Source organism: Ascaphus truei, chromosome 2 (genome assembly GCF_040206685.1).
Source record: "Ascaphus truei isolate aAscTru1 chromosome 2, aAscTru1.hap1, whole genome shotgun sequence".
NCBI lineage: Eukaryota > Metazoa > Chordata > Amphibia > Anura > Ascaphidae > Ascaphus > Ascaphus truei.
The window spans coordinates 452091265-452163353 of NC_134484.1; the positions used below are offsets into that span (position 1 = coordinate 452091265).

General features: G+C 44.1%; 1 protein-coding gene across 1 annotated transcript; it reads left to right on the top strand.

Moving 5' to 3' along the window:
• The first annotated feature begins 15669 nt into the window (after window positions 1-15669).
• Window positions 15670-59761, top strand: GARS1 (glycyl-tRNA synthetase 1). The gene is made up of 17 exons (XM_075587948.1): window positions 15670-16041; window positions 26189-26290; window positions 28576-28678; window positions 30434-30575; window positions 32111-32199; window positions 32756-32832; window positions 33634-33779; window positions 34040-34189; window positions 40298-40460; window positions 41693-41857; window positions 44484-44596; window positions 45720-45860; window positions 47609-47694; window positions 51994-52103; window positions 52512-52605; window positions 55235-55425; window positions 59456-59761. Exons 1-17 carry the CDS (start codon window positions 15739-15741, stop codon window positions 59579-59581), a joined length of 2301 nt encoding a protein of 766 aa, XP_075444063.1. The 5' UTR covers window positions 15670-15738; the 3' UTR covers window positions 59582-59761.
• Window positions 59762-72089: the final 12328 nt, after the last annotated feature.

Genomic DNA, 72089 nt, shown 5'->3' on the forward strand with positions numbered 1-72089 from the left:
AATTTCCCTTCTCTATAACAGTCTGCTTAACTGCAGGAACCGTGCCCGAACAATACCCCACAGAAATGTCACATTGCATTCGGTCAGAGTTCAGAGGGGAAACAGGGGCCACATATGTCCAAGGCATTTGTAGCACTACATGTGCTTTCCAAAACTGGGCTGGGGGTTTGCCTCCAGTCTGCTGGAAATATTGGGACCGGAGTCCCTCTTAGGGGCTGTGGAGCTTCCAACTCCTTTATGTGAGTTTATGAGTCCTTGTGGACTGTTAGACCGAGGAACAGTCTTACCGGACCTCCTGACGTGGGAATTGGGAACCGGAAAACTCATCTGGACTTGAACTCCTGGACATCTCCTCGGCAGCCAAGTGATGTTCGACTAAGGCAACCAACTGCTCGGCATCTTTGGGGTCACAATGGCTAACCCAATTCTGGACGAGGCGAAGAAGACCCCTCATGAACTGGTCAAAGACAACTCTTTCGACGACTGCGGCAGCTGTACATGCTTCAGGCAGAAGCAACTTCCACGCAGAGTGTATGAGGTCATAGAGTTGGGAGCGTGGAGCCTTTCCTGCATCATAACGCCAGGAGTGGAACCGTTCGGCCTGAACCGTGACGGTGACACCTAGCCATGCCATAATCTCAGCCTTCAGGGTGTCATACTTTTTCGCTTGCTCTGGCTCCAAATCATAATAGGCTTTTAGTGAGTCACTCATCAGGAAGGGAGCAATTATTCCAGCCCACTGCTCGGCTGGCCACCGTTCGCGTGCTGCGATACGCTCAAAAATCGATAGGTACGCCTCAACGTCATCGTCCATCGTCATTGTCTGGATGAGATGAGATTTTACCTGGCGAGTGACTTGAGGGGCCGCACTAGTCTGGGAGGTAATTCTCTCTCCCAACACTTTGGAGCAACTGGTGTTGGCAAAGGTGCACCTCGTTTTGCTTTTCCTTTAGAGTATGATGTAAGGATAGCGCCATCTTCTGTACTAACAATGCAGTACTTTCAGTTTGGGGCTGTCAGTTTATTTTGCCTCTTTGTCAACTGTTGCAAGCCCTGCATTAAGGCAGCAGCACTTTTTGCTTGGCTGCACTGATGCGTGGTCAGAAATTCCTCCATAGTTTCCACTACTCACTACCTTGTGGACTGCCTGGATTACTCTCCAACAATTGTGATTCCTCTGTGTGAGGATTCGGGTATCACGACGGTCGCAGCGTGACCTCCCCTCACCTCTCATTGTTCCCGCTGCTGCGGGACGTCTCCCTCGCCGGTCCCTGTGGTTGGGGGACTCCCCCCTCGTTCCCGGCGGGCGGTCGCTGTTCCGCGGGCGGCTGGGACTCTGGCGGCTGCTACCACTCCTGGGCTCCGTAACGAGGGGGAGCGCACGCCGGACCAACTTAATTTATTCACTGCTCCTGCAGTGAAGCGACGCCCCCAGCTCATGCATAGGCTGCAATCATACCCCAAAGCTGCTCACCTGCATTCTCCTCTAAGCAGCCTATCCAGGACGGCTCCACGCGATCATCCAGGTCTGCCCCCTCTTCCTATTCACCAGCCGCACTATATAATGCCTGTCTTGCCATTCCCACATCGCTCGACATAGTCTCTACTAGCGAATGTCTATTCTGGCTCTCTCTCTTGTCTTCGTTCATTCAGGTTACGACCCGGCTTGGAGGACTTCACTCTCTGGCTCTGGACCCCGGCTCCATCTTGACCTCGCTGCTTCTCACTCCCCTCAATCTCAGCTTGGACCCCGAACTTCCGGATCTCTCCTCTCCCAGACCTTGGCTAATGGCAACGTCTCTTCTTTTACCGGTACCGGCAAGTATTGCTACAGCTATTTCCACCTGGCCTGGCAACGCCAAAACACCACACTCCGGACACGCTCCTTCTGCTGCGGGTGCGTGCACATATACGTCCCCACCTCAGTATAAGGGACGGGTCTGGTCTGCGGGCAGCACCGGCGTAACACTCCGTCACGTTGCGGGGTCTTGTGTCCCAGATCAAAGGCTGGAAACGTAGAATTCGTGGAACATGGTTTTATTTACAGGGTTAACTCATAATACAAAAACAAACAAAAAGACCTAACTCCCTTCATGAGTTCTGACTAATACTGCTTAGTCCCTAACTAACTGTGGGAGAACTAACCTCCTTCCCCACTTTAGTTCTTGTACCTGCAGCTTTCCCGATTCACTTGCAGTCTTTCACTGATCCACTTGCAGTCCTTCACTGGGCTGTCTGTATGTGTGCTCTCAGATTAGCACAGCTGTAGCACAGGAAGCTGTCTGTCCTGCCTTTTACATTGTAGCTTATTAATTAGGGCTCAGGTGAGAGGGAAGGAAACACATCCTGGAAGGTGCTGGGTCCTATGTACCTTCCCTCAAATACCTTCTGCTTGAGCATATCACAGTACCAAAAGAATGCTTATTGATTAATATAATAATATGAAATAATAATATTAATAATACAGCTCAACCCCCTTATAATGCTGTGCTTGGGGTCAAAAGAATCACATCGCATTATAAGCGGATCGCGTTAGAAATAATGTACAATTGTATGCATTGTACAATAAAGTATTTAAGATACCAATAATCGTGTTGTAAAGTATTCATAAATACGAAAATTGGGAGCCACACTTGCATCGCGTTATAAGCGGATTCCCGTTGTAACGTTTTGTGTTATAACGGGGTTGAGCTGTATATTGATTGCGCATTGTTATGAAGTGAAAAATTGTGTACGTGAATAATTGGGCTAAAAATAAATATGTACATGTAACCCCTCCTTGCCCGGGTCTCTTAATTAAAGGAGGGTCCCCAGTGTGTGATGTAGTAGTATAAGTTAGTGTAGACTCTCATACCTTTGCCACAGGGTGTTCTGGCTGGCTAGTTATGGAAGCTAGTACAAAGGGCGCCAGGGAATTTTATTTGAGAATACAGATTTCTATTATTGAGCCAATACAATGCGTCATACACACTTCTTCCCTGGGTGCTAGGTAGCTGGGAGGTACGCGTGGCTTGCAATCACCTTCCCTGGCCCACGGTTAAGGAGAACTGCATTTCCATAACTTCAATGATGTGGAGTTTTTTTTTACTGAAATGTTATTTAAATATTTTATGTCATATTTGGGGGGGGACTGGGGGTACAATAAGAAAGAGGGGGGGGCTGTAGTGAGGGGAGGGAAGACAAGGGCTCAATAGAAACAATTAGAAAAAAGAGGGATAAACCCCCCGAGACTAGTGCTCTAAGGCTGTCAGGATAGGTCATATAAATCTTCAGATGTCAGGTCCATATTTAAACGGCAAACGATCAGGCTGTTTTTAATGTATTGACTTCATAGACTCCTAGTGTGATAGTGGGATATCAAGCAGGACGGGGGATGAATATGCGGTATGAGGAAACGGAGATGCCGGTGAAGCCACTATAAAGCGTATCCCACGGCAAACCTCCCACCTCTCCACCGCAACCCTCACTAGTCCTGGTTTCCCACACAATGAATGGTGTCTTACGGCAGGCATGTACTCATAATCTTGATGCCGTCTTGATGCCATGGAAGTAACCGCCTGAATCAGATCGCAGACTCGGCGGGCTCCAGCCGAATATCCGGAAGTAGAAAAAATAGCTGCAAAGGCGGTTCACTGCTGTCCGGTATGAGTCTATCGAAAACCAAGCGCAATCAATGATACATTAGAAAATGTAATTTAACTAACTAAAGAGTTAGTGTACTAACTTTGTACTCTTTGACAAAGGTCTATACTAGGGCCGAAACGCGTCAGAGTTACTTGCTATGTGTATGATTGTTACTGCACATTCAATTTTCTAATTTATCATTGATTGCGCTTGGTTTTCTATAAACTTATACCGGACAGCAGTGAACCGCCTTTGCAGCAATTTTTTCTAATAGAAACAATGACATACATTTCAAGGAGAGAAATTTGACTTTGTAGTGTACCATTAGATATTACAATATTAGTATTTTGTTTATTATCTCAGAGCTCACTCTCATCGGCTGGGGCGAAGCAAACCCATATCCAGATTCAGTATGCATGATTAAGCACAGCTGCCAAACCCTCTGGAATCTCACACAGGGTCATGAAGAAAACCTGTCATCGTCTCCATTTCGCATATGAACCATATTCTTTGTTTAATATCTGTTAGGGTTGGTAGCCTCCCCTGTTTCCACAGGGAGGCCATTGGATTTGGTAGCCGTGTTTCTATGTGTTAGCAACTTGTTCTCTGCTGAGACAGCTCTTGTATTGGTCTGTTTAATAGCTTGCCCAGGGATCCAACGGGATAACCATGCCTAAGATCTGGTGAGTCCATGTTTTCACCTTTTTCCAAAAGTCCAGAACCTTTGGGCAGGGCCACCACATGTGTAAGAAGGATGCGTGTTCTCCACATTCCTTGGGCCCGGACAAAATGTGGAAATTATCAAGGGGGTGCATACAATCTTAGCATTACATTATATGCATTTTCCTTCATAGAGTTGTTTGTTGAGCATGTGGCTGCTACCTCGAATACAGTATGTCAGTCCAGTCGTCATTTTCTAATGTTTCATTTAAGTAAAATTCCCATTTAGCCACATATCTTAATATATTGCGGGAATCAGCTACTGGGAGGGCAAAGTATAAATATATCTGGGAAGTCAGCCCTCTTTATCCCTCCGAGTCTATACAGAGTCTTTCAAATTCGGTGAGGGGGTCATAAGGGTTAACCTGGGCAAAGAATGCTTTGAGCTGTAACTAATTAAACATTTCGTTTTGTGGTAGGCCCTTTTCTGTAGTGAAGTAGTCAAAGTGCCTAATCTTAAACTAGAAACGTGTATCTGGACAGACCTTGGCTAAAGTAAGGGTTTTTAGGTGATAGGAATGGGAAGTGTTTGGAATATCTTACTTTCGTAAGAGGTTCATTTTTATTGATTGTATTCTCCTAATCCATGAAATATCAAATCTGGACCAAATTTGTAGGTCAGTACGTAGGGTTTTTAGCAGTTTAGGGTAGTTTGCCTGGTATAAGGTTTTATAATAATTGGTAAGAAACACCCCTAAACACTTTATCACTCTAGGTTGCCACTGGAAGTCGATGTTAATCTCGAGCAGTTTATGCACCTCACTCTTAAGGGTTATATTTAGTGTCTCCGATTTGTTGTTATTAATCTTGGAGCCCGAGTTTTTATTTAATTTAATTATCTCACTGAACAAGTTTGGGAGAGAATTAATGGGTTTGGACACTATGAGAATAATGTCAATTTAGATTCTCGAGATCCCACTTTTATACCTGAGATATTCCTATTTTATTGTATGTGGGCCGCCAGGGGCTCCGTACATAAAGCAAACAGGAGAGGGGACATTGGACAACCCTGTCGTGTATCACTTTTTATTTCTATAGGGTCAGGTGAGATATTTCTATAGGGTCCTGATTAATTACCTTGGCTGATGGGGCTGTGTATAGTGAAAGGATTGCTCTTACAAAAGCTCCCTCAAAGTCAAATCCCTCAAAGCCCAGATCCAAGGACGCTTTCTATGTGGTCAAGGCATTTGAATACCTTCTCTGCGTCCAGGCTGAGCAACATTGATGGGACATTGTTTTTTTGTGCTAACTATGTCACGTCGACTAGTGTTCTGACATTAACTGCTGCTTAGCGACCAGTAACACATCTTACTTGATCATGATGTATAAGGGTAGGGAAGATCCCACTTAGAATGTTAGATAAAAATTTTGAAAATATATTCTGGTCCAAATTAATAAGTGAGATTGGGCGGTAATTGCAGCAACAAGCGGGATCCTTGCCCTCTTTGTAGATAAGTGATATTGATGCTTGCAATGGAAGGTATAAAGAATAGGGCTCCACGGAATTTTCAAAACTAATTTATTGCCAACAAATTTCGGCCACACTTGGCCTTTCTCAAACGGATTGAATATTATGTAACCCGGTCCCCTCTGGTCCCCCGGTTCCTCTGCGCGTCCCCCCTCCTCTTACCCCTCGGGGGCTGCAGGGATAGACGCGGATGTTGGGAGGTAGATGCGGGTGAGCGGGTCGCCAGAGATCCGCGTCGAGCGATGGTAAAGGGCGCCGCCATGTCAGGGAGGCTCGCGCATGCGCAGCCGAGCACCCGGTGGCCATTAGAAGTATCACACATGCGCAGTGAAGTGCGAGCGGCGGCCAATAGCTAAGGGCTCCGCGCAGGACTTCAATTCCCAGCATCCCCAGTGGCTGCTGGAACACATGGCCCACAGCAGCTCCTGGAAGGAGATAGATACATTTCGCACGCTGAGGGAAGCAAGCCAGTCGGAAGCAGGACAGCAAGGGGATAGGTAAGGTCCAGGGAGAAGTGTTCCGCTTTACTAGGCCAGAATATTCCCCTTCAGGTCTCAGCTAGGAGCCGACCATTACTAGTTTGTGTTGCTATAGGGAAGGCCCCCAGATAGGGACGCCTGTTGGTGCTATTGTCCGTGTACCAGTGATGAATGCACATGGTGTGCGCGGCTTGCATCTGGGACCCAACCAGGCCCCAACTCAGTGACTATTGTAAGGTGGGACTCTCCGGCTGGAGGCCACCCCACGCAGAGGCGGGTCTTCGGTGGAACAGACGGATAGGCTGTCTGTTATTACCCAGCGCCACCCGGGTGCTGGAGCGCCCGGGAAGGTATCTCTACAAGTGTATCTACACATCTTGTGGCAACACTGCTACACACTTGGGGTGGGAGTGGTTATTAAAGCCCGGACACTGGTGACCCTGCACCCAAGTACTGTGGGGATATTCTGTGGGTCGATATACGCTATACTGTATGTGTTATTGTTGTGTTTAGAATCATTGTCCAGTAAATACTGTTGTATATAATCTGTGTGTCATTCCTGGGCATATTGTCCTGGGAGGGCCCCACCTACTGCGTGAGGATTCCTCTCAGGTGGAGGCGCTGTTAGTAGATACTGATACACACACCCCAGGCTCCCAGTGGCAGAGGATCAGGCCTCCTGTTTGCCACGCAGGTATTAGTAGTGAAAAAGTGAATATAAAGGCGCGAACAACTTAAATAAAATATTGATAAAAGTGTGAAACTAATATAAATTATACACAGTGAACATAAAATATAAAAAGGTGTAAGTCTGATAACCCAGCTCAAACCCTCTGGTGGGACCTGTTTCACGGGTTCCAGGATGTGTGATAATTCTCAAACAATCCAGGGGGAGCATGTAGGGGAAGAAAAGACAAGGGAACAAACAATATACGTGTAGATGTATGGAAAAGGAATTAATAAAGCACGTGATGGTTTCTTGGCTCGTATGTCTTGTCTACTCACAAGATATCAGTGGATAAAAAGCAGTTTGCAAGAAGGGCTGCTACCCATATGGATTGTATGTAGTCAGGATCCCCCCTCAAAGGCTCAGCCAGCGATGAGATGAACTATGTGAAGGATGAGAGAAAGCTACATAGTGCGATCAGGCTGATAATAAATTCTTTATGTAAAAAAGGTATAAAATGCGCACTCACAATGTGCAGGTTTAAAACAAGCATGTATCACTTAGTTAGTGAAATCGAAGGTTCACCGCACTGCTCACCACCTCCCCTGAGTTCTTCAAGCTTCCACCGCTCGTAATCCGAGACTAGAGCTTCCTTCCTTGCACCCGTCGGAGCGTGTGGCGTCACGGCTGCAGGGTTGGTGAACTACGGATCGCCTCCAAGATCAAAAAGGTCCCCTCAACGCGTTTCGCCCAGTTGAAAGGAACTGTATCCAGCTTTGTCAGGAGTGTGTATATTGGTATACATGAATCCTTTATATACCCCCTCTCATACATAAATTAAACAATGAAACAATCTAACATGCTAATGTAATCAGCTCTAATGGCATTTTAATCCATTCAGGTGAGCAAATATTGGATGCTGTAACACAGTGTTTCGCAATCTGTGCGCCGCGGCGCCCTGGTGCGCCGTGGCTTGCCTAGAGGGGCGCCGCGATTAGCCTCCCCACCATCACTCCGATTATCCCTCCCACCATCACTGCTTCATGCCGGCCGGGCTTCAGGGGATTGGCTGCAGGTCAGAGGAAGCCGGGGCGGGACTTCCGCTTTGTGCAGAGCACACGGTGAGTGTGTGTGTCTGCCTTCCTGCTCCTGGCTCCTGTAGCTGCGCGGTGTCCCGTCCCCTTCTGCCCCGGGTGATAGGAGAAGGTAGGGGGGAGGGGAGGGAGAGAGAGGTGTACATTTGCCTGTCCAGTGACTGTGTGCAGGGAGCTGCCTGCACGGATCGCATGCCTTTCTTCCCCCCCTCCCCCCCCAGTCATTCACATCCGTCACTGCCTCTGCTCTCCACTGCTCTCCAATGTGTGTATCTGCATCTGTGTGTGTGTGTGTGTGTGTATTTATTTGTGTGTGTGTGTATTTATTTGTGTGTGTGTGTATTTATTTGTGTGTGTATTTATTTGTGTGTGTGTGTATTTATTTGTGTGTGTGTATTTATTTATGTGTGTGTATTTATTTGTGTGTGTGTGTGTGTATTTATTTGTGTGTGTGTGTGTGTATTTATTTGTGTGTGTGTGTGTATTTATTTGTGTGTGTGTGTGAGTGAGGTCAGAGAGAGTGAGGTCAGAGAGAGAGTGAGGTCAGAGAGAGAGTGAGGTCAGAGAGAGAGTGAGGTCAGAGAGAGAAAGAGTGAGGTCTGAGAGAGAGAGAGTGAGGTCTGAGAGAGAGAGAGTGAGGTCTGAGAGAGAGAGAGGTCTGAGAGAGAGAGAGAGAGAGTGAGGTCTGAGAGAGAGAGAGGGAGGTCTGAGAGATAGAGTGAGATCTGAGAGAGAGAGAGGGAGGTCTGAGAGAGAGAGAGTGAGGTCTTAGAGAGAGAGAATGAGGTCTGAGAGAGAGAAAGAGAGAGAGAGAGGTCTGAGAGAGAGTGAGGTCTGAGAGAGAGAGAGTGAGGTCTGAGAGAGAGAGAGTTAGATCTGAGAGAGAGAGAGTGAGGTCTGAGAGAGAGAGAGAGTGAGGTCAGAGAGAGAGAGAGAGGTCTGAGAGAGAGAGAGAGAGAGAGTGAGGTCTGAGAGAGAGAGAGGGAGGTCTGAGAGATAGAGTGAGATCTGAGAGAGAGAGAGGGAGGTCTGAGAGAGAGAGAGTGAGGTCTTAGAGAGAGAGAATGAGGTCTGAGATAGAGAAAGAGAGAGAGAGAGGTCTGAGAGAGAGTGAGGTCTGAGAGAGAGAGAGTGAGGTCTGAGAGAGAGAGTTAGATCTGAGAGAGAGAGAGTGAGGTCTGAGAGAGAGAGAGAGTGAGGTCAGAGAGAGAGAGAGAGAGTGAGGTCAGAGAGAGAGAGAGAGAGTGAGGTCAGAGAGAGAGAGGGAGGTCACACAGAGAGAGTGAGGTCAGAGAGAGAGAAAGTGAGGTCAGAGAGCGAGAGAGAGTGTGAGGTCAGAGAGAGAGAGAGAGAGAGGCCAGAGTGTCTGAGAGAGACACCAACTGCGCACTGCAACTGTTAGGTATGTATATACACCTTTGTTTTTACTTTGGGCGCCGCGTAAAAATCCTGATTGCCTTGGGGAGCCTTGAACCGAAAAAGTTTGGGAACCACTGCTGTAACAAACATGACTATAGAAACGGCAATTTGTAACAAAATATAACATATAGAGAGCAGCAACAAAAACAACGATAGAATCAATGAAAATAACAGAATACAACCCGCAACAGGGAGGGATCTATGAACCGTCATTTTTAATTTGTCAAATACTTATTGCAAATCATTATTGCAAAATGTTCTTATGACATGATCAAACAGGGAATCAGACTCAAAAGACAACTCAATCAGATCTTTACTTTGTATGTATACTGTACATGTTTATAGAAATGATAAGATATTTTATATTTTCTATCCATAGAGAAGATATTCTATAAGATGGAGTAACATCACAAAAACAATTAGTGGTCATTGATAGTAAATATAGTGCTAATCTATTTTTAAAAACTAATTGGTGTATAGTTTATAGTTCAAGAAAAAAGGTAAATATTCAGAAGCATTCTTACCTATCAGAGGATTTGGGGGTTCAAGATTCAAGTGCTTATCTATTTTTAAATTTAGTTGGTGTATAATTTATAATTCAAGAAAAAAGACAAATATTCAGAAACATTATTACCTATCAGAGGATTTTGGGGGTTGGAGGTAAGTATAATAGTGTATCCAATTTTAACATTTTCTCCAATCTCAATATACTTACATCGATAATTTGCTACATTGTGTATCCATAGGTATGACACCAAGATTGTGAGTACGGTATTTATTTATTTATTTATTCATAGGTGGAGAACATGTTTATATGGTTATATAAGTCATCGGATTGGCAGGCAAGACGGACAATAAATTACTATATTGATCTCATTCAATTAAAGTGTAATACACATTGTAAAACGTGTATTAAAAAATATATGCGTAATGATAAACATAAAACAGAAAATGTGTACATAAATGTGTGTATTGTTCCATTTAATTGTAAGAATTAAGTGCAATGACGTTTCATTTACATAGAAGAAATATATATAAAAGTGATGGACATCCTAACACATATAATCTTCATTAAATGTATCTAATATAGCATACAGTACGGTCAATTAGACCAAAAAACAAAAACACAATAATATTGTTACATTGTTATACAGACTATCATGTTCGCGAACCTGGTTGATTCATCTACGATGAATCTTAGGTACAGACAAAATTGTACAGATATATTTGTATTTGGCTGAAAAACATAGAACGGGGAAGGAAGCAGAAAAAAAGATGTCATTAGATAAAGGAACATAATTCATTTGAGAAACGGTGCAAGGTCTATTTCTGCATTTAAACCTCTAGGGGTGAGTGTCTTAAGGCGATGGATCCAGAATGTCTCCCTTTTGAGTAATTCGGATTCCCCTATCTCCTCCCCTCCAATGTGGTAACACGTGTTCAATGGCTTTGAATTGCAGGCATGCCGGTTCTCCACCATGAAACTCTGCAAAGTGATTGGGTATGCTGTGGTTTGTCAATTTTCTCTTTATGCCACTTAGGTGTTCAATAATCCTAGTTCTTATAGGTCTAATTGTTTTACCTACAGTATATACTGTAGCTTACAGGAACACTCCAGCAGATATACTACATGATCTATCCTGCAAGTCATAAATGTTTCCACATTGAAGATCTCACCTGTGACATTTGAACTAAATTGAGTTTGGTTCGGTGATTTGAACTGACATGCCTTGCAACTTTTACAACCAAAAATACTATGCTAGTACATTTCTTAAATGAAGCCTATGGTCTAGGAAGACGAGGGGGAACTCTGGGCTAAATACTATGTCCTCTGCCAGAAGGAAGGAGAGGAGCTGTCAGCGTTCATTCACCGTATACAATTGGTGCTAGGGTCACTATTCACTCACAAGTTTATCTCCGCCCCTGACATGGATGAAGCCCGACGTAAACAGTTCCTGCGTGGGTCGAGCCCAAACCACACTATAGCCAATATGATCCGATGTAACCTTACGCAAGGGAGTCCTCCCACATTTACAGGGTTATTAAGCCAAGTGAAGGTGCACGAGGTACACAGTCAGTTTCATGGCTCCAAGAAACCCAAGGAGTTCCGCAAGGAAGAGACTAAGAAACCCTCAGTATTCCATGCATGATTTTTCCTATTTAATGTGTATAGATATTATTCAGATCATCTAATCTGGAACAATTCTGAGCACCCATTTCTTTTTCTGTCTGCCTCTCCAATAATGCGCCTGAGATCAGATGCATTATAAGGAACCCCAACCCTCTCTAATAGAGCATCTGAGATCAGATGCATTGTAAGGAACCCCAACCCTCTCTAATAGCACATCTAAGATCAGATACATTGTAAGGAACACCAACCCTCTCTAATAGCGTGTCTAAGATCAGATGCAATGTAAGGAACCCCAACCCTCTCTAATAGCACGCCTGTGATCAGATGAATTGTAATGAACCCCAACCCTCTCTAATAGCGCGTCTGAGATCAGATGCATTGTAAGGAACCCCAACCCTCTCTAATAGCGCGTCTGAGATCAGATGCATTGTAAGGAACCCCAACCCTCTCTAATAGCGCGTCTGAGATATGGTGCATTGTAAGTTCTTCTGTATTTGGAACAATCTTACAATTACCTGAAATTACAGGAAACCCTTTAGGGGTGCTCGGGAACCCAAGGATTCCTAGGAACTCTGATTGAAAAACACTGGTATATAGCCAGTGGCGTAGCTAGAAATGTGCACGCTACAGGGCAAAAAAAAATTTCACGGCCCCATTAATATTAATACGGACTGCAATTTTTTCCCCTCCTCCCATCCTCTCCCTGATCCTCTCTCTCTCATCTCTCCCCATCCCTCCTCCTCATCATCTCTCCCCCTTCTCATCATCTCTTACTCTCCTCCTCATCTCTCCCCCTCCTACCAATACATAATACAAAATATACTCCCCATCCCCAATACATAATAAATACACCCTCCTCCCCAATACATAATAAAAAATACATCCACCCCTCCCCAATACATAATTTAAAAATACATCCCCCATCCTCAAAACATAATAAAAAACACCCCCCCCCCAATACATAATATAAAAAAAATACACCCCCTTCCTTTTTTACCATTTTTCCAGTTTTGGGCACAACTCCATAAAAATGACATTATGGAACTAGAAAAGTGCAGAGAAGAGCCACCAGATGAATAAAGGGAGTGAATAATCTGATTTATGAGGAGAGGCTAGCTAAATTAGATATGTTTACATAAGAAAAGAGGCGTTCACGTTTCAAATTAAAATATATGATAACTATATACAAATATATTCAGGGTCACTATAAGGAGCTTTCAAAAGAACTATTCATCCCAAGTGTAGTACAAATTACACGTCCCTTAAGAATGGAGGAAATTAGATTTCACCAGCAACAAAGGAAAGGGTTCTTTACTGTAAGGGCAGTTACAATGTGGAATTCATTACCCATGGAGACTGTGACGGAAGATATAATAGATATCTTCAAAGGTTGGACTTTTTTTTTTTTTTTTAGAAAGGAACGCTATACAGGAATATACCAAATAAGTAAACACAGGAATGATGTTGATCCAGGGAGTAATCTGATCGCCGTTATTTGGAGTCAGGATGGAATTTATATTTTCCCTTTATGAGACATTGGATAATGTTTCATTGGGGTTTTTTGTTTGCCTTCCTCTGGATCAATATACTGTAAATACAAATGTAGGATAAGTATCTGTTGTTTAGATCAGCGCGCAAACTGGGGGGGGGGCTAGATTTTCTGGGGGGGAGGGGTGGCGCTGCAGTAATAGAGGTTCCGCGCTCTCCCCCCCAGTAATTTAAATTAAATGCAGGGGGACTGCGCGAGGCCTATATAATACACTTTCCTTCCAGCGACTCGTCGTCCTGGTAACCCAGCGGTCAAATGACGCCGCGGGGTCACGTGATGACACATGGCCCCACGCATAATTTGACGCCGGGGTCGAGCGGGAGGGGGGGGGGGGAGCACGAGGCGCCGAGGAGCGCAGGCAGGGGTGCGCACGTGGATACGTTTGCGCACCCCTGGTCTAGATTTAACACAGGAAAAAGTGAGGAATAAACCTCCAAGTCCGGTGCTCAATCAATAGCACTGTATATATTATATAGTAGATATGATGGTTAGATCCTTCGGATGAATCGGTGTACAGGGGACATAATAAAGACTTGATGGCTTGTAGATTATCGCGAGTGTCTTACATTAGACTCAGCCGGGGTGGGGGCTCATGAGCTGTGTGCAGTCCAAAGCAACTATGGGAACACTGCTGTAAGTGCCCCACAGAATACTCACAGGATCCTCGTAGCTCTCCTCACCACACCCCATGTCTCACACTCAAAGGTCCAGCTGGCCGGTATACAGGATGATGCCTCTCTGTCCGCCTTAATTGCTGGAATGCCCAGACGTCCCCGTAGACCACCGACACTGCGTGCTCCAGCCGTTGTACAATAGAAAAACAAAAGTCGGAATAGCGGTCACTGCTCTCCGAACCAGGATAAAGAAACCAAGCGCAGTAAAATCAGGTACTTATTTATTCATCCCCATAGGAAGAAAGAACATACACAAGATGTGCACTCTGACGCGTTTCGTCTCTGACTTTGACAGCGGTTGATAGTTTGTACAGACAAAACCCGCCTTTCTGGACATCTTCGTTGCCGGTGCCTCAGCTATCAGTGGAAACCATGCTTATTTACAGTCTTGTATAATACCACACAATAGTATAAGAATTAAATTGGTCAGACATTATCGATTTTAACTGAAATTTGACAATACTAGGACAATTTGATGACAAAATTCACAAATGAATGGTGTTTCAAATTTAGGTTATCTCGTGTTACATGCCGTGGCTTTTTGTCCCATTAAGTTTAATCGCTCCTCCCACAATGCTGTATAAAATAGAGCGTTTTCCTAGTCTAAAATAAAGAGACCCTGCAACTGTACCGATTTGGCGACACTGTACCGCCCCCCCAGCCGTGTACCTGCTTGTACCGGTGCCGCTGCTGCCCGCTCTTCCCTGCGACCGCGGCCAGTCAGAATTTTTGGTGTCGCTGAGACAGGCTGACCGCGCGGTCTCACTACATGGCCAGCCTATCAGCGTCACCAAACATTCTGATAGGCCGGTGGTTGTAGAGAAGAGCATACAGCAGCGGGAAACCCAGCGTCTGGGTCACGTAACACCTGTTGCCATGACGAGACTCTACGTGGTCACGTGGTGACACATTGCTATGACATGTCACTTGATGGCTCGGCGCCATAAGGTGTGCCGGTTTCATGGCTCCTTGGCACAGCGTGACGTCATGTAGCGTCCAGGCCATATTGACGGGTTGCAGGGGGAGATGCCGGGAGGATGTCGGAAGGATGCAGGGAGACGAAGGTAAGCGCTACATTTTAAAATGTTGTCTCTGAGTGAGCCTTCAGTAAAGGTAGCAACCCTGGTCCTCAAGAGCCACTAGACCAGTTTTCAGGATATCCCTGTTCAGCACAGATGGTTTAATCAGTGGCTCAGTCTTTGACAATCCTGAAAACCTGGCCTGTTAGTTAGGGTGACCATATTTATCCCGGCAAAAACTGTGTCAAATGTCACCGACTGCGCATGCGCGAAAAGCGAGCACCGACAGCGCATGCGCAAAGAGCGCTTGCCGGTCACGCATGCGCGATCAGCGTTTGGTTGTGGCATATGCGCGTTTGGGGTTTACCGGTCGCTCATGTGCAATCGAAGGTAGAAAGGGGGTTTAGAAAACCGGGACAGCACCTCAAAAAGTCAGGACAGATCTACAAACCAGGACTGTGCTGGCGAAACTGGGACTTCCGGTCACTCTATGGATAGTGGCCCTTGAGGACAGAGTTTGAGACCCCTGGCATCAACTGTGGCTTATGCGTTCGTCCAGCACTGTTGTATCTTCAGATTTAGGGTGTGCTCAATGTCCTTACTATTCACCATATCAATGCAAAGGTACTTTTTCTTTTCTGGCTTTCCACATTTGAAAGGTACCAACCGCCTGATGTTTCAACGGTACAAAACACAGTCACACAGCACAGTCCCCAACAGTGAGGGCATAGTGCCCTTAACAAAAATGGCCGCCGGCGCCTTTCAATGACACACGATTGCCGTCTGTCACGCTGCTTTGCCGACAGTGTCGCGGCGCCGTTGGCTCACGCTTGGCGGCCGGTGCGGGAGAGAGAGATTTCATCATGCAGTGAGTGAGTGTCACGCCTGCGGTCCATGCTGCTGCTCAGAGCCGCCCCCGCCCTGCTGCTGCTGCTGCACCACCCTCCTCCTCCCCATCCCCGGTCTGCCGGCGCCTCCCTCCTACTACACTGCACCCTCACAGCAGCCCGGGGTAACGCCAGCGCTCCCACCCGGCAGCACCGAGTCCAGAGGTTAAAGAACCAGCACCGCCACTCGGCACCTGTCACCTGCCCAGCGCCCGGCACCTACCCAGCACCTGTCACTTACCCAGCGCCCAGCATGGAGGGGAGTGCGGAGGAGCAGCTGGCTCCCCTGAGGCAGGCGGTCAGAGAGCAGGTGAGAGGCAGGCAGAGCTGTCACAGGGAGCAGCACCAGGAGAGGGGACTGTGTGTGTGCAAATAACAACCCCATACATGTATTAATCAGATTGTGTGTGCAAATAACAACCCACTCCCCCGCCATACAGTACACGTATTAATCGGATTGTGTGTACAAAATACAAATAATCCCTTCTATGTATTCATTGTATTGTTCTTGGGGCTGGTGGATTTGGGGGTAAAACCCTCCATAATTTTGTTTCTGAGTAGGACAGTTGTGTGGATTCAAATACAAATGAAAAAAACAAACAAACATTTAGTATTGCATTGGTTAAAATGGAATATATGTGGGGTTTGATGGTGCGGGTGTTGTGAATGATTTATTGATTTTTAATGGCAGTGTTTGGGGGTGGGAAGGTTGCGTTTTAAGGGGAAATGTAATAACAAAGAAGAAATGTTTGTGATAAAGTGCTGATTGGGAGAAGTATCAATTGTGCTGTTTTATTGGACAGAATTACTGGCAGCCAGGGTATGAAAGCATGAGTGGTGGTAAAATGAGTCAGATTTGATTTCAATGAGCGAGTCTTGAGAAATGATAAGACATATCCAACATCAAGAACAGTTTACAATGGGACTGTAATCCCTGTTTCCTATGAAGTTCTCTTAATCTAGTAGTATTGGTAAACCCAAATTCTCTTAATCTAGTAGTATTGGTAAACCCAAGGGCAGAAGTAAACGCATATCCATGGATCTCCGATTAATATCGTTTTTAAATGTTCATCGGACCGTTTACTACTGTTTTCAGTTTGTGTTACTAATAAAAAAAAAATTGGTTCAATTTTTGGGGGGTAGTGTTTTGTTTGATAATAGAATGGGTCAAATATTGTGGTCCGTGATGACCAGCAGCATCTCCCAGGGTGCTTGCATTGAATTTCTAAGCACTTGTGGTCTGTACGGTTGTGTGCATTGTGAATGTCCAACATAATCAAATCTCACTTTTTTCACACTTGAAGATGGAGGGAGTTGTCCCACATCAAAGATTAGTTGTTGTTCCTTTTACCTCTGGAGGGTATCAAAGAATGTATTTAACAAGAAGCTCCTTTCAGTAGTACTATTATCTAAAGCTGTTGCTTTGTCTGCGTTTAGCCTGAACAAGAATATAGAGTTAAAACGAGGTCATTATCTCAAACAGTGGGAAAGGTTTTCTTGTGCATCGACATTTTAGCAAGATGGGATCGACTGCAGAAAAGGTTGTCACTTCAGTTTATAGTATGGATGATGGTGTAGGATTTATCAGAGGGACTTGGTGACATCCATTCTACCTTGACCTTTCATTATTTTGTCCAAAACATGTCATCATAACTTACAAAATGTTGACTTGTACGTGTTCATCATGGTTACTTTCTTGTGCACAGTGTATAACCCAGCTAGTTAGCACTTCAGAGTAGAAGGAAGACTGTCTGCTGGAACAATTAGCATAGCAGACAAGGTCTCCTGAGGTGAGGTTTCCATGGTAGTAGGGTTTAGAGCATCCCTGGGGTCAGTTCTGGATCTATAGTTGCTACAAATGGTTTACCACTGTGGTTGAGTCCGAAGCACCCGTAGCTGAGCTTCACTGGGTGGGTTGTCTTTATAAGTTTTAGAAGTTTAAGAGCATAGGTTAGGGGTATTCCACAAAATCAACTTGGCAAACCTAGCAAGGGGATTCTGTTTAGGAGTGATCATTTTTAAATAATATTTGTTTGGGGATAGGAAATGTTGGAGATTAAATTGTATACAATTATTAAGAATCGCTTTAGCTTGCAACATCGTGTACAAATCAGGTTGAAAATGAACTGCTAATTTTAAAGTAAGTTAATTTTGTTTCCTTTTACAGTTAATTGAATTGGTGCTTTAAAGATGCAATCTGTCATACTGTAGTTTGAAAAATGATATTTTGTCAGACACCTTTAATACACTTAGTGTGATCTGTACTTTGACTTCTACTTTCCTTTTGTGCAAAAACGCTTGCAATTTTAAGCTTTTGGGGAGGAACAAAGCATTGCTTTCATTTTCTCAATTTTAAACAACGCGTCTGATTCAGTGTATAATGTTACAAAGGAGGGAGAGAGGGAATAGGTCAGGTTTGGACAACTCCAGTCCTCAAGGGCAACCAAGAGATCAGGTTTTAAGGATATCCCTGCTTCAGCACTGAGCCACCTGTGCTGAAGCAGGGATAACTTTAAAACCTGACCTGCTGGTGACCCTTGAAGACTGGAGTTGCCCAACACTGTAATAGGTGGTAGGATAACTTTTTATTGGTCCAACAAGTAGTTGATCTGTTACAAGCTTTTGAACCTCTCAGGATCCTTCAAAAAAGGATCTCCGCTTCTAGTTGATCCAATTAAAGGTATCATAGCACCTACTCCCTCTCCCTCCTTTGTTACTACATGAAAGAAAGGACCAGCATGGTTACCCACCCTTAGCCGGAGATTATGGTCGGCGCGACGGAGAGCATGGCGTCCCGCGTGCCTGTCGCCCGAGCGATGGATGAACTGAGCTTCCACCGATTGGAGAGGCGAGGTGGACACGTCACCAGGCTGGTTCGCACTCATTGGCTGAGCCGCTCACGTGATGCGGCCACCGCGCGTAAAAACAAAATGATTTGTAGTTTGAAAAATCTGCCGGGCGGTTACTCTGCATTTTGCTCGCGCGCACTATGGCCGGCCCCTATCGGCTGATGCACTTTGTTCTAGCAGCGTGCAAAATCGCACGCACCGTTGCGCCCACTTTAATCGCGGCCTTTGCCCGTGTATAAAGTGTGCTTTGTGCCTTTGTTTAATACCTTAAAGTAGAGAGTGCACGTTTCCCAACCACATCATATTTCTATTTCTGGCTAGATTGTTGGAGGGGTATTGTGCACATTTCCGGCTGCACACGGTGGATGAATATTCTGCAGTATGCCGAGTGCCTCTGTACTATCCTCTTACCGAGGAGACGTCTTCATCTGTTCTCTAGGGGTCAGGGAATCCTTTCCTGAATTGCCAATGCTTCCCTGATATTGAGAGTTATCATACTTTCATGCCCCCGCCCCCCATCTAAACACTTCTATTCCATGGTAAAAAAACATTACTTGGCGACATCAGAACTTTGCTCATTGTGGGCCAGACTCACTAATAGGTGATGGGCTTTAGCATGGCTTCCTTCTCTTCCAGGGGGGTGGGGAGACGTGGACACAGTACTAGCTGCATTTCGGATGTCGTTAAACCTACTCGATCGCTTACTGAAGCGATGTTTTATTATTCACTAAACATCTGTTTAAAGTAGCAGTCCGCACTGATTGATATGTGTTTTAACTTTTTTTTGCGTTGTATTTAATTTACTTTAGTTGATATCTGGGCGTTTCCAACGCTGTTTTTATTTGAAAGCAATAGGAGCAATCGTTTAAAATATGAAGTGTCTGAGGGGCTAAAATGTAGCCCTTCCCAGAGCCCAGTGCAGTCTAAAGCAGGGGGGCGCAACTCCAGTCCTCAAGACGACCCCCCCCCCCCCCAACAGGTCAGGTTTTCAGGATATGTCCCTGCTTCAGCACAGGTGGCTCAGTATTTGACTGGGCTTCAGATTGAGCCACCTGCTTTGCTGTAGCATGGGTATTCTGAAAACCTGACCTGTTGGGGGAGTCTTGAGGACGAGTTGAGCTCCCCTGGACTAAAGGCCAGAGCTTAAAAAAAAAAAGTTATCATGTTTTTAACCACTATTAAGAAGAAAAACAGACACACATAACCCAGGCTTTGCTCATGGGGCAACCTACTTGCAGTATGAGTTAAACTCTTACAGGCTTCCCAGGGGAGGGTGAGGTTGATTTTAACCGTTCCTTGGAAGGGCAGTATGGGGGTAACTTATGGACTGAGTGGGGTAGAAAAGCAGTTACCAACTTCCATGAATGTTGAAGGGAGCTGTAGGGGCACGCAAACTTTTTTTTGTTGCGCCCCCCATGCCTGCTCTCCTCCTTGGTGCGCTCCCCTCCTTACCTCACGCAGCGTCAAATGATGACGCGGGGTTGTGTGACGTCACGTGACCTGCGTCATTTGACGTCATGCTACCGTGGCAACCGTGATGTCACGACGCCGCGTTGCCATGGTAACGTGTCCTGTAGCCGGCTGAACCTCGGTAAGTAGGGGTTGCAGAGGCCTTGCGTCGTCCCCCGGCATTTAATTTGATGGCCTGGGGGGAGAGCGCGGGACATCTGCAACTGCCTGCTCCCCCCAAAAAAAATCTCGCGCCCCCCAGTTTGCGCCCCGCTGCTGTAGAGGAAATGAGTAACAAAGGAGTGGCATTTTACCCTTTGGGGTTAAGTGGAAGGATACTGGGCACGGAGCTCATTCGTCACGTACACGGGGACTGTCAGAATATTTAAATGAGCCGTCTGTGATTTAAAAACAAAACCAAAAAAGAATAACTTTTTATTTTTGAAGAGTGCCTCAAGCTGAAGGTAAAAATAGGTATTGACACTTCACTGTGAATGACACATTCATTTATTTTTGCCCTTTTTTCAATGTAAAATACGGCAATGTTATAAAGTATGTATAATATAAAAAACAGTATATTTTTTTATTTTAAACATGTAATCTCTACCACAGCAGAAGTATTTTTGATCTACACAGAATATGTATGCATTAGAGTCCCATGGAGGGGAAATAAAATCCTAGTGGGTTCCACCGCTCATATAGAGGTAAAGACGCTGACACAGAGTATTGGCATTGTCTTTCAAGAAGTATTTTATGCAGTCTGCTGTGATTTAGTTTTGCTAGGCTGTTGCTCTTCAGATCGCTGTTTATATTACAGATATACTGTATTGTATCCTGTGAGATTGTTCTGCAGAATATACAACCTATTCTAAGAATAACAGTTTCCATAGGATCCAATGGCCACATTGGTGCAGCATATCCCAAAAGCCTACACCTTTGTGGCTTTCTCTCCATAACCATACATTTCTTTGTCTGTTTTTTCTGTATTTCTAAGGAGACTAGCAGTATAAAAGGGGGTAATTCTCGTTATTCGATATTTATCATCGTTTACATTTTTCTTAACATACAGAAACTGCATGACAAGAATCCTTGATGTGTTACAGATTGCTTCAGCTTTTATTATCTGCAGTGTTGAACAGCCTTCATCCCCCTGCAGAACAGCAGCATTCAGACAGCTCTGCAGGCTGTGTTAGAATAGCTTTCTTACTTTGGTAAACTACACTATCCCCTCCTAGGAATTTCAGATGATTGCCTCCCCCCCTTCTACCCATCCCCCCCCCCTTTCAATCGCCTCCCTCTGCCACGTTAACCTAGAAATGCAGTACACACAAGCAGAGGAGAGGAACCTCCCAATCCATGTGAGGCTTTATAGAACAAACATCTCATTAAAACAGCATTAATCCAACATGCTTCTGAGTGCAGGCGCAACGCACATTGTTTTTAATAAGCGGCTTAAAAATGAAGACATATGAAAGTAAAGTCTCCTATACTGTGTGTTGTGTTCTGGAACTTGTCATCTACTACAGTACAAAGGACAGCCACACCGATTATAGTTTTATATTTATTATTTATTGATTTATAAAAAATGTTTTACCAGGAAGTAATACATTGAGAGTTACCTCTCGTTTTCAAGTATGTCCTGGGCACAGCGTTAAGACAAATACATGGTTACAAATACAGTTACATAAATGAACAGGGTATTCATTATATACAAGACATTGCATGCACAGCTAGAGGAGATGTATATTATGGGCGTATGTAACAGTTACAGACCAGATTAAAATGTGAGAAAGCCTTAGATTTGAAGAACTTAAACTGGTGGAGGATGTGAGAGTCTCTGGTAGGTTGTTCCAGTTTTGGGGTGCACGGTATATAAAGTGGAATTATTAGAAACACAGCATTTTCAACTGCCATTTAACAGACAAAACAAGTTACAGTATGATGATTAAAAAAGTGACTAAAACCCTCTACTGTACAGTGTACAGCAAATAAAAATGCCACTTATGAGCACTTTTGCATGTCTCAGACAGGGCTGCAACCCTGCCTTTCCCCATTATCCCTCTGCATACAGTGCTTCCACTGCACCCAGGGATTCTGGGTAATTACATGCAAATGAGCACACCCTGTCACATTTTTGCTTCTTATTCATTTTAACATGGATGCCCTCTATGTGTACGCCTGCCGTATTACACCGCTTACCAGCACAGCCTGGGTTACAGAAGTGCAGCGCCAGTAACCCAGCTATTTTGACATTGTAGGGAATATCACGGTGAGGTTGGTTATACTGGCTTTGCAATGCGAGGCTGGTAGTGGGTATAACCAGACAAGAAGCAAACGGCATTCGAAGTCACGGAGTGTTCATTTGCATGTCATTACCCAGAATCCCTGGCTGCAGTGGAAGCATTGTATGCCAAGATATATGATTGGGGGGTAAAGACATGCAAATGTACCCATATGGTATTTTTACGTACTGTAACTCTTCTGAAACTTTGTGTACATTATTAATGTACAATTATCAATGTAACAAATTGCACTTAATTTGTAGGTGAGCTGCTTTGGTCTTTAACACTGCAGCATGTATTGCGTCCTTAGGCTGCGTTTATAGTCGGCGCGGCATTGCGTCAAAACAAATGCATTGCATCCGTCGCGTGTGCTTATAGTAGAAGCGGTGCTTCGGCTTGGTCGCGATCGCTGAAAGTCAATGAAATTTGATTTTTTTCAGCGCCCGCAGCGTGACGTCGACGTCGCCGGGGCTATAAGCGCGGCCTTATACTTATCCTCTGATGGTTTAGCACAGAAGTGTTTGCATTAAAAAAAGGGGGGGGGGAAGAGTGCTGAGTTGAAATGCCACTCGCACACTACTCGGCATGTTTTTCCTGCCGTTTTATATAGTGCGGTCTGTGCTGAACGCTTTCTTCTGCCTTTAATGTTCACAATGTAATGCTGGGTTTCACCACGTGCCCATGCAGGGTATCGCACCCCGAACCCGATGATAACCGATACTGACTGGAATTGCGGGTCTGGGTGTCATACCCTGCGCTTAGTGCTTCTCCCCCAAAATGTGTTGCTTAAGGCTTTGTGTTAGAGTATTGTGTTAGAGTATTGTGTTAGAGTATTGTGTTAGAGTATTGTGTTAGAGTATTGTGTTAGAGTATTGTGTTAGAGTATTGTGTTAGAGTATTGTGTTAGAGTATTGTGTTAGAGTATTGTGTTAGAGTATTGCCAGGCACTGTCCTTTTAAAGTGGGATCCCATAATTGGAGACCCAGTAGCTTGTGATTTTAGGACCGCTTATCTTCCATGGTACTAGAAACATGAGACTGTAAATTTGCCGTGGTTGGAGTTCAGGGTGTTTTTTCCCAGCGCAAAGTACAGCGGCAGTGTTCAGTAACAATATCAAGAAGCATTTTTACGCCTCAGAAAGCGCAATGTAGGAGAAGACAGAGCTAAAAATAATTACGTTGTGTTACACTTGTTAAGTCTGTGCGATGATGCACACCATCATTGTTCGTTCAGTGATTTGAAACAAAGTGACGCACTCTGCTCATTTGCATGTCATTACCCAGAATCCCTGGCTGCTGTGGAAGCATTGTGTTAAGAGGTGATGGGGGAAAGGCAGAGTTGCAGACTTGTCCGAGACATGCGAATGTGCTCAAAAGTGGTATTTTTATTTGCTAAAAATAATAATAATCTGCAATACATATCTGTTTTACCAATGTCTTCAAATATTCTGATTTGGGATGGAAAGAATTACAAAAACAACTGAAAAAGTTTACCCTTTCATCTGTCACCTACTGTATGTTCCTCCTCGAGTGCCCGTTATTCATGTCGGGGATATAAGAGTTTACGGTTTTAAAGGGATACAGCCTGAAGATAGAACTTGTGCACATGTACAATAATATACAGTACTAGGTTATCGCTGGCAGTAGTACCATATTGGAGAAAACTGCTTTTTTTGGGCTGTAATGAAAATCTCCCATAAAGTTTAATGCAATCCAGTTTGGATACTTGCCCACACAGGGGGGGAAAAAAAGTGTGTGTGTATATATATCACTATCTCTATCTCTCTCTATCTATCTCATATTGAAAAATAGGTGTGCACAGAGACTGATACATTAGTTCCAGAGGTTTGAAGACACCACTGCATTATTCTGATTTGTGTTGCTGCATTTCCTTGTAGGAAACCCTAGGTGAAGTTGAGGCAGTGAAGCGGCCGGCTTGTGGTTGTACGTCCAGCCATGAATTCTGCTTTCAAGACCTCTGTGGCAGAGCACATGGACTGTCCATACGCCTCCGAGTGGTTCAACAGTCTGCTTTCATTGAGAAGCTTATTTAATTTTAACACTGGTGATTAAATCCGATGTGACTCGGTGTACTTTTAAGAGATGCCTCACAAGCTTTAGCGGAGTCTCCATATCTCTGTGAAAACATTGGATTAGAACCTGAAAGTGTTGAGATTAGCAGTGTAGCTGCTTTGTTATTAGCAGACCTACAGGATTGAGTGAATCTGCCAGTGCTACTGTGTAAATTAAGCCTCGAACAGCACATTGCAGAGGAAAATGTTTCCTGCATTTTTGTAGAGTATGCAAAAAAAGAGCAGCATGACTCCTTACATAGTTGCAAGTGGCTTAGGACTTTTGGCCGTGTCCAAAACGCTGCTGGGACATTTTACCGTGGGACACGTGACTGCCCGACCGCCGTCTGCCGCGCGCCTGACAAGCCAGGTCTGCCCCGCCCGCTCCGACAACTGCAGCGGCCTGTCTAGGCAGCGTAGCGGTCCCGCGCGGGACATTTAAACATGCAGTTGTCGGAGAGGCAGACCTAACTTGGCTTGTTGGGTCGGGGGCGCGGCGGGCCGGACATCGCGGCGGTGTCCCACGGTGAGATGCCCCGTGGCGAAGTGTGCCCGGCGGCATTTTGGTCACAGCCAAGCATCCATTTCTGGTTGCAAGTGTAGCTCTATATTGAATTAGGCCCAAATGATAGCAATAAATAGCTTAGTAATGAGTGACTCACTGTGAGTGTTCATTTGCATGTCATTACCCAGAATCCCTAGCTGCAGTGGGAGCATTGTATGCTAAGAGATAATGTGAAAAAGCAAGGTTGCAGAGCTGTCTGAGGCATGCGAATGTGCTATATTTTTTTGCGTACTGTACAGATTTTGATCATTTGAGCATTACACCACCTGCACGCATCACTTTGATTGCTACATGCGAGTGCTCCAGCAATCCACCCCCAGAAGCCTACCGTGCATATATGCATTGGTAGTATCTTGCCCTGAGCATGTCCTGCTCTCGCTAATGTTTTTCTAGCTCTGTGGTTTCTATTGTAAACTTCAGACTGCAGTGTGCTCCGAGGAGAGCTTCTTCTCAACCCCTAAAACTCCTGTTTCAAACGTTTATCACCTGAACTAAGCATCACATTGTTAGGCCTTGAAAACACACAGCGCTACGCAATGTGCGTGCGTTCGTCACTGACCCCTGGCAGCTAATGGTAGTGTTCATTGTTGAAACTACCATTGGCTGCTAAGCGCGGCGTCGTCGCCGCTGTTGCTGGAGTCTTTCAAAACTGTGATTCCAGGCTGCAGCAGCGCGACGTCAGTTTCAGCAGCCAATCAATGCATTAGCTACTGAAAGTGAACAGAGTCTGCAGCTCCCTGCGCGCACACACACACACACACACACCCACACACACACACCCTTTTGTTTTACCCCGCTCTCAGCTCAGAGCTCCCCGCTCTGAACTCTCAGGACCCTGTTCACCCTGCTCAGAGCTCCTCGCTCTCAGGGTGGGAGGCTGAGCGCGTCACGTGGGGGCGTGGTGTGTCGGATCATTCCATCTGCTGGGGATGTTAACACATTGCTCAGCGGACGGAGGTGTGCGCATGCAGCCACGCGGCGCCGCATAGCGCTATGTGCGCTCCTGGCCTTAAAATAAAAACCGGCTTTGGAAAGGGCAAGATAAAATGCATGAATAAATGACTGCTGCTTTAACAGGGAGAAGACTATTGGGCGTTTGGAACGTACTTATGGGGCTTTAGTGTTGCAACCCTATAACGGCATTTCATTTGTAATATCCAGATTTAAAAAACAGAGCGGTTTTTAGAATTTCAATTGTCTGTCATGTTTTTACCCTCCTGTTTTTTCTTCCATTTTCCCAGGGAAACCTAGTACGGAAGCTAAAAGACGAGAAAGTCCCACAAGTTGACGTTGACAAGGCAGTGGCAGAGCTGAAGGCTCGAAAAAGGACCTTAGAAGCAAAGGTAATTCTCCATGTTTTTAATCAGATGCAATAATTTCATGAATATGACGTAACCTGATATTTCTGCTTCTCCAAACCCACAATAACCACTGCTTTGTGTTTTTATATAATCTTCACTTGTAAGTGAAAACAGGTGTATCACCTCCATCAATAAGCCCACGGGTCGAATTATTTTCATTATATTTATTCAGAGACACAGACCACATCTTAAAAATCTGGCGCCGGCGTTTCTTGGTTATGAGCGGAGAAGTACAGCAATGATAGTATCTGTTCCAGTTCTTTGGTAGTTCTGAATTCAGTATACACCGGATCACACACTTATACCAGATTTCAGGAAATCCGAGATTGCCCAAGTATGGACTTGTTTTTCTCAGTTGAAACTACATTTTCAGAATATTTTATTTCACCGATACCACACCTCGTTAGTCCCGTTCCCGTTCATATCTTATCTACCACCTTCCTGCCTCCTTAAACATACCAAGGGCGCATCCCTTATTTTAGCCTCCACGTAACCGTGTCTTTGTACTGTAGGTACCAGAGGGGCCCACTGTGCCACATTCTTTCTACTCCCTAAATCCTCTCAGTATTTCTTTAAGATCTTTATATTAATTTCCTTGCTACTTCTAGATAACTCGGAAACTGCATTCCTTTGCTACTTCTGTTCACTATTTAGGTGCCAGCGTCTCCCTCAGCGGTGCGAAATCTGGGGGACAGGTTTTAAGGGGGGGGGGGCGCAGCGGTTACAGAGGCCCCACGCTATTCAGTGTGAGGCCTCTGTAAAATTCACTTACCAGGCCTCGCGTCCACGTGTCATTTGGCGACTGTCGCCATGGCAACGCAGCGTCAGATGACCCCGCAGAGTCATTTGACGCCGCATTCAAGGTAAGGGGGCGGTGGGGCGACCTAGGGGCAGAGCACGCATGGGGGCGCAGCCGAGGAAGTTTGCGCAGCCCTGGTCTACCTTGTACAGTTGGTGCCTATGCAGACAATATGGAATCTTTGGTTCAACCTTAAATCCTCCTATCTTCAGTAAGCTCTGCCGCCACTTCTTTAGACATGGAGACAGCTGAGTTTTGTAGGGATGACAAGAAGATTTGATTTGTGTATGTAGTATGTGCATTAACATTTGAGATCCCACAAATCCCTTCTTCAGGTGTTACATCTTATGATACCTCCAGATATCTCTCTAGTAGAGACTTTTGAGATCTCAAAAGCCCACATACAGTTTACACGTAATGTATGAAGAACTGTTGGTTCCAATAAATGGTACAACCTTTCCTGGGTTTTTTTTTTTTTTTTAACCCTAAAGTCGTTCCTTCATAATTTTGTGAAATTCTGCAAAGCAATCTTGTTTACCCAGCAACCTGACAGCTAACCTGCTCCCTGTTCCAAATGGGCACCCCTAAAATCTCCATACAATGGCCTACATACACTGCACTTTTTACTCCCAAAATAGCAGCGCCAAGCTCTGATAGAAGCACTTACAGTGCCTCCATGCAGTCCTATTTGCACAGCATATTAAGGTGCAATGCCACATAGCTGATCATAAACAATCTTTTGTAAATAATGTAACGATCTAATGGGCTTTCTAAAACTAATCTAACCTAACCATGCTAAAATCATCTGGTAGGCTTATTCTGCTAACCTAACAATAGATTACAATTTGCAATTGTTATGGGGCTCTGAATGGGGGAGTTGCCAATCAAGTGTTTTCTTTACCCTGATCTTTGTTGGCGCACTGATCGGGGCCGAGGACGAGAAGGAGAGTAGTTGGCAGGGGAGCTCTGCCTGTGCAAGCTCTTGCTGAATATAGCGACAGCAGATAAAGGTGATTAAATTCTTGTAGGTCAGGGCCAGCCAACTCCAGTCCTCAAGGGTCACCACCAGGTCATGTTTTCAGGATATCTTTGCTTCAGCATAGGTGGCTTAATCGGTCTCTGCTTCAGCCCAAGTGGCTCGGTCTTTGACTGAGCCACTGATTGAGCCACCTGTGCTGAAGCAGGGATATCGGGAAGACCTGTTCATGGTCCTTTAGGACTGGAGTTGGCCTCCCCTTTTTATAGGTGTATCCGATGTTGGTAAAAAAGGCATCAAACCCGGAGATGTACTGTAACCCCTCTAACAAGTCACTGGCAATACAGTGCAGTTTGGTTGTAGGCGGGTTTCCCCTTTTAATTCGGAGTTGCCATGCATGTGATATTACTGCTGTAACGTGTTTGCTTTCTTACATACCCATTAGATACCGCAAAAAGAATTCGTGTAAATTAATCCTTCACATTTTTACAGGAACTGTCTCTCCAGCCCAAGGATGATATTGTGGACAGAACGAAGATGGAGGACACTTTGAAACGGCGCTTCTTCTATGACCAGGCTTTTGCTATCTATGGAGGTAACTACTTTGCAATTGGATATATCAAAGACTTCTAGTGCGAGCAGTTTTGTGCACCGGCACTCCCCTTCCTCCACTCCCCCCCCCCCCCCAACCAGCCAATCTACTGGATTTGTTTTGTGCATGTTTTATTTATTCCTAATTTTAACGTAAAGAACCTTCTGAGCTGGACCGCACTATTCTCTGCTCTGTGGGCCCTACGTATATTGCTAGACAAATATATCTTTGTATTTACTGCGTATTCCCTTCTGTGGGAATCCATGTAGCTGCAGGTCGGCCTCACTCCTGTGTGCAGATTGGAAGCGGTCAAATAATCAGAGCGTGGCATTGCGGCTTCCTCTTGGGTGACCCCAGCAGCTGAGAATGGCACGGGTCAGTGCCAGAGGACCCCCGGTTTCGTCAGATCAGCAACAAAAATAAAAAAATGGGGGGGAGTGCTGCATTTTTTTGAACACTTACACAATAACTTTGCTGGTCACCATGCAAACGGGGTATAAAACATTGATCGGTTCTTGGTGTGGTCCCACAGCCTGCCATTTCTAAAGTATAAATTGCCCTGATTGTCCTTGTTCTTCTGGTTTACGTATTTAAACGTGAAGGATTCTACTAGTTGTAGCTGTATTTTTTGTTTTTTTTATAAGTGGCTTCCATTGGTATTTTCTAACATCTGAATAATGAGTCCGCCCTGTATCACTGTAATTTGCATTGACTACTACAATCTTCCGTCAGTGAAGTGTTGACCACAAACTAGTCCCTAACAGGCAGCAGGTTTTGCGTATTCCGCGACACTAGGTCTTTTGGGTCAAAAATCTGTAACGCTGCTAACCCTTGCAATGCATCATAGACCCCCTCTGTTAGCATTTTTTTATTTTTTTTGTTAGATCTTAAAAGAATCATAAAAATGGTGGAGAACCTTAGTGGGGGTTTGGTCCTTTGGTTCTGCCGGGGCCTGCAGATGGGTACATTGCAGGCACCAGCTACATGAGAGGCATGGAATATATTCTGCGTAACACTTTTGGGTTGTGTGTCTGCATCACCTTACAAAGTGCTGACAATAGTGTGCTAAGAAACACCATTTGCAGTTGCCCCAGTCACACGTGTAGACATTCACTTCTGTGTAACAGACTGTAGTGAAAGCCCCGCACACAGATCAATGTTCTTTGTAGGTTAGTTAGTCTCTGCCGTAATTGCATTTCTTTACAAAGTGCTGAGAAATGCATTGGACATTGGTAGAAAGAAAAGCTACAGTATACTGGTCTGGATTGGATGCCAGCTGTGTAATGACCCCACTTTTGGGGTTTTTGGGGTATTACCAGTGTTAACAAAGTGCACACACATTCATTTCCCAAGATCAGAAGCAGCATTTGGCTCGTTTTATAAAACTTTGGGATTCAAAGCGTTGAAATCTTTGTCACTGTTTTTGTGACACTGGTAACGCTTTGCTCCCCTGTCTTGATTTGCACCCTGATTGCCTCCCTCTCTCTTTCAGGTGTGGCAAATCTAGCCACCAATTCTCATTTAAACTGTCAGGTGTAGACTAGATTGCTTCTAGTATAATACATTCGCAACACGTGTGCCCATGTCCCCAAGTTTTACATCCATTATTTCATGAAAGCCCAAACCATTACGTGGCGAAATCTTAACATATTTCAACTGTACTCATTGTAAGCGCAAATATATTTCTATGGTGTTTATCATTGTTGAAGTAAAGCAGTTGATTGCTAATAAACCTTATTTCTGTCCTACCTTTGCCAGGTGTCAGTGGGCTATATGATTTTGGCCCCGTTGGGTGTGCGTTGAAAAACAACATAATTCAAATCTGGAGGCAGCACTTTATTCAGGAGGAGCAGATCCTGGAGATTGATTGCACGATGCTCACACCGGAGTCTGTTCTCAAGTAAATATTTCCTTCCGTGTTCTATGTGGTTCTAATCGGGGGCTCAAAAGTTACAACTCGAGATATGCAACGTGTAACTAAGGAATACTGATCGAAGGGCTGGTCAGTAGAACGTTTTGGCAATCAAACCTAACATAGGGGGGAATGCAATTTTTATTTTTATCAGGACTGAGAATAAGCAGCATTTAGAAAACTGTATTCACGTCTTTAAAAGGCCCTTAGAAAATGTTTTATACGGCAATATTTCTCCAAACTAGAACGTTTTCTCGGATTGAGACAGGATGAAAAGGGAACGTTCAATGATAAAATGTTTGTTAAGTACTTTATATAGTCAAGGTGAACTACTTATTTGGAGGAAAGTCGGTGCATATCTGAAGATACAATGACGGGCGCCAGGAACTTTATTCGTACAAACAGGAGCTTTATTTACTGCTGTAGATAAGGACTCAGTCGCATCATACACGTTACACAATGTGCAGTCTTTGTTCTTTCCACTGTTTGTACTATTTCTCATCCCTAACTACCCCAATCTTGGCCCGCTAGGGAAGTGCTTAGTTTTTGCTCATCCTGTGTTACTTAACTCAGGGGTGTGCAAACTTCCTGTGCTGCTCACCCCCTGTGTTGTGCCCCCCCCCCCCCCCCCCCGTGGCGTCAAATGACCCCTCGGGTCATGTGACATCACGTGACCCACAGCGTCATTTGACGTTGCATCTCCATGGCAACGGGCGTCAAATGACGCTGCGTGGTCATGTCACGTGGTGAGCCGGGTAAGTGTGACATGCCCCCCAAAAAAGACTCCCGCCCCCCAGTTTGCGCACTGCTGACCTAACTGATCCCTTTCCTGCATAGTGTCCGTAGTGCTTCATTCATGAAGACCCCTTCTGGGCATTACTCCCTCTCATCTCATACTGTTATCAGTATCCCCGTCTCGGGTCCTGAAGGCCACCTCGTGGCCGCCTGGGTTACTGTAGTTAGCTAGGGACCCTACGGTTGGGCTGATCCTGCTATGCCTTGGGATTACAGTTCGGGGAACCCCATCTGGGCACAGGCTTCCTCCATGTGATTCCGGACAGTAGGGATGAGTCATTTCTATGGATCTAGCTGATAAGGGCACTGTCCGAAACTACAAAACAAGAAAGCGTATACCTGCCCTACTATAAGATCATATATACCCCAATCCATTTACACTATACACAGAGAAGGCCCCTCTACTGGGAACTCCTCCAGGGACCTGCCTTCTAAAACCTTCTCCCTCACTATATATACCCTCCTGTGATGTCAATGTAATCAGGTAGAATGGGGTGGGGCATACCCTGTGTGTCCACACAGTTAACCACACAAGGCCAGAACAATCCCAAAGGGGGTTAGAAGTACATATACAGATACATCCAGTACACATACAGATATATACACATTTTATGAAGAGTAGCGTTTCGGCAACTGCAAATCTGTTAATGATCCCCTTTTGGGCTGATATGAAAAGCTGATATGGGATGTCTCAGAAAATGTCCGATCTAACCATCGTCTTGTTTCAGAACCTCCGGCCACGTGGACAAGTTTGCCGATTTCATGGTGAAAGACCTCACGAACGGAGAATGTTTTCGTGCTGACCATCTCTTAAAAGGTGATTTTGACATTAGCTGAACAGTTGAATGAGGTTTCATGGTGTCCCCTTTTTGGCTATTCTCACATGCAAATCGTGTTATATTTACAGTATGCATAGTGTATGAAAGTGTATAAATGGCTTGTTCAGATCATGTGTTTAATGGGGTAAAACAATGGATGTAGGGTAATGGTTTTACATGTAAATTGTTTTGAGACAATCAATTATGAGACAAAAGGGGCTATGTCACATGGTTGTATCATGTTCCTGAGTAGAGTTGTATATTTAAAGCTGCAGGGTTGTGCTTGTTGGACAACTCTGTGAATGTGGGTTTTGTGCCACATTGTAAGTAGCTCCCTAAGAGGCGATTGGACTTTCAAAGATAATTGCCCGTCTGTAGAGTCTGCTCTAACCCGTTATGCTATACCCAAGTATTGGACATGGATGGCAGCAGAACACAAAAAGGGATGTTTGTTTCATCGTGTAAATAATAGTTCTGTGTTTGTGATTCCACTGAGCGAGCACCGTCTTGCTTAACTAGCTAGTACCAAAACTTAAACTGTTTTGTGACTTCCAGCTCACTTGCAGAAATTGATGTCGGACAAAAAGTGTACACAAGAGAAAAAGGTGGAAATGGAGAATGTCCTGACACAGGTGAGTGAGTACCGTGTTCAAAATAAAACTTAAAAAAACAAGGCCCTCTAACTGTAACCAACACACACGTCTCGTTGGACCTTTCAGCAAAAGGACTTCTCAGCAGAAATCTCGGTGTCTAGTTGGCGTGCTACTGGAAGGGGTGGTTGGTCGCTCGTTTGCATGACCGTAGTATGCGAAGGGCTGTACTTCATCCTTCTGCAATGCAGCCCTAGAAGAAGCAGCACTCCATTACTAAATAAACCAAACTTAGACGTTCTTTTTGGTGGCGACAAGAATGAGCGCCTGTTTCTGGATGCTGTTCTAGGACCACGCTTACCATACGTGTGATGGTGCTCCCAGGATAGGGACCAATACATTCTTCTTGTCGCCATCTCGGCTAATTTCCTAAATCTGTTTGCCTAGTTTATTTAATTTTTCGGACCTATTTTGGAGTAAATTCCTTGCCAGTTGGGTAGTTTATTGATTTTTTAAATTTTTTTATGGACAACCCTAATTTTGGTTTAACTTGAAGTTGCATTGTTGCAGTCATTGGCTAAATTAGGGCCAGACGTGTGTTGACAATATGTAGAGTAATGAGTAGTAACAAAAAAACTTTGACTGAGCCTCTTGATTGAGCCACCTGTGCTGAAGCTGGGATATCCTGAAAACCTGACCTGTGGGGGGGGGAAGAGAAGGGGGGGTTGAGCACCCCTGTTATAAGGGATAGTACTGATGGGGTTCACGTCATTGGTCAATGTGACATACTGTACAGTATGAGTGACCTTGTATTTTGCATGCGTCTGGTTCTTCCTCATACAGATGGACAACTACAGCCAGCAAGATCTCGCTGATCTTTTTGTGAAGTACATTGTGAAATCTCCCATTACTGGAAATGATCTCTCCCCTCCGGTATCTTTCAACCTAATGTTCCAGACGTCGATCGGGCCTGGTGGGAATATGACCGGGTATGCTGCTCCAAGTTCATCTTTTGGGAAAGGCAATGAAGAATGCAGATATAAATTGTCTTTTCCACCCCCCCCCCACGTATTCATGAGTTGGAATTTAGCACAATTTTATTTACCACCCCTTTTATTAGTTTGTGCTCTGCCTTTGATCACTATAACATTGTAGAAAACGTAACATCGGTTGCGTTCAGAAAACAGAATTTCACGCGTTCCGTCATTAAACTTGGTCTATTTTTGTGTCCCATGTTTTCCATTAATAGCTACTTGAGACCCGAAACCGCACAAGGAATCTTCCTCAACTTCAAACGCCTTTTGGAATTTAATCAGGGAAAGCTACCGTTTGCTGCCGCCCAGATCGGGAATTCGTTCCGAAATGAAATTTCCCCACGCTCGGGACTCATCCGGGTCAGGTAATTGCACATCTCTCCTATTTCCCTTTTTAACAATGTATCGGGTAATAAAGAGCGGGTATTATATTCACAGCCTGTACATGAATGAGGTCATCTGATCAGGAATCGCAGTTTTAGGGGCTTATTCTATATCAGCTAAAGAGGCCGATCGGGCCTTGCTTTTTTTATTTTACAGAAATTGTCCCTTAATGCTTTGTGGATGCAGGAATCTGAAAAGTTCTGCCCTTAGCACATTGTATTCTCAACAGAGATTCTCATTCTAGCCGTGCCTAGTGTGTGCGATATTGAAGAGGTTTCAGTAGGCTGATCGGTGGTGGGAGGCATGTGGTTTTATTATCTTCACTCTGTATACTGTATCGGATAATGCTGGTTCAACAACGTTATGCACCTGAGAATCTACAGAGATATCTGGTAGCCTTCCCGAAATCAGTGAGCGGTGCGTCTTTAACTTGGGATTCCCACTTGGAAGTCCGGTTCCGTAAATATGAGGGAATGGTTTGCGTGAGGTACACTCCTTTTCAGGTGAGGAACATTGACAATCAGTGACGCCTTCATATTTTATGCAAGGGGTGAAAATACCAGTTAGAATAATAGAATAAATTGGTCATTTGTTGGCTAATTCTTCCTCCTTTTGGAGGGGGCTACAGTTAGTGGCTTAGAAGCTGATTAATGGGAATGGTCTCTAGTGGCTTTGACTCCTGTATTTGCTGTGTAAGGTCCAGTTCACCAAATCACTTATGCCCCATTGGTGTCTACACATTGATCTTTCCTTATTCAAGTAAACAGCTGATGTTGTAGGCCATTTTTTTTTACATGCGGGATCTTTGTTGACCTATTTGAATCCTAGATGACCCCATTCACTGCCAGAAGGGTCTGCACTATATGGCTTTTGATAGGGGGGAAGCATGCGCATGCAACCCACGGGAACAGGACTCCTGCTGGTATTGTGTTCTGATCACATGGTCTCCCTTCTCTGTGCTGAGATGAGGAAATAACCTGCGGCGAGGAACCTTTGATCAGCACAGACATTATCCGTTTCTCATCTACTTCAGTCATATAAATTTCTTGTGTACATTGATTTTTTTTTATTTTTATATATGGGTTTGTTTTAACCTGCGTAATATTTATAGGCACATGAGAAACTGTAGGATCTGTTGTTGCTTTTGAAGATGAGATGATGTCAGGTTGAACCAGGCACCATATTGTCTGTATATGCACTAACTGTATAAGGTAGACGCTGGCACCTAAATAGTGAACAGAAGTAGCAAAGGAATGCAGTTTCCGAGTTATCTAGAAGTAGCAAGGTCATTAATATAAAGATCTTAGAGAAATACTGAGAGGATTTAGGGAGTAGAAAGAATGTAGCACAGTGGGCCCCTCTGGTACCTACAGTACAAAGACACGGTTACGTGGAGGCTAAAATAAGGGACGCGCCCGTGGTATGTTTAAGGAGGCAGGAAGGTGGTAGGTAAGATATGAACGGGAACGGGACTAACGAGGTGTGGTATCGGTGAAATAAAATATTCTGAAAATGTAGTTTCAACTGAGAAAAACAAGTCCATACTTGGGCAATCTCGGATTTCCTGAAATCTGGTATAAGTGTGTGATCCGGTGTATACTGAATTCAGAACTACCAAAGAACTGGAACAGATACCATCATTGCTGTACTCCTCCGCTCATACCCAAGAAATGCCTGCGCCAGATTTAAAGGATGCTGTCTGTGTCTCTGAATAGATATAACTAATAGAATTTGATCCGTGTGCTTATTGACTGAGGTGATACACCTGTTTTCAGCTTTGCCAAAATATGCTGCAGACGGCTCGGCTCTATGTACCTTTATCCCATGATCCCATGATCTCATTATGGTGCAATTATCCCCCTCAGCCATGTAACTCCCAGAGTGGAGTGCTTTCCGCTTCTTGTAACCCATTTGTTGCCTACTTAGTGTTTATTTAACCTCTTCATTGCCAGACGGGACGGCTATGAAGTTATGAAAGTGTACAGGAGTAGGTAATGGATTTAGTTTGGTTCTCTGCACATGCTATCTGGAAATACCACAGCTTCATGGTAAATTATGACTTCAACCGCCTCTCCGCTTTAAACCACTGTTACTCTTCTCTCCCCTATTTGCCTCCGCTCACTCGCACTTTTGCCTCCACCCACACTTTCACACCTATGCCCCCTTTCCTAATTTTCCTATTCCCTACTGTCGTCTCCCTCACTCTGCACCCATCAACTCATCTGCTTCTCTCACCACACCCCACCCCCACCACCCAAAATACCCAGTAACTCCTTCTCCTTACTATTACTCCTACTCTGCAGTGACATGAACCCCAATCCTGTCCCTAACCACATACCAATCCTTTCACCTCCCATACCCTACCCCAAAGTCTCCTCGCCATGCACTGCTAATAACTCTAACCTCATCCCCATTTCACCTCACCCTTTTTCTGTGACCTATGACATGCACAATCTATCTGCAACTCAACCAACCTCTAGCCATAACTGAAACCTGTCTCACCCCTTTAGACACTGCCTGTCCTGCTGCCCTATGGTGGGGTCTCCCTTGGCCTCACACTCAGACCAGGGAATTGACAGGGCGGAGGGCTTGGCATACTACTTTCTCCAAGCAGCACATTTCATGTCATAGTCTCTTTCTCCACCCCTCCTTATCCTTCGAAGTCTACACGGTCTCTCCCCACCTTTCCCTCCGTGTTGATATCATCTATCGTTACCCTCGACCTACATCTCAATTTTTCGACAACTTTGCTTCCTGGTTTCCTTTCTTCTGACACAACTAATGTCATCCTGGAAGACTAAAGTACCTATTGACAATCCCAATGCCACTTCAGCTACACATCTTATCTCTCTTTAACCTCATCCATTATCTCTCCCAGTAGACCACCTCTCCTACTCGCTGCAATGGACACTCCCTTGGTTTCCTCCCTCTTCTGCTCTTTCTAACTCCTCTAGCACTCGCATCCCTCTCTCTGATCATCACTTACTGACCTTTAGACTCCCTCTACCCTCTGTACCCTCTACAACACCTGCTTCCACATGACATACAGAAACCTACATGCTCTAAATCCACCTCCAATTTTCAACATCTTTACAACCTCTCATCTCTCCCTTATGTAACCTTTTCTGCACAGACCTGGCAACCTCCGTATACAACAGTTCACTTTCTTCAGTCTGCTCCTGCCATCACACATCGCCCCTGACAATTTAAGTGACAAGCATAGCACACAAGCTCTACCCGCTACCTCCAAAAGTGCTCACAGACTGCTGAACGTTACTGCAGGCAATCGCCTATCAAGTCCTCTTGATCCTATTCCCTCACATCTATCAGCTCCCTCTGTGACACATTAAGCCCCACCCTAACGCTCTCATCTCTGGTACATTCCCATGTTCTTCAAACATGCACTCATCACACCCATTCTAAAGACGTTCTCTCTTGATCCAGCCTCAGTCTAACTACCGCCTTATGTCTCTTCTCCCATTTTTCTACAAGCTACTTGAGCGGCTTTTATACAACCACTTAACTCACTTTCTCTCCTTGAACTCCCTGCTTGACTCTTTGCAATCTGGTTTCTATCCTCTACACTCCACAGAGACAACATTAGCAAAATTGGCCAATGACCTACTCACAGCTAAGTATAAGGGTAATTTCTCTTTACCAATTCTTCTGGATCTCTCTGCTGCCTTTGACACTGTCGATCACCTCCTGCTTCTGCACACTCTACACTCCATTGGCCTCTGTGATGCATCCTTCTGGTTCAAGTCCTGCCTATCCAACTCCGCTTAATGTTCCCTTATCTGGTGTCTCCTTCTCTTCATTCCCTCTTTATGTTGGGGTTCCACAAGGCTCTGTGCTTGGCCCTCTGCTCTTCTCACTCTATACCTCTTCTCTTGGTTAACCAATACAATCTTTTGACTGTCAGTATCATCTCTATGCTGATAACATACACATCTACCTCTCCTTCCTTCTCTTGTCCCATGTCACCAACTGTCTGTCCGCAATCTCCTCCTGGATGTCCCACTGTTACCTGAAGTTTAACATGTCCAAAACTGAATTAATAATCTTTAACACTGCCACCCTACACACAAACTCTCCCTCCGTTAATACCTCAACACACCAAACCCGCTGCCTCGGGGTCGTTTATGACTGCCCACATTCAAGCCCTCACAAAGGCCTTCCACCTCCGAAGTATTGCTAGGATATGCCATTTTCTCACTCGTGGCGCAACTGAAATCCTAACTTGCGTATCCTGTCCCGCCTTGACTACTGTACCCTCCTCCTAGTTTGCACTCCCATTGTCCGCCTGTTCCAACTCCAATCCATCCAAAATGGTGCTACCAGCAGACTCCTCTACCTAACTCGCTGCGCTACTATGCATATCCCTGTACTGCTGTTAGCATGGGGCCTCTGTAAATGCCACGCCCCCCCAGAAAAGTCTTGCGCCCCCCAGTTTGCACACCCCTACTCTGAGGCATTAGTCCATCCAACAATGAGCAGCCACTTTATCCTTTGAAGTGAAACTTCTTTGCTGGCACCTTCAGGGTTTTCATGGGAAAAAAAATCTTACCTTGTAACGAAAAACCGTAACGCGGGTGACATCACGCTCCTAAAGGGCGGGCGCCCGTCGCATGTGCCGCTCTCGCATGCGCAAAATCCACCATTCCAGGCCGTACCATACGCATGCGCAGAGGAACAGGTGAGCCGCGGCGCACTAGCAGAGCCCAATAGTCGCAATACAGCAGGCGCGGCTTTTGCCTGGCACATGCGCGGCCTGTGCCGTGTGTTCGCCGATCTTGCGCAGGTGCGGCTCGCCATGCACGGCTTACCGAGCGGCAATCGCGCAGAATTCATTTAGTGTAAATCTAGAAGTGCAAATAGCCAAAACAGGGCGTGTGCAGAGCAAGTGAAACTTCTTTGTGTTTTGTCACTGAAATTGTTTTGATTTTTAATAAAAAAAAAAAACAGCACCATCACAAATACAATTTCTGTGACAAAACAGTGACAAAAGACGAAGTTTCACTTAAAATGGGCGTGCTCGGCACACACGCACTTTTTTATGGTTTTTTTTTTGTTTCAACACGTCCCCTTCTTCCCTCTAGTGTGCGCTCTCACCAGCAGGCCCCTCATTACTTTCTGTACCTGTTGGCACGTGTCTGTCCTCACTTGTATGTCATTCTGTTTGTGATTGATGTCACTCTGTATCCCCCATTGTACGACGCTGCGGAAGATGTCGCATTACAAATAAACAATAAAAGTAATACTGTTAGCAGATTGACCATAACACAGAGCAACTGTTGTGTTTTAATGATATTTGAGAGTTCTAAGAAAGATAAATAAGGGGTGTGTATGTTTGTTTGAATGTAAAATAAGCTTCCTTTGCATTTCTGGTTTGAAGTCTCCTGTGACCTGCATGGAAGCCACACTTGTGGAACCTGATAAACTGCATCATGCAAGCTCCTATGAAGGATTGGTGTCGTTATAATTTGGGTGTGTTGAATCAGATTTAAAATTATTGCACAGTAAGGACTGAGTTCAGTATGAGGTTCATAAACCATGTTACCCCATATAGTGCTAAATTGGGAATCTTTTGCCCATCTGAATCTGATGGAATCAACTATTCAAATGAGGGGGAGACACTATTTTTTTTAATAAGCCTTATTAAATAATGTGTGTTCTAGTCATTTCAAATACATTCTTGTGATGACCTGTGATTTGAATGCTCTGTGCACTATAATTCCACATATTAACAACCCCTCTTAGTCCCGTAAAAAGATATCCCATTGAATTGACACTTCAAGACCAAACTACGGCTAGAACTTTTATCTAGATTCCTAGATGTTTAAATGTTTAAAAATACTTGTGATACGTTTTCAGATAGATGTCGCCTACCTCTCTTACCAACCATGTGTCATTAGCTTGTCTTGGTCTTACTTGGGGCTGCACCGAAGATATCTAAATGTACGTTTTGCTGGAAGTAGGTGGTGATGGTCAACTGCTCATGCAACCACCAAACACAAAGCACGCGTGCGGAGGTTGCTTCGAGTTTCTCAAGTGAATTCGTTGCTGAGGGGCTCTTGTTTCTTTTTCAGAGAATTCACCATGGCAGAGATCGAGCACTTTGTGGACCCCAACGAAAAGCAGCACCCCAAATTTGAGACCGTGGCTGACCTGAACATCCTGCTTTATTCTTCCAAAGCGCAGCTGAGCGGGGAGTCGGCGCACAAAATGAGACTGGGAGATGCTGTTGAGCAGGTAACAGTGCTTCAAGCTCAGAGACTATTATTTGCCAACACTGGTGTGAGTTAAACAGGGCTGGGCTTTGCTAGGGAAATAATTTTGTTAGGCATTACAGTATATTTTTGTTTTTGGTAATAACTGATACAAATTTGAAAAACCTTTTACAAGAAAAAGATGGCTTTGGAAACTTCCTAAAATGTAGCCTGATTAACTTCTTTGCACGCCACTGCCACGTTCCACAGAACCATGATTGATATGGTAGGAAGCGTAACTGATCTGGTTTGTCTCGCCCTCTTTCTCGCACGCACACCCCAAAAGTAGTGTCGCAGCCGCACTCTGATAAAGGGCTATATCAAATTGCTAATGTTTTCATTGTGGTTTATTGCCGTGACTCGTATGCACAACTTTCGGGGGCGATCCTCATTTGTCAGGCGACGGATTACATTGGGATTTTGTCACCGGGCGATGGGGGATTACCCCATAAATGTTGTGCATAGGAGTTACTGCAATAAAGAAAGACCTTTGATACAGTTATTTAGTCGGAGTTTGGCGGTGATGCTACTTTTTGTTTTGTGTGAATTGATACTGGCGTCTGTGTGGGGTCCCTGCCAGTATTTACGAGACCTTACTCATAAAGTGATGAGAACAAAGAAACAAGTGCAAGAAAGTGCCAATAGTGTGATATTGTTTGTATATGTATGCACACATAATATAAAATATACAGAAGCATTTGAATAATATATTCAATGTGTTCTCGCTCATCCAGTAGCGTTCCAATGCTCTCCTAGTTATTTCCACAACACTGGGAGAAGCTCCGTGTGTTGTCGACACTGCACCCTGTGCTTCGTCCGTTCCCGCAATGCTTTATGTTCATGGACTACAGATAGCCAAAGGCACCAAAAAGACAGCTATCTTCAAATGAAAGACCTACGCGTTTTACGGATCTACCACTTCCTCAGGGGTCATGCCTAGTGATTGTGAGGTCTATTCTTAAATAATAGTGCAACGCTTAGGGCTTTCCCTCGAATAAGTGCATCGAACAGAAAAGCAGACAATGGGAAAGAAAAATCCCTATCCTGAAATGTTACAATCTAAGTAAACCACAACCGTGCATTGCTGAGAAACTCTGGCTATCCTGATTTCTAGTCATGTGCATTAACTAATAAATGTGTGTGATCTGCGTTGTCTGAGATTCCTGTATGTCGTAGCTCGAGTGCCAACCCCTTCTTTCATTTCTTCCTAATCAGGGTGTGATCGATAACTCCGTACTAGGCTATTTTATCGGCAGGATCTATTTGTACCTTGTGAAGGTCGGGATCTCGCCAGATAAACTGCGCTTCAGACAGCACATGGAGAATGAAATGGCTCACTATGCCTGTGACTGCTGGGACGCAGAAACCAAAACGTCCTACGTAAGTTTCCGGCATTACAGACACTACACCCTTTTTTTTTTTTTTTTTTTTAAATCTGGTTTTAAAACAGATGTACAGTACTTGTATTAAACGGTGGTGCCAAACTCCTTTTTGAGCTGTATTTTAAAAAGACGAGCAATAATTGATTCTGAAAAAATAAGACGTAGGGGTGTTATAAGAAATCCTACTCCTTTCTTCAAAAACAATGTGGAATTGTAAGTGCTTTGTAAGGAGCAGTATGGCAATTATAATTGTGGCGTTCCATGCCTTGTGCTTTGTACCATTACACTTCGCTGTTTGAAGAAGAGCCAGTGACATTGCGCACCCATTTTATACAGGATTAGTGGGGGGGTGGCACCCTCTTGTGGTTGGTGACTGCATAGCAATGTAGTTAGAACTTTTCCAGGCGTTCCAATCCATGGTCGTCTTTTAAAAAATTTAATGCACACCAAAAAATGATGTAATAACCGCATTAATAATAATAATATATTCGAGGTTACCGGGTGGGAGACGAGCAGCCACCTGTCCCGAATTGATATTGTTGGGAAGGTCTCCAGGCTGGATTTCCCATACAAAAGAGTGTTAATTTTCACAAAGAAGAACCAAAGTTTTGGTCATCAGGATAAATCTTTTTCGTGTAGCCGAAACGTTTATTTATTTTTTTATGTACAGATGTAGCAAAGCTTCGTATCCTCCGTGCCGCTGCCACGTGACAGCGGCGGTCGTGGCGCCAAAGGGTTAACGCTGCAGGTGGTCCCATTTAGTCACCTGGACCGCCCCCTGCGGCTCCGTCGCTGCACACATTGTCCCCGGCACTGCGTACTTTGGCTTGTTCATACATGCGGCCGAGGACAGGAAGTCTGCCTACATCTGTGTGAGAAGTACTGCTTGTGCCTAGAGAAATTACCAACTATAATCCGTTTGCAAAAGACATTTGATGTAGTCTTTATTTATTTTTTTAAATGGGCCTTTTTTTTCCTACTAATTTATGCAATGTTTTTTTTTCTTCTGTATGATGTGGCTGTAGTTTCCTTTTATGGCTAGTAGTTGTTTAGATATTTACTATTTTATGACGAATAAAAATATCACGTTGTGAGCATATTCGCACGTCTCCAGACAGGTCTGCGACTCGGCTTTTCCCCATTATCTCTTAGCATACAGTACAGTGCTTCCACTGCAGCTAGGGATTCTGGGAAATGACATGCAAATGAGCACAAAGTGTCACGTTTCACATCAAATCTATTTTAAATGCATATATTTAAACAACAAAAGAAAAAAAACAACACAGTACTTTTTCATTTTTTTTTTATTCCATATATTTTTTGTGTTGGCGCTTTTACAGTTTGGATCCAGCATGGCAATTGGAGCACATTGCTCCAGAGATGACACACACACTGTGACCCGGCGTCACATTGGGAAGTGTACTGTATGTGGGCATGTTTGTTGCTTTTTCGCTCGACGTTGGGAGTAAATAGTTTATTGAGATGTATCAACATTTACGTCGGTGTAATATAGCGGAGTTGTGTTCATTCAATCCGCCAGGTCGGGTGTGGAGTTAATCTTTTTTTTACTCGGCTCCTGATATACGAAGCTGAAATGTACAAGCGTCATACACATTGAGCTGGAGGAAATTGATGGAAACGTTTGATGCGTCCTGAAGGAATAAATTGATATATCTAATATACCCAATGTATCTGGTGGTCGGTGCTGCTGTTTCCTTTATACCGATTTTGTTTATGCTTTATGCAAAACTAAACGGAAACAATACAAGCGGCTAATAAAGACTTGTTTTGGCAAAAGATGGTTAAAGCAGAATTTCACGCTGCTTGCTTGATTTATTTTAATTTTACCTGAGCCAAGCGTTCCCCTGAAGCTCCTCCGTGGTCCCGCAACATATGTGGACTCCCCAGCTCCGGCACTGGATATAATGTGTGCCCGTCGGACACAACATGGCGGCGGGGCTGGGGCTTCGCACATCACTCAATAGAAAAGCCATTGTAGATTGTCATGGCTTTCTATTGGAGACCCAGCGGCCATGTTTGCAGTCCTCTGCCATACGAGTAGTGTTTATTCATGTCACACACAAACTACAAATATCTGGAGAACCGGTGGGCAGACGTTGAGGGCTGTGGATAAGTTCAGGTTAGGCTGGTGCTTGTAGAAATGTCTGCACCATGACGATGTGTGGGGGAAGGCCAGAGCACTGGTGTTTGCAAGTGGACCAACGAAAGACATTTGTTTTAGCACCAGGTCCTCATGAATGCGTTTAATGGAACAGCCATTGTGATTGTGTTGCCCACTTGATTGCTTATATCGTGGCTGTTGACTTGGCATACGGATTACACATGAATGTGTTATGCCCCTCCTTTTACTTTCGGGGATCGGATTTGATTAACCCGTGTGCTGCCAGGCTGACCTGCATGATGCCACATGGCAGCGGAAGGTTAAAGGCAAATTGTATGTCACAGGATTGACCCTCTGCTGTCCGCTCCACTGGTTTCACAGGAGGACCACGATAGACTGCATTCCTTGCAAAAGCACTCTACCACGTTTCCATTCTGGGCTTCTCATGGTTATTAACATTAGGGGAGAGCAAGGTATTGACTAACGTTTGCTTTTCTTGCAGGGGTGGATTGAAATTGTTGGTTGTGCTGATCGCTCCTGTTATGACCTTTCCTGCCACGCCAGAGCCACCAAGGTCCCTCTTGTGGCTGAAAAGCCTCTGAAAGAAGCCATATCCTTTGACTGTTACATTTCAGAGCCACTAAATTGCAATAGTGGTTTAGTGCACTTGTAACACTGCTCACATTAATGATCTTAAAGCTGCCACCGCAGTCTGAATTCCATGCATTAATCCTCGTCCATGCTGCTTGCACGCGCGCGCGAGAGATCTGCGCGATGAATCACATTGGGGTAATGTGATCGTGTATAGTGTGCACATGGGCGTTGGCCGGAGAGCTGCTTGCGGAGACAAATTATTTTGTATTTGCCGTGCCACGTGAGTGGTTCGCTGCTCCGTGACGTCATGTCCACGCCCCACCCGCCATGCGTGCGCGCTCCCCCAACTGCACATTTCTACATGGCCAGGAATTGCCCCAGTTTCATCAGCACGTGACATCACGGCGCTCGAGCGCGCATGCGCATTCAGCATGGACTAGGCCTGAGTTACAAATAGTAAGATCAGTTATCAAGAACTGAAGGCACTCTTCAATACAATGATATAACCGCTTAGTTGCTGTTTTTCTTGTCTGTTTAAGAATTTAAAACTATTTAAGTTTTCCCAAGTTTAGTTCCCAAAATGTGCCATTAATTGTCACCTGATATACATTTATTGTAAGGAGTTGGTCAGAAGCTCACATTTGCTAAATACATGTAAATGCAATTCAGTATTTTGAAGTATCAATAGTATGTTATGAACCAGTTTTTAGAAAATCTGAAACTGTGGCACTTTTAAGAGGCCTTGAAAAAATATTAGACATCGATACATCTGCAAAATAGTACAGCAGGGCCCGCTTCTCGGCGCTCTGCTTTTCGGCGATACGGCGGCACCGAGAAGGGGGCCGCCATGTTGGAGCCTAAGTCGCGCATGCACAGAACAGGCGGTTGCGCCCGGCGCGCATGCGCAGACCGCAGTTTGCGCGCGCATATCGTAGGTCGCGCATGCGCAGAACAGAAAAAATGCCGGTTTGCGCATGCGCAGAACGGAACATCGCCGGGTCCGCTTTCCGCCGATTTTCACTATACGGCGGGCTCCTGGAACGGAACCCGCCGTATACACGGGGCCCTCCGGTATAACCACAAGGCCATGCCCTGTGCCTGCAGACGCTGTACTTTAGCATTCCTTAACTTCCGTGCACAAAACCGTGAATGTAGTCCAGTTTGATGCAAACAAGGGAGCAATCGGCAAAGCGTACAAGAAAGATGCCAAGCTAGTGCAGGAGTACCTTGCCATCTGCGATGAGCGTTATATCACAGAAATGGAAAATCTTCTTACTGAAAAGGGGTAAGAAGCTTCCTTCATATGTATCTTGATTTGAAATATAACCTTTATTTGTACTGATCCTTTTAAGAGCTGTTAGGTAAGGATTTTTGGGAAGTTTACTGAGAAATTATCAGAAGTCCTTACCGAGTGGCGCGCAAATAGTCTAAGACTGGGTGCCTCTGATTGATTGAGCCACCTGTGCTGAAGCAAGGATATCCTGAAAAGATGACCTGTTGGGAGTGCTTGAGGACTAGAGTTGAGCCCCTCTGTTCCAGTGACTGCTTCTGTTCTGCAGCTTCCTAATAGTCCTCACTGAGCCTACAGTATTAGTCTTTTGTTAGGATTTGACTGTCGTTATCACATTTGACTGAACCATTAGCTTTGTTAAAACTGTTCTGTTTTAAAGCTGTTTTAAAGAAAAAAAAAAAGATATTTACATTCAATATGTGCATCAATACAATCTACACGTGATTAGCTACAGTAAGTTGCTGATTGATCCGTTCTCCTGTAATTGATCGCTGAAATTTGGCTGGGGCTTCACTAAATGCATCTTGGGTCCTCTTCTGCTGCACTGACAGCCAAAGTTCTGTGAGGAAGATCGTGTGACCAGGCAGGCACTAGATTCAATTGCTTCACTGCTACAGAGGGCAGGGCTCAAAAAGGTGATGCTGTTTCAGAAGGGGAAGGGCATGTGACTCTGTAAATGGTTGCTGTAGGAACAAAAATGCCTGTTACATTAGAATACATTAAAATGTTCTTATTTTTAGATGCTACAAGTATTTTCTCATAGTACAGAACTGATTTATGTACTAATTGCTTTAACTGCAGCTTTAAATTCAAGGAAAATAAGGGATACAAACACTTATATGCACACTACTAGTAGTAGTAGTGTGCATATAAGTGAATTTTCTCCTGGGATACAAACACTTTGTATCCCTTATTTTCCTTGATTCACTTCAATTCACAGCTGCACCTACTTCTATTGATAATTATCGATTGGAAGTTATTATTTTTCTACACTACAATTTGTACGATGTAGTTGATCACTCCCTAATCCCTGTCGTTTTTTCGTTTAGCTTCAAATTCACCAGCGAGTTAGTGTATTTGTATAACTTCATTCTTCTCTGCTGTATCTTGAACTCTAAAATGTTTCTCGCCTTCAGTCACTTGCTTAAAAGTCTGATGTCCACATGGTGCGTCAGTGATGATTCATTTCTATTGCACTAGTTTCATTTTCTTATTTCAGTGTCTCCATTATCTGATCATTTCATTTAAGATGCCATCTAGTTAAATGGCTAACTAAACCTTTATGAAACTTGCATTAGATACTGATCCAATTTCTAGACTGGATTTTAGTAAGTGGTGTTCGTAACTATGAACACAAGGGCCTAAAAATATTTCAAGAACTTGACTCGAGCTAAATAATTTGTCGGACCCGTTGCTAAATACAGGATGAATAAAGGCTACTATACAATGCTTACCTGTCTAGTGCACAGCTGGAGTTTAGCCACAGTTTTAACATGTAAACACCAGTTGTCATTATCTTGCAACGGTGGTTGTGTGTTATTGTGTACTTGCACCAACTGATCTATTCACTGCGCACTAATTTGCACGAGACACTGCATCTGAGTTAAATGCCATTGACTTGAATGGCAGTTGACACCAATGGAGCTCCGATTCTAGTTACAAGTTGTCGCTCTTAATTCTGCCACTTCTGCATTTCACCTGCACCGTGTCATTTTGCCATCTTCTACTTTTTACCTGTTCAGGGAATTTACCATTGAAACAGAAGGGAAGACATTTCGGTTGACGAAGGATATGGTCAGCGTAAAGAAATTTCAGAAAACTATACATGGTAATTTCTTTGTTTTCTATTAGAAGATCACATTAAAACTGGTTCAGTTAACCTGTATACAGGCATACCCCGCATTAACGTACACAATGGGTCCAGAGCATGTATGTAAAGCGAAAATGTACTTGAATTTGAAGCACTACCTTTTTCCCACTTAGCGATGCATGTACTGTACTGCAATCGTCGTATACTGTACGTGCATAACTGATGTAAATAACGCATGTGTAACAGGCACTATACAGTCTCCCCACTTGCGCACAGCTTCGGTACAGGTAGGGAGCCGGTATTGCTGTTCAGGACATGCTGACAGGCGCATGCGCGAGCTGCCGTTTGCCTATTGGGCGATATGTCCTTACTCGCGAGTGTACTTAAAGTGAGTGTCCTTAAACCGGGGTATGCCTGTAATTAGCTTGGCAATTTTGAAGGTGTTGGATATGTGTGCTGGCCAAAACATGTCAACAAGTTCCACTTTTTGTATACAACAAAGGACAAAAATGCCCAATGCTACATCCAATATGACAAAAATATATAGTTGAATACTTAACTGTTTGTATTCTCATAAATGAGGGTAATTTAGTTAAAAAGTGAACACTTTGGCCAAAGTGTTTACTTGAATTTTACGTTAGTCGTTTTTGCAAACTGCAGTAGAATGGAACGTGACTTGTGCGTGTCTTACTGTGTGGTGACATTATTCCCAGGCCGTGTCTTACTGTGTGGTGACATTATTCCCAGGCCGTGTCCTGACCTCTGTTCTGTCGCAGTAACACAGAATGTGCACATGTGTAACCCATTCCCTGTACCGAGGGACACATGGACACAGAGAATTCCTGGCCAATCATCAACGTGAAAGCTTGGTGCAACATATCCAACATCCATTAATGTGTGATATACTGGAGAAGTAGGTCGGTCCTGTGAACCTCTTGTTTGTATGAATATATTGAGTCTGTTTCATATATGAACCTTTTAGCCTTCAAAGGTAAAAAGGTTAAACTGAATACCAATTATAATAAGACAAATGCTTTGTCATTTTGTATGTGAGACCTTTATTGGCTTAGGGCACACCAATGACAATGCATTATACATGTATACATACATACAAATACATTATAGCTTACCTGAAGAAGGTCCATAGTGGACAAACACAAGCTGTTTTCTGGAGTATCTCTGCAATAAACGTGTAAGCTAAAATATTTGTTATTAGTGTGCCCTGTAGTTTGCATCGCCTGAGACACAATTGTTAAAGGCAGATAGTGATGCCGGGGACTCCTTGCTTCCCAAGTTAGAGGCCCTAGTATGTGGTGGCGGTATCTCCACCATGTTTAATTCTCCCACGTGACCGTGACATTTAAACATGGTGGAAATACTCTCACTGCGCATCTCATCTAGACTGATGCAGCCCGGTAGGATTCACACAGAGGGAGTCCCATTCATTAGAAGGGACCCCTGCGGTGTTAATTCTGATCGGCCACCCCCGCCCCCTCTGCCAAGCACTTTGCCGTGAACGCTCTACGTTTGGTCCACGTTTCACCCGCACATGTGCTGTGGCAGGTTGGAGATACAACTGGCTGCATCTTTGTGCAGAATTCTGCATGTGCGACATGTTGTACTGTATATTCAAAAAGTGTATATCTTCAGCAGGAAGTCGCTTGTGCTGCATATATTCTGTTTGCATACAGTAAGTAACATGTTAGTAATGTTGCCTGGGAATCTGCTTGCTAATTTCTGATAGCTCCCTCCAGATCAGTCACTTTTGTAAACAGCAGGCATGTGTAATCGGCGACAATGCGGGCATATTCACAGGGGTTTTTAATGTATGAATAAGTGTACAAATGTGTGAATATGTGCATAAAAGGTAAACCAAACACAGATGATACCCACTCTACCTCAGTGATTCAGAGGTGGGTGCACTGGGGAGATAATATAATGAAAAACTAAAATCTCAAGCACCAGAAAGGTGAGAGAGTGAAGTCCCCAATTGCATGTACTCAAAGTATCTAAGTTAAAGAAAGTAGTCGGTGCTACTATATATAGCATGAGGTTTACCTGGATTTCTGCGCTCTACCAAACTGTGGGTGTGGTCTACACTAGATGGCGCTCTGCTTCAGCTGGAGTAACTGCAAGCACACTAGATGCCCCCTACTCTAAGCCCTTACCCTTAACCCCCCTACCCTAACATCATATGATTCAAATAAAGTATGAATTATTATTTAGCTCAAAATTTTGATTTAATATTGTAGTTTCATGTTTATATGGTTCAATTCATATTTTTTATTTGAAATATTATAGTTCAGTATAGTAACAAAGACAAAAAGAGAAGAAAGTGCAAAGCCCATAGAGTAGTATATACTACTAGTAGAATAGTATATACTCTATGGGCTTTGCACTTTTTTCTCTTGTTGTCTTTGTTTCTACAGTTTTTACCGGTCCTGAGGTTGGTTCCGGTTGTAAAGAAGCAGCATACCCATATTCAGCCTCAAATTGGACTCTGTATCTGGGAACACTTGATGTGACTATATATTTTTTATTTATTTATAATTTTTAACCCTTTACGTGCTATTCTTTTATTTGTCATTGTGTAACCCATCTTTTTATCTAATTCTCTATTGTTCATGAAGTAGGAGCGCCAGCAGGCACACCTATTACTAGAGGGTTTATGCCTATCTATTTTTATTTGTGTCAGCTATTTCTTTATTCTGTTTTTAGTTCGCTATAGTGTAATAATTTTGTTTTAATATTGTAGTTTCCTGGTAGAGCTCACGCTATAGTATATAAACTCAGACGTTGAGACTTTCTATTTTTTTTTGTTGCAACTAACAGACCAATAAATAGCCATGTGTTGCTGATATTTGCAGTGAGCACTTGGAGTGACTGCCCATAGATAGCGTGACTGTTTATAACTCACATTTTAGAACTCCAGATATCTGGGTCCTTAGTGTCACATCAGTCTCCTTCCATTTGCTGACTGCCTGCCAGAGTGTACGTCTTTTACCTCACTTTAATATAGCAGCACATTAACCTTCACCCCCTAACCCCCTCATTATTTTATTAATGTCTGATACAAATACAATTTTATCCTCTTGTCACCAATACATCATTAATCAGGGTTTATCTACTTGTACTACTGACTCGTTTTCTCATTTGACGATGTTCCCTCCACCCCAGTTATGAGTTTATATCTACAGAAAAATACTACTTTCTTTAACTTGGGTGCTTTGAGTGCAGACAATTTGGAGCTTGCATAGAAGGTAACAATGCATGCGAGTATGCATGCGAGTATGTGTGTGTGTGTGTGTGAATGTATGAAAGATTGTGTTTTTGTGCCACATTGGCATGTTACATTATAAAGACATTGCACATGTCCATTTATGCGGATCATTTGAAATACGAAGGGTCTCTTATTTGCTGAAAATTGTTAACAATTATAAAATATCGTTGCAGAGATTAAACTCATTAAGTGCATTTTTGGCAAAAACGCAGTAAATGCACTTCCTGGCTTAGAAATATCAAGAAATCCAATCGCCTTGGTGTGAATTTAATAAAGTAATTTTTTAGGGTGTGAGCAAAATGTGCACATTGCAAACAAATGGAGCCGCAGTTAATAAATGACGCGATTTAGGGATTTGACGTGTGTGTGTCTAACAAAGAATAGATGTGCATTACTGTACACATTAACTTAACCCCCATCCCACGCCTGCCATTCTAACCATCTCTAGTTCTCTGCTTGTACTATCGGACAACAAAGGAAAGACCCTGACAATATAATAATGCTCGGGACAGAGTAAAAAAAAAAAAAAAAAGACGACATTTCTACCGAGCTTCTATCAGTTGTCATGGAAACTTCTAGGTAGGGGGTCGGGGCCTACATTGTAAAAACATTACATACAAGCACTAAGTGACAATTAAAAATGAAATGGATTTTCAATTTTCAAACTGTTGAATAGAACAATTTTACCTTGATTTTTGAATTTCAACCAAGAATGAAATGCACCGTTCAGTTACGCTTTATTGTATTAACTAGCAATTACTGGCATAGCTTTAACACCTTCACTACCTGAGGGAGGCTGTACAGTACAAGACATTACCAAGCGCTGATTTGTACTTCTCTATGGCAGCCCACGTTAGCCAAGGCAGGGACATAGTGGGTAATTGACACCCAACCCCAATATTACTGTTGGAAATTAACTCTGAGGAAGTGATGACTTTGTATTTATTTAAAAATAAAATATATATATACTGTATACGTATTCTTCTAATTATTAAACCATGAACCGGTCCACACTTATTCTTGTGTTTTTTTTTCAGTTGAGGAAATTGTGCCAAATGTGATTGAGCCCTCATTTGGTCTTGGAAGAATCCTGTACACGGTTTTCGAGCACACATTCCAAGTTCGACAAGGAGACGAGCAAAGGACGGTAAGGTTTCCGGCATAGCTGATACCAATCCAGATCTTTAAAAGCCCAGCCAAAGAAACAGTCATAGGGCCGCTTAACTTCCTTTGCCAGCAATGCCAGCCCCTCTGCCCACGAAGGAGTTAAAGAAAAAGTTACTTTTTTTTGTTTGTTTGAACTTCTCTTTTTTCCATCTGGATTACATTCTTTGTTAGAACACAAGTTTCCTCTGTATCACAAATAATGTGGCCATCACAGTGCGTATTACTTCTAGGAAATGCTTCACATCTCTTTTTGATAACAGCCACTTTAGAAGGGGTAACTTTGCTCTGGTACACACTGGAGATTAGCAGTATTGTTTTAAAATACAAGCATGAAATACTTAATTGAGGTGGAAATGGTGTTTTTTTTTTTTATTCCTTTTTCTTGCAGTACTTCAGTTTTCCAGCCATAGTCGCACCATATAAGTGTTCTGTGCTCCCGCTGAGTCAGAATCAGGAATTCACGCCGTTTGTCAGAGAGCTGTGTAAGTAGTACTGGGGCAGCGATGGGCGTTCAAGTTAAGAAACTAGGCGTGTTTAAGGGACCATTACGTGCTTGTCTTCCTTTTGACACTAAATGCAGGTCTGGGGATGTGTTATTTGTAAGGGTTTTGATCACTACATCATGATTTTGCTCCGTAATGGGGTGTTTTTTTTTCTTTTTTCTTGCAAAGGACAAAATAGTTTTGTGGGTCCCTTCAGATATGTAGGGAACAATAATAAATATATAAACGCCCATTCTGTGCAAAAAAATAAATAATATACGTTTAACTAGTGCAGAAAAAAACAGAAAGACTACCCCGCCAGTGGACTTTACATCCAGCGGGGTGTGCGGCTCCTATAAGGCATATTGAATCTCTGTAGTAAATGTCATAGGACATGTCTGCTGCCCCAAAAAACTATTAAAGGGCTAAATCCTGTTACTAATGTGATTTTATCCCAAGTGAATTTCCTTGCTTTTATTTATTTTATATATATATATTTTTTTTAAACTGAAATCCTTTTGAAGGCAGCAAGCTTTTCTAGTCCCCATTAAAAAAAAATAAAGGTTTTTTTTTTGGCCTTTGTTTGGTCTTTTTGCTGCTGTTTGAGCCGTTCCCACACTTGTTACATTCAGTAGTTTCCTTCTGGAGAGTTACTTAAAAATTACTATCCTGAGCGGTTAAAACAGGAGTGGCCAACTCCAGTCCTCAAGGGTCACCAACAGGTGAGGTTTTTCCAGATAGCCCTGCTTCAGCACATGTTGCATGTCAGTCAGTCATTGATTGAGCCACCTGTGCTGAAGCTGGGATATCCTGAAAACCTGACCTGTTGGTGGCCCTTGAGAACTGGAGTTGGCCTCCCATGGAATAAAATGTTCACTGCCCTTCTCTCATTACGACAACAAAGGTTGCCATGGCAACAGTGCCAGGAAATTGTAAAACGATGACAACAAAGCAATAAATCAAGATTTTGACAATACAGGAGTTATAAATTAGATCAGCACAATAATAAATCTGATTATGTAATGACTCCATTTTTGTTGATAGAGATATTGCTGATTTAATTAAAAGTGCAATTCCTCCAAGTTTATAGACTGGTGTTTTTATGTAACCATGTTTAAAGGTGCAGTCCCTCTTTGGACCAAAAATAATCAATGGCAGTGACCTGTTCAAGGAGTTAAACCCTAGGGCAAGGGTGGGCAAACTGGGGGTCGCGCAGAGATTTTTTTTGGGGGTGGTGTGGCACTTAAAGGCCCTGCGCTCTTCCCCAAAGCATTTAAATGAAATACCAGGGGAGCACGCACGAGGCCTCTGTAACTCACTTACCTTGTCTCCGGCGGCTTCTCGCGTCGCCTCGCCATGGCAACATGGCGTCAGAAGACGCCGGATACAAGGTAAGGGAGGAGGGGGGGGCGCGAGCAGTGGGGGAGAGCAGGCACTGGGTGCGCAGGGAGGGGGGCGCGAGCAGGCAGTGGGGGTGTGAGCACTGGGGCCTAGCAGGCAGGGGTGGCGCAGACTAAAAAGTTTGCGCACTCATGCCCTAGGGGGATTGAAACTTTTTTTTACTAAACCAGACCCTTATAATTGTTATAGTTTATCAACATTGTAAGCGGAACCACGGGAGTGTTTTGATTTCGTCTTGCTACGTATTTTATGTGATTATTGCTGTGATATGTGAAATTAGGATATTTTTTTTAACAACTTTTCTATGGGCACTATAAATGGCACAATGTAGGTCTCTCAAGGGTCTGTATCAGAGCCAGTTTAGATATTGTGTAGTTGGTGCTTTGCGTAAGGTCTTGTTCCACGTTTAGTGGCATTTTACAGCAAGCTGGAGTTAGAAGAAACCAGATTTCCCAAATCTCTCTTTGCTATGTTAACAACCGCAGTCAAAAGCCGTAACCACTGACATATGTCGCTGCTATTGGCTTATTTGGTTGTAGGAGGTACTGTACTGTTGAAAATCGAGATCCCTTTTCAATAGTCAAGCTGCGATCGGCCAAACGCTGCCACGCTGACTTAAATGGCAGGTGTCGGCTGAATACTGTGTGATCAGCCTCTGGTAGTTCCAAAGCAAATGCAGGTCTGTAGGCTGCAAATATAAAAGGACTAAAGGAATATATAAATCTTAGGAAATGTATAGTTTTGTATGGCACGTAACAGGCTTCATTGTTCCCCCAGATAACAGGAAATACCCAGGCATGCCTCGGAATAGCACAGTTTCCATTGTGTTTTAATGGCTGCTGCAGAATATGGCACTGTTCTGTAACATACCCTACAAGAAGACTGTGCTACATCTGTATATAGTTGTGCCAAAAAGTAGTGCAAGTCATGGTAAAAAAACAATATGTATATACGAGTAGATTTCACCCTATAGTCTTCAAAGTGCTACACTATAGATGTCAGCACAAGTATAGCCACGTATTTTTTATGTTGTGTTTCATTGCTTATTTTGCCCTTCAGCATAGATTAGGTTTCTGATCATCACTCTAATGTATTGCTTCGGGTACATCTGTACCATGTTTCAACACTTCACCTTTTCGTTTTTTATTGTTCTACTCCCTTTATTGAACTGGTCTTCTCTTCCCATAACCAAGTACAATTCTGACTTTAAAATTGCCTGGATCCCCAGCTGAAGCTTTAACCAAGAACGGAGTCTCCTACAAAGTGGATGATTCCTCCGGGTCCATTGGGAGACGCTACGCCCGAACCGATGAGATTGGCGTCGCCTTCGGCATCACTATTGACTTTGACACAGTCAACCGAACACCTCACACAGCAACGCTGCGAGACCGCGACTCCATGCGGCAAATCCGAGCGGAGGTAACACCTGCCTTACTTTTACATGTCCATTTGCTACATGCAGAAGGTAGGACGTGCAGGGACATGAAAGTTTTAAAATAAAATTGCAACCATCTCTACTGCCATTTAGTAGCGGATGATTTCCCACCCCTCTTTGAGAGACCTATTAAACCCCCATGCTAAGACTATTGGCACTCGTAAGGGGCAGATCCATCAGGTTTCGAAGCAGGTTAACATATAGACAAAAAAAGTGTGCACCAAGAGTGGCACACCAAAAAGGATCCCCTTTAGATAGGCGCACTGCAGACCTGAATATAAAGACGGTCAGGGGTGGATGTGTAGTATAAAAATAACTTTATTAAATTTCCATGAAATGGTGTATATATAAAACTGTATATAGTGCTGTGCTATATACTGTGTGATTAGACTACTGTTGGTCTATTCAAACTGCGTCTGGCGTTACAATATGCTCCCACTAGTTCTGTCTCCCTTCCTAGTTATAGTAGATGCTTATGTTCATTGAAGTCTAAGTGGTTACGTTAACCCTGCAGCATAGTTGTAGATTTAGGCTATACCAAGACTTGCAATACATACATGGGGCATATCCACGTTGTATGCATACTGCGCATGCGTCATGTAAGTTGAAGAATCACGTATCTGTATATGTACGCATTGCGCATGCGCCGGAACAGTGCGAGAAGCTAGCTGTCTGGACGGCCCGATTTTGGTGAGTAACGGGCAAAGGGAGTACTAGGTATGTGTTAAAAACATTTAGCAGTGATTGTACACAGTGACACAGTGCGCTGTGCCTCTGGATCCCTGCAGATTTTAGTCAAAACCCATTGATTAGCGGGACGTGTGTGCTTAATATAGTAGTAGAAGTAGAGAAGGTAGTTAGCGTAGTGCTGGGCTCATTTGTGATATTGAATCAGGTAGAGTAAAACCCGTGCGGGTCTTTTAGCTGTCTCATGATTCATGATTAACTGCGTCGGCTATCTCCAATAGCTCCTTTGTGCGCTGATCTGTGTCAGAGCTATTTGCATTGATACACCCAATTAAAGAGGTGTTAGTGCTGCCACAGGGCGGCACTCGATACTCACTACCAGCACAGTGTACTTGCTTTAAATACTACTGATATCACCGTGCATATGTATCTATGCTGCCTTGTATAGTTACAGCTGCTCTGACTATCTTTTGTCCCGCATGGTATGCTATATGTCCTCACTGTAGCAGTGTACAAACAAGCAGTACTGTAGCCACACGGGTTTTACTCTACCTGATTCAATTTCACAAATGAGCCCAGCACTACGCTAACTACCTTCTCCACTCTTGTAACTATAGGTGCACAGCACCTCCGTACCTGCGCCTACACCAGTGGACATATCAATAGAGTAATTACCTTTTTCTGATGCATGCACGCATTGATATATTAAGCACACACGTCCCGCTAATCAATGGGTTTTGACTAAAATCTGCAGGGATCCAGAGGCACAGCGCACTGTGTGTCACTGTGTACAATCACTGCTAAATGTTTTTAACACATACCTAGTACTCCCTTTGCCCGTTACTCACCAAAATCGGGCCGTCCAGACAGCTAGCTTCTCGCACTGTTCCGGCGCATGCGCAATGCGTACATATACAGATACGTGATTCTTCAACTTACATGACGCATGCGCAGTATGCATACAACGTGGATATGCCCCATGTATGTATTGCAAGTCTTGGTATAGCCTAAATCTACAACTATGCTGCAGGGTTAACGTAACCACTTAGACTTCAATGAACATAAGCATCTACTATAACTAGGAAGGGAGACAGAACTAGTGGGAGCATATTGTAACGCCAGACGCAGTTTGAATAGACCAACAGTAGTCTAATCACACAGTATATAGCACAGCACTATATACAGTTTTATATATACACCATTTCATGGAAATTTAATAAAGTTATTTTTATACTACACATCCACCCCTGACCGTCTTTATATTCAGGTCTGCAGTGCGCCTATCTAAAGGGGATCCTTTTTGGTGTGCCACTCTTGGTGCACACTTTTTTTGTCTATCTAGCCTATCCCCAGGCTGCACGCCTCCACCAACTAGGGGTCTGAGCGAGGTCTCTCCCTACAGGTTAACATATAGATGGATCCTGGCAGTAATGCTCATACTCCAGACTTAAATATGCTGTAAACAAAGAGGATAAAGAGTGTCACACAAGCTCCCCAAAACTGTTTGTCTCCCAAACATCATGATGTTTAGATTACATGTCTATTCCCAGAAGCTTGTTATATGCAAATTAAAAACACTGAATAACACGGTTTGCTTGCATTCCGAGATATCCCTCAAGTTTATCCTGCTGTATTAGGGAGAGATTCACTAACCTCCGGTACAGGTTCACGTGCAGCGGTCCTTTGGCAAATGCGGGAAAATGACTTGGAACAGCAGTGAACGTGGGATCGCAGTGTGTTAACACAGGGGTTCTGAACTCCAGTCCTCGAGGTCAGGTTTTCAGGATATCCCTGCTTCAGCGCAAGTGGCTCAATCTTCAACTGCACCACCTGTGCTGAAGCATGGATTTGTACTTTACCATTTGTTTGGACCAGAGTTGAAAAGAATGCTCATATCTAAGAGACTACTTAAAAGTGTGATCTCAAGTATTGGTGACACCCTTTGTACTTGGTCATACTGTACATGCCACATCAATTTTTCCCGTTGTGAACATTTTGCATCTCCTGCAATGTCAGATATTACAAGTATGGGGTGAAAATCGGTATCGACGCTGACAATGTTCTTTTCAAGTTTGTCATTGTTTTTTTGCGATCGAAATATGCATAGAATTTAGCTATTTCTGTTTTCTAAAATAAAATGGCCAAACGTTTTATGAAAACATAAGTACTTCCTGACTGGAAAAAAATAAATAAATATATTTATATATATATATATATATATATATATATATATATATATATATATATATATATATATATATATATATATATATATATATATATATATATATATATATATATATATATATATATATATATATATATATATATATATATATATATATACCATTATTGGTGTACAATGTGGTTGCTGAGACAACCTTCTGAGATTCAGCTGGCTACAGGAAATAAGCATAGTAAACTTGCTGGTACCAGAATTAAAGTATCACTCCTTGATTAAAAAGCTCTAAGTATAAAAATACTCGCTTGCCAGGGTTTATATAATTAACAATTAATTGTTGGAGCCATCTGATTTTAATTGGAAAACCTACACTTCTGCATGGAATAATTTTTAAGCCTACAAAATGCCTACAATTTTTTTTCCATAGTAAGAAAGAAAGAGAAGGCATTTATGCACTTATGCTAGACTCCTCAATAGCTAGACTGTAGTTCTCACCAACCTTCAAAGTGACGGTGTTTCCAGGCAGGGGGAATGTACTGCAAGAAAGTGGGTACATAGGCCCTTATTCAACATTCTGTAGAGCTGCCTGCCCCTATGCTGGAGAACGTTTCAGTCCCATTCCTTGGAATAGAGCTGAACTACATTATCGGAAAGAGGCTGCTCAGCATAAGGAGTAGGAGGCAGGAAGAAAATAGAACTGCTGATTTGAAAAGGGAGAAAGGAATGCATAGGTATATGGAAGTCCTTGAGTATGAGCTTGACCTGATAGAGCATGGGTGGGCAACTCCCGTCATGAAGGGGCCACCAAATGGGCAGGTTATCAGCATATCCCTGCTTCTGCACAGGTTGTGAAGTCGAAGACGGCTACTCATTTGAGTCTCCTGTGCTCAAGCAGGAATATCCTGAAAACCTGACCTGTTGGTTGCCCTTGAGGACTGGAATTGCCCACCCCTGTGATAAAGGATATTTAATATTAAAGGCATTGAAGGAATGAAGAAAGGTGTATTTTTTATCATTACTGCTGATTAGCAAATTAAATAATTTTCTGAAATGATTTGTGTGATGAGAGATAATTCTGAAAATATGAATGTTATCGGCTCATCGTACCATATGAATTGACCGTCATATGTGCCATTTTTATTTAGATTTCTGAACTTCCTGGGATTATTCGAGACCTGGCTAACGGTTGCCTCACTTGGGCAGAAGTGGAGATCAAGTATCCGGTTTTTGAGGGACAGGAGACAGGCAAAAAGGACACGACCGAGGAATGAAAGCTTCTCCTGTAATAACGTGTCCACTTTCTACCATTGATGTTAATATTCAACCTTTTATCGGTTTGCCAATTAAGGGGAAAAAAAGGCATTACTTTATGCTTACAGGGATTCTACTTAATTATCACCTCGTTCAAATTTCCAAACGGTCTGCAATTAAAAAGTACATTATGATATTGATCTTCTTGTTGCGTTGTATTGGATTTGTTTCTATGAGCGAAGCCTCTCCGGTGCACAGAATGCTTCCTGTGCTTCTAACGCCTAAAGGAAATGTAGTTTTGATAGCAGACAAGCAACTGGCAGGTTTAAATACCTTTTAACTTGCCATTTTATTCATAATTGAGAAGGGAGAGGGACAAAAGAGGACAGGCACACCAAAGTAAGCAAAAAGGGTGAAGTTTAATACTTACTTTGGCGTGCCTGGCCTCTTTTGTCTCTTTACCCATTGCACGGAGTGTGTGTGTGTGTGTGTGTGTGTGTGTGTGTGTGTGTGTGTGTGTGTGTGTGTGTGTGTGTGTGTGTGTGTGTGTGTGTGTGTGTGTGTGTGTGTGTGTGTGTGTGTGTGTGTGTGCGCGCGCGTGCGCGTGCGTGTGCGCGTGTCCTGCCTAAGACTTGTGAATGTGCTCACAAGTGATCTTTTTATTTGCTATATATGTATATCTATATATGTATATCTCTAAATGTCTCTTATAGAGAGATTTTGATTCTCAAATATGTGATATAAGACTTAAGCTCACAAGATTGTCTCAATTTAGAAAACCTTTGAGACCTACAGTATGTTCTGATGTAATCAATTTAGATATAAACAGCCGCCTAAATCATAAATCTGCTTTTTACCCAGTGCACAATTGGGGGAATCATATTACAGTTCCTCAATCTTGTGATGATCTGGATCAGCTCTGCATACAAGAAAATAGAAAGATAATATGACTAAAGAGGAAAGAGCTGCTCTAATAAAAAAATTAGAACAAAATAACAGAATTGTGATTAAATTGGTAGACTAATTAGGGACGCCTGTATAAAAAAAAGCCTATTTACTAGATGATACTACTACATATGATACATTCAAGAATAACCCCACCTCATTTTTTATTAATGAATTGCATTTATTATATAAAGCAAATTCAAAAGAAGATCCAAAAACAGCACTCTTCTGTGGACGTTCGGTAGATAAGAAATCAGTTGTATCCTATAAGACCGATCATTTTGGGTTGGTCACTTACCACTTGTCTGAATATGTAGACCATTACCTACAGCCCATGGTAAACTCTAAAATCCCAATTTAGAGATACAGTACAATGCATCTTTTAGAGACAGTTAAAAATCTGATATGGAAAGAACACTACTTTAGGGGTCTTGTGATGTATAATCCCTATATACAGTACCTATATTCCACATCTAAAAGGGTCAGAATCTATTACAGATTGTTTAGATTTACATGGCTACATGCAAAAGAACGCAATTTTGTTATTGAATCAGAACAAAAATGTGTTTGTGATGCGTCAAAATCGGTCAGAATTCCTCCATGACATATGTGAATAATACTGGATAACATGAGAAAGTCCATGAATGATGTGGTAATTTGTCAGGTAAGGGCTAGGAGTCTAGTGAGGTCCACTTGACCATCACAGAAAGAAACCCCATGACGGCCCCTCCTAGTAACCAATAGGACGTAATAACAGGCACCGGTAACCATATACATATATGTGGGGGCACTATGGCCCTTTACCTTGGTGCTAGCAGGACTCCTCGATATCCAGGGCGTGCTGTTCATCCAGGTAAGTATGCAGCAAGAAGGAAGGGTATAGATGTGTAGCACTGCCGCAATTTCCAGCTCCCAGTGAAACCGGAAAAATGATGAGGTAAGCTTTCAATTGAACAACAGGTCAGGTTTTATTGCAGGGTGGTGCAGCAAGGGGACAACGGAGCAACACTAACGCACGTTAGTGTTGCTCCGTTGTCCCCTTGCTGCACCACCCTGCAATAAAACCTGACCTGTTGTTCAATTGAAAGCTTACCTCATCATTTTTCCGGTTTCACTGGGAGCTGGAAATTGCGGCAGTGCTACACATCTATACCCTTCTTCTTGTTATTGAATCAGTACTTTTTATTTTATCGCACAATTGTTTTTATTTTGAAGGAGAATAGTATTATCCAGAATCGCGGAACAACCATGGGATCCAGAGATCCATTCGGATACAGAGCAATTAAGTCCTCCAGATCTTTGGGGGTGTCCCGGCAAGTCAGTTCGTCCTTTAAACCCTCAAAGCCCCTGCTAAAATTCTGCCAGCAGAGCTTCTTTGTTTCAGCCCGTCTCTGCAGCAAGGGTTCGGAATTCAATGGCATACTGGCCCACAGTACGGTTTCCTTGCCGGATTCAAAGGAGCGATGCAGAAGCGAAACACCCGCGACCGGGAGCGTCAAAAATTCTTTTGAATGCTTGGAGAAAGAGAGCGGCGTCATTAACCAGTGGGAATTCCTTCTCCCTGAGAGAGGAGGCCCAGGTTAAAGCCTCGTCTGTCAGTAGGGAAATGACGTAGGCCAGGGGAGCGCAATCTTCTTTTTTTTTTTTCCCCCCGAGCTCCCCTGCTGGCTCTTCCCCTCTCTTACCTTGGCTACAGGGTTGGCGTCATGATGTAACGTTGCCGTGGCAACGTGACATCACGACCTCGTAGAGTCATTTGATGCTGCATTGCCATGGCGACGCATCTCCAAGATCAAGGTAAGTGCAGTTTACAGAGGCCTTCGCCTCTTCCCCGGCGCTTAATTTAAGTGCCTACGGGAAGGGCGCGGGTCTTCTGTAAACCCCGCACCCCCGCAGACAATCTCCCCCCAGTTTGCACACCGCTGACGTAGGCTATCCTGGATCGATGGGTGCAGAACATGGAGGGCTGGAGTTCGAACTGAATCGAACATTGGTCTAAATATCCACCAAGTCATAGGGTCCCCTCCATAACGTAGAGGCGTTGGGATCCGTGGTTCCCTGGGGGTTGGGGATGACAGAGCTGGGGCTGGAGACGCTGCCGGCAATGGAGGTGCAGGGGTAGAACCCCCCCTGGAGTGTATCCAGTTGGATGAGGATGTCCTGAAGTTGGCTAGAAATGAGTGTCATCTGCTGGTTTTGCTGGACGAGACGTGTCTCATGATCTCTGAGTAGTTCCTCTTGGAGAGATACGGCTTGCACTACCTCAGTGGGGTCCATATTGGGCCGAGCAAAATGTGACGGTTTGTGTCTTAAATCAGGAAGCGGACCCGTGGGGCTGAGGTAGGGATGCAATTAAACAGACCAGAGCCCAGGGACAGAGTCCTATAAGAGTATCCGTAGTCTGTAAGCAGGCAGGGGTCAGGGCTGTTGGCAGAGTTGCAAAGTCCAGAAGACAGGAAGCGGTCAGGGCAGGCAGAAAGCAGTGAGATCGGGTCACGGTGCGGAGCCAACAACAGGGGAATCAAAGCAGACATAAGGGTAAAGCGCTGCACACGTAAGAACTTTGCTTGGTGACTCCCATTAGGAACTGCATCCTTATATAGCAGGCTGCCAATACCCAAAATGGCCACAGTAAGCAGAAAATTCAGGTGAGTTGGAAAACCCGAACCGCAGCTAAACCCGGCATGGATCGAGCACAATCCTTACAGTTGCTTGGAGATCAAAACTTTGTAATAATAATTAAAAATAAATAAATAAATCAATGGAACCAATTAGTTCTTTTGTTCTTCTCCATTCAACTGTATTTGCCACCTTGTGTCGAATTACCCAGTCACCAAGCAACGATTTTTTTAATTGGGGTTGATAGTTTAATATCTAGGTTGACACATAGGCATCTTCAACCGCCTTTTTACAACAGCCATCCCATATGCTATATTAATATTGCATACAGATGTGGCAGAGGTTATTGCACCCGCTGGCCCGTTCTGGTGAGATATTCTGCGTTGTCACTGCAATTGAATCCTCTGAAAAAAATCAGAGCTATTCTGCATTTGAGCGAGTACAATAACCTTAGCTATATCTGTATATTAACACCTGAGATAATGGACAAGTGGAGGTGATTAGGGGCCAGGTTACAATCTAATTACTCTATCATTTGATGTAAACAGGAATTTCTGTTGTTTTCAAGCACATTTTCCATATGTATCATCGATCTATCTCTCTCTGCGCCTCTCTCTCTCTGCGCCTCTCTCTCTCTCTGCGCCTCTCTCTCTCTCTGCGCCTCTCTCTCTCTGCGCCTCTCTCTCTGCCTATTGCAAGAGATATAAGGTGCGCAAAAAATCTGCAAGGGTAACTACACATGGAACATTGAATGCTGCCATAAACTTTTAGACTATACCAAAGTCAGTAAATATAGGGGAAAAGGGAAAACAAGGGTGCAATACAATGGTTGAAACAATGTAATCTGAATATGACTACAGCCAGGGGACAAAATATCAAATCCAATAGAAAGTGTCCAAGCCTAGGAAGAAAATATGCCAATCTGGTTTAGTAAATATGTATTCGCAAATATAGCACAAGAGAGCTGCTTACAATGTAACAATAAAATCATACAGGTCAGGGTAAAAATCCTATCTTTGCTATGTTGGACTTGCTTCGGGTATCAAGAATCCACGAGGAATGCCACCGGAGTACAAGCACAGCTGCAGCAGCTACTGATCTCCTTCCCCTCCTCTGAGTCAGCCAAATCCCACAATGGTAGTGAGATTATGATGTCAGAGAACCTCCGTCGGTATAGATGATAACTGAAGCAGTCCTTAGAACTATTCAGTACTTTAGCAAATAAGGATATATATTAAAAGTCAATCTTGGACTCAATATTAGGTCATTGGAAGGGCCTTAACCCTACGTGTTTTGTCCGATAATTAGACTTCTTCAGGGAATGTGTTACTGATTGTTAAACAGACTAATATAGGTGTAACTCACATATGATTGGTCTATGAAAAGTGACCAATTAACCCATCATATGTGGTAGTGCACAACCAAATGCAAACACATCAGATTACAGATTATCAGAATACATATTCTTTTACAATGTATACAAAATTATATAATAAAAAATATTTAATATTAGAAAATAGTACAGACAACTGCATAAAAATAGTATGCGACAAAACGGACACAGATAAGGAATGCATCCATGCTAAATTAGTTAAAAACGCCCCAGATCTATGTCAACATTGAGACCATAAGGGACCAAAGTTTTTACCAAACTCACTGATGAGACCCAAAAGATCAAAACGGCGGTCTGTGAGTGGTGTGACTGGCTTTGCAACTAATACAATGTTGTGCTTGAAAGCTGTGTGAACAGCAGAGCATTTGCGTATAAGGGTTCCATGTTAAAATGGATTTCCGACAAACGGTGACACATGGTCCCATTTGCATGTCTTTTCCCACAATCCTTTGCTGCAGTGGAAGCACCGTATGCTAGATGATAATGGTGAAAGGCAGGGTTGCAGAACTGTCTAAGATATCTGAATGTGCTCACAAGTGATTATATATATATATATTTATATATATATATATATAGAGAGAGAGAGAGAGAGAGAGAGAGATCTGTACCGTGTTAGCCGAGCTTAATAATCAGAAACAAATACTTTTTGCTCGCACAAATAAAAGCATTTAGTTAGCCAAAGAACGGTATTGAGTATTTGTTTCTGATTTTATATATATATATATATATATATATATATATATATATATATATATATATATGTATGTATGTATGTATGTGTGTGTGTGTGTATACATAACCAGTAGATGGAGTGCTTACTCCATTGTGTTTATTGTTCAGAAGAATCAAATGTGGTGAGTCAAATGTATATATTTTAGTGCACAATTATGCAAAGTTTAACTTTGGATTGTTTCACACAAACGTTCATAATACACAAACATGCAGTATATGTCAAAGCACCATGATTACAATAACTGATGCAGCGGCCGTTATTCGAACACATCACGGCGCCGATTTTGAGTTCTCTGCTGTTCCCCACGCAGCATGAATGCGGCCAATCGCCCCAGGCACCCGCGCTAATCGCAGATGTTTTATTTGAATTTCATGGATTCTGTTTCTTCGTTTGCAATAAAATGGATGAATTATAATGTGTACAGTACTGTGCTACTGTGTCAATTTCATGGTTTTTTTTGTAACAATTTTTTTATTGGTCACAGTCATAGATAATTTTACATACAGTAGTGTCGTGGGCCCACAACATCTCTGCTCATTACTTTCAGTGAAGGACCAATAACAGTTTTCCGTTTTCAGTAGGAAAAAGAGTAGGGGGGGGGGAGACAAACATGGGAGGGGGGGAAAAGGGGGGTAAGAGGGTATGTGGGCTTGCCCAGAGGTGTCCCCGTGTAGCTCTCCAATTGTTTGGGGGTGGCTGCTAGACCTAGGTTCTTTGCGTTTTTGGGGGTTTATCTCTCGATCCAGTGGTCCCATGTGTTCCAGAACTGGGGCATTTTCTTTTGGAGCATGGCCGTAAGCTTCTCCATAGTCATGACCTCATTAACCCTTCTCACTACTATGGTTCTCGAGGGGGCCTTAATCTGTTTCCAGGCTGCGGCTATAGAGCATCTGGCCGCTGTCAGCATGGCCCTGATCAGCCGGGACATTGGTGGGGGGAGGTCGTCAATGGGTTTGCTCAGCACCATGGTCAGAGGGTCAAGGGGAGGGGGATTCCAGTGATCTCGTAGATGAGTGTCTGGATCTTGGTCCAGAACTTCTGGATCTCTGGGCATGACCACCAAATGTGGGCCATGTCTCCCTTTTGACCACATCCCCTCCAGCTCAGGTCCAATGTGCCGGGGTAGACCTGGCTCAGCCTAGCCGGGGTCAGGTACCACTGGAATATAATTTTATAGATGTTTTCTTTTGTTGTCGTACAAATTGAGGTTTTAGGGGCTACCAAATATCCTCCCAGTCTTCCAGGTCTATTGGGAGACCTAGTTCGTCCGACCATTTTTGCATATAGCGGTGTTTCGGGGGGTCTGATGTCGGTTCCGTGCTTTTGTATATCTGTGATATCAGGCCTCTCTGGTATATGTCTTTGAGACATAGGGTTTCAAACCGGGTCAGCGGGGGGAATTTGGAGGTTGGGGACAGTGAGTGTAGGAAGTGCCTAAGCTGTAGATATTTAAATAGATGAAGGTCTTGGTGTAAGGAATCCACTACTGGCTTTGACTATAGCCTTGCAGACCTATGCAGTTGCAAGCTTCCTCTGGCAATCTATGGCACATGTGCTGCTTCTCATTGCAGCTTCTGCCCTGTGCTTCAGCATTGTAGGAATACTCACACACCCTCCTCCTGTGATTGGATCTCCGCCCTTTATATCCTGGGCGTTGGCACTGACGAGCATAACTCCTACCTGGGACGTTACTGTCTCTGCCACAAACCGCCCCAGGCCTCTCTGCTAGCGTTCTTACCTTCCAAGTTCCTGAGTATCCAGAGGCCTGTTCCTGTCTCCTGTGCTGAGCGTTGTTGCCAGCACTGGTACCTGCTGCATTCACTCCTAGCAGTGGTTACCCCTATTTCCTGGTACCTGCTGAATTCACTCCTAGCAGTGGCTACCCCTAGTTTCCTGCGGCCTGCTGCTATCTCTATGCAGTGGCCTGCCTTGGACTTCTGCGCTGAAGCGTTGGTTTCCCCGAAGCTGCCCTGCGGTGTACTTCGGCCAGCCTGCTGTCTCCCCCTGCTGAGACCGGCGCCATGGGCCAAGGCCGCTCCTCGCACAGAGGCCACTCCCGCGCTCACGCTCCTAAGCTGAAGCAGGGAACTCCTGTCTACCTGTTGCCGATTCCTTGCTACGACTACGACCACCCGGATGTCTTCTATCCTGACCCTGCTTCGGCCATCGATTGTCCTGTCTTCTCCTACCCCGACTTTGGCTTCAATAACGACGATGCTGCCTTCTCCAATCCTGACCCTGCGATGTACGACTACGAACTGCGCACTGCGGATCAATCTGCGCGGACTAAGGTCGGTGATTATATAACCCCACCTCAGTCCCGCGGTCCGGTCCCGGTTTGTGGCGAGCATCGGTGTAACAGTATGCTCGGCCAACAAAAACCGGACCGCGCCGTGACGGGGGTTGGCAATTTTCCAACTGAAGTTATGTCCCGGCCTGCGTACCAGTCCCACTATGAAGGCCAGTGTCTGTGTGAAATAATAGCCCTGATTGAAGACCTGTTTACGTATGAAGGTTTAACCCCTTTGCAAAGACAATGCCGTTGTGATCTCTTTATAAAGGCATGCTGCATCCAGAACTTAAAACAGTCTCTAGCCAATTGTATTCGCTCCCCTGATTCCCCTTTAACCTGGGATAACGTGTACCCTATGGAACTGGCCGACGCACAAGAGGCACTCTGTGCCCTGGCCTTATCACTGGACATTCATCTAGTACAACAGGGCGCCCTCCTCATGTTGGCTCAGTCTCAAGATACACTCCATGTACTTTCCTTAACACTTGACATTTGCATAAAAGAACAGGACCCCCTCCTTGCCAGCTACGCTGCTGCTTGGCAGATCCCCTATGCTGCCAGTCCTGTTGCTAAACCTGTGGGGGTACCTCCCTCTCCTAAGGATGGCCAAACCATCTCTCTGTCGCTGCCCGCTAAGGAAGAAGCTGCGATGCTCCCTAATCCTGAGTTAACCTCCCTAAGTTCTGTCCCCGAGGTTATTCCGGTCTTAACCCCTGCTAGTCAGGCTTATGCGTCCCCCAATGTAAATCCCTGCATTCCCCAGGTCAGTGTGTCCTCCCTAGCACCAGAGAATGAATCCTGTTTGCCCTCTTTTTCTAACCCAAAAATTCTAAGCTCTGTTCTCGAGGTTTTTTCTGTTTTAACCCCTGCTAGTCTGCTCTGTGAGGTCCCTACTGCTAACCCTAGTATTCTGCAGTCTAATGTTAGGTCCCTAGGGCAAGAGGCAGAACCCCCTATGACCCCACTCTCGGAGACTAGCTTCTATTTCTCTGATTCTCAGGTACAGAGTAATTTAACCCTTGAGGTTTTTCCTATGTTAACCCCTACAGGTCAGCCCTATGAACCTCCCTTGGTAAATCCCTGTAGTCCGTCAGTCAGGGACACCTCCTTAGCCTCAGAGGATGGACCCCTTAGGTCTCCTGACTCGGCTAAAATTCTCGGGGCTATGCCCCCTGAACTTTCGGCAATAATACTGGCTCCAGTTAAAAGTATTCTGGAGCCGTTTGTTTCTCTAAACCTGTTTGCAGAATCCCTACTCCTAGGTATTTCACTGTCCCCGTCTGTCACTCAGAGAGCTGAGACCCCTGCTTCTGAGCATAGACCCCTTTTCGTGGAATCTGTTGTCGTTTCTGATGTCCCAGACACTATTTCCCAAATACCCACTTCAGAGACCAGCACAGTCGTGGTTGCCCCATTTGCACTGTCTGTGTTCTCCTCTTCTCAAATCCTAGGGTTTAAAGCGAACAGGGAAATCCTCCCGCGAACAGGGAAGGCAAGCGGCAGCACAGCAATGGATGAAGAGAGGCTGATGGTAGGTTAAAAGTAGACTTTATTGAGACAACGTGCTGTCAGGTCCTCTGACGCGTTTCAGCCCGTGGGCCCTTTGTCAAAGGCCCCACGGGCTGAAACGCGTCAGAGGACCTGTCAGCACGTTGCCTCAATAAAGTCTACTTTTAACCTACCTCTCTTCATCCATTGCTGTGCTGCCGCTTGCCTTCCCTGTTCGCGGGAGGATTTCCCTATCTACGTTTACCGCAGGCACGCCGGGTTGGTGCTGAGTCTACACTGCGGTCCCACGCTGTTCCTCGTCACTCTGGAGCGACGCCTGAGCCGCCGGTCATGTGACCGCCCTCCGCGACTATACTGTTGCAGGAGGGTTGGCGGCGGAATCATCCACGCTCTACACGGAAGCCAAGGCTTCCCATGCTGCCTGCATTTCATCTGGCTACGCGTGACAGAGGACAACGAGGCACAAAGGATCATCATAACACCATCTACACCACAAGTCAACCGTGAGTCTTTCTATCTCGGCGTCATTGGAGCTCATTCTGAGCCAGCCGCTGGGAAAGACATTAGTTGATATATTTATGCTGCTTCATACAGCTATGTGGTGTGGAATATATGATATTATATCCTTAGGACTCACAGCATCACCCGCTCCTTTTCTTCTGAGCACCTGAGGGGTTAAAACATCTTGTTTGACCTGTGTACACATTTAAAGCGAACAGTACATATTATGTCCCTTTCCAAGTGACCCCTTCTGAGATCAGCGTATCTGCTGTTGCTCCACTAGTACAATTACACTCAGGGCCCTCCTATTTGGAGGATCAGCTTTTCAAGTTTGAAACTTCCCTTATCCCTGATTTTGTAAACCTACAGTCCCTTCTCACTGTAGCTAAAAGTTCTCCAGCAGCCGCTGAGTTAAGCTCTGCCGCTGCCAAATCTTCTGTTGTAGAAGCAACCTTCTCTAGCTTACTTCTGTTTTTCCTATCTGTTATGCCTATCACCTTTACTAAAATTTCTGTTTTGCAAGGTATTTCTCCTATTAAGTCTGTGATACCTGCAATTCCTTTAATTGGTTCCAAGACCCCTGTCACTGAGTTTCCCATGGAGTCTGATGCCCTCACTAGGGATTCTCAGGGATCCAATTCTGAAACAAGCGCAATGCTATCTGATTTCATTACTAGTTCAGTTCCTGCTGGTTCTCAATCACCCACTTCAGTGACTAGCAAGATGTCCCTTGTTTCTATTGGAGAGTCTACCCCAGTTTCTTTCACGGATCATGCCACAGCCTTCGGGATAATTAAAAATGACTTTAAGTCTGGGATGCCCACTCCTTTAATATTACTGTTTCACGCTGATTCGCCCACAGTATTCAGGGTATCCACTACTGGCTTTATGTCTACTACCACGAACTCAGGGGTATCGCATTTGGACCTTTCAGTAATACCCGCTGTGTCCCTTTTTTCAAAAGACCCCGTCTTGAAGATGGACTTATATCTCCCTGTGTCTTCCACAATACTTGGGGTACTTGCTATTGACTGTCTTGTCCCAAAACTAGGGTTACCTCTCAAGAAGGTGCCTGGAGCTACCGATTTTAAGAACCCTATGTTTAAAACAATAATATTTAGCATTGCTTCTCTCATAGTATCATGCGAGAGCTGGGTACCTGGGACCTCCACTCCTAAGCCAAGCTCTAGTCCTCTGTTTTCTTTCTCTGTGTTGGAGGTACCCAGCGCTAACCTCAAGACTATTATTCCTAAGGCTGATGCACCGCTTAACCGCCTGCCTGTTTTTTTTGATAAAATCTGTTTTCTCACCTTTCAAACAGACTCCTTACTCGCAGGTCTCTGTGCGGTGCCTAAAGTGCCCTTTCTGGATGGCATGTGGCCTTTCTCTAAGACGAAGACACCCTTACTGGACCTCGTCGCTTTACCTGAAGCGTCCGTCCCTGTTCTCTATGGTTCCACTATGGGTATAGACATGCTTATTATGTCCTTCGCCAAGGCCACAATTTCGGAGTTGATTCTCTCTAAAGATCACAAACCAAAGGAAGCGGATCCTTCAACTGCCAGTACCATGAGTTGCATACACACTGCTACAGACTCTCGCAAATTGCTTGGGATAGCAACCCTGCTTTGTATCAAAAGTACCGCTGCAATAGTGTGTAGTGAACCCTCCCGCCCCATTCCCTCGCTAACCATTACCCGGAATTCCTTGGAAGCTAAAGACTCTCGCAACTTCCTCCGTGCTGATTTCACCAAAGACATTGCCTTTTCTGAAGGTCTCTCTACCATTTTTGTCTGACAATCTGTGTCCTGTGTCCCGTACTCTTGGACTATTACTATGCACCGGACACCTGGCTACTGCCCTTCTGATGTTCCCATTCCGGAGCCCTCAGGTACCATTGTCCATGTACCAAGAACTGCAGTGCCACCGCTGTCTTTTATGGCACTCGCCAATGTACACCTGGATTGTGGACCTAATTCTCGCCGGAGACACTTCAGGAACAACTCAATGTCTCCCAGACCTATAAATGGTCCTGTCCACCCAGGCTTCTCACCCAGTGGTGGGGGTACTGTAAGGAATCCCAACAAACTATGGGCTTTCAATGCCACCTCTCGCCTAAGGAGGTTTAGGAACAATTCCATGTCCCCCAAATCTGTGATGGTTCATGTTCGTCCGGAGGTCTCACCTGAAAGGGGGGGGGGGGGGGGGGGGGTACTGTAAGGAATCCACTACTGGCTTTGACTATAGCCTTGCAGACCTATGCAGTTGCAAGCTTCCTCTGGCAATCTATGGCACATGTGCTGCTTCTCATTGCAGCTTCTGCCCTGTGCTTCAGCATTGGAGGAATACTCACACACCCTCCACCTGTGATTGGATCTCCGCCCTTTATATCCTGGGCGTTGGCACTGAACCAATGCCGAGCATAACTCCTAACTCCTAAGTGTTTTTTTTAGATGCCGTAGTTTTATGCTGCTGTTCTAGCTTGGTGATCTTGTCTAAGATCTCTTTTTGGAGCTTAAGTTTAATTTTCTTTTT

What these genes read in the sequence shown, in the direction of transcription:
- GARS1 (XM_075587948.1), top strand. Translation starts at nt 15,739, where the DNA reads ATGCTGCTGCTCAGAGCCGCCCCCGCCCTGCTGCTGCTGCTGCACCAC. An exon ending in AAAGGACCTTAGAAGCAAAG is followed by an intron (nt 26,291 to 28,575) that starts GTAATTCTCCAT and finishes ACATTTTTACAG; the next exon opens with GAACTGTCTCTCCAGCCCAA. An exon ending in TCGGGACTCATCCGGGTCAG is followed by an intron (nt 34,190 to 40,297) that starts GTAATTGCACAT and finishes TTTCTTTTTCAG; the next exon opens with AGAATTCACCATGGCAGAGA.